The sequence below is a fragment of the Juglans regia genome, chromosome 7 (genome assembly GCF_001411555.2).
Source record: "Juglans regia cultivar Chandler chromosome 7, Walnut 2.0, whole genome shotgun sequence".
Taxonomy (NCBI): Eukaryota; Viridiplantae; Streptophyta; class Magnoliopsida; order Fagales; family Juglandaceae; genus Juglans; species Juglans regia.
Window position 1 is genome coordinate 530,139 of NC_049907.1, and position 71,710 is coordinate 601,848.

Consider the following 71,710-nt stretch of genomic DNA (forward strand, 5'->3'; position numbering starts at 1 on the left):
TCAGAACATATCTAAAGCATGTTCTTCTTTGCTCAAAGATATAAGATTTTATTTTTAACAAAATTATGAATCATGCTCTCAACTGATTAAGATTATTTTAGATTATAAGAAAAACATGATTGAACTCATATCAAGAATTCTATCTCTCTCAATTGATATGAAGCAAGAACAATAGATTGTTGAACGTAAAAATAATTGGAAAAAATCAATCTCATAAATAATATTATTAATCTTTAATGAGGTTTCATCTTCAACCATAGTTGAAAATTTAGCTAGATATGTTCATAAAATTAAACTCCAAAAACTGAACCTAAATAAACATTAACGCAATATTTAAAAGAAACTGAAGGAAAATAAAAACCACAGTACTTTCAGAACATAAACATAACTGTAAAACTGGAGGTAAAACTCCAGTTTTTTTATTCAATCCAAAACGCTCCCTACTGCGGCACTGCTTGATCTGTTTTTCTGTTCTTGGTGTGCAGCGCCGTGCCCTCGTGAGAGAGTGCTTATGGTCTATTTATAAGCATGTGGAAGCCAAAGTTCCATTTTTTGCTCTTTCCATTTCGTAGGCTGCTCTCTTTTCTTTCAGCTTGTTTTTTTCTTTCTCATGATATTCACATCAACTACATTTGCTTTGTCGTTTCTCTTCTTTTTAATTTTCTCTACTATTTTCAATAGAAGTCTATCTTCTGGGACACCTCAACGTCATATTAGTACTACAATTCTTTCTCACTTTAATTCCTAATTAAGATAAAATTTAAAGTTAAGTGAGAAGATGAAGATATTTCAAAACTAATAAAAATATAATTATTAACACTACATAATTTGGCTATTATCACTTGGTAGCTATAATCTTTGCATGGGTGATTAGATCATCTGTTCTTCACTTTCTCCACACTTGAGCCATTTAAAGCTAGTCATCTATTCATGTTACTGCTTTTCTTAATCAAAGATTATGAGAAAGAGGAATCAGGTCTCCATCAATAACCAGTCCAAAAAACCGAAAGGCATTACTTCTCAATTTGTCAGTGATCTCCAACAGTAATCCTCGGCCAGTTGTATTGTAAAAAAATGTCATTGAGTCGACACCCATTTGGCTTGTCGTGTCGTTGTAGTGTTGGGGGATCCTATTTTTAATTAGTTTTTACATATTCTTGCTTAGTACTTATTATAATGCGATGATTGTTATGGATCTTACATCCTTTTTCACGTATCTTAAATCCATTAATTAATGGAATATTGCTTTCCTAGTGGGAGAAAAACCAATTATTTGAAGTCTGGCTTTTGGAGATATATCTTTTACTTTATTTTGTTTCTCATAGTGTACTGTTGGGTATCTGAAAAATTTTATTTATAATTCTATCCCATATTAATTTATTCTATTATGTAGGTGCATGAGTGGACTTCTCTACTATTCACATGAGAGATGGATTTCTTTAGCTAAATTCGACACTAGGAGAACACATCTTCCATGCTGCATGTAAATCGAACGACCCAAACACCATCACATTGAAATAACAAAAGCTTATAAGATTCAATATGGTTAGCATATCTATGATCTTCACGTCAGTCTGAAAAATCCAGAACACTAGACATAATAGCAACATGAGCACAATGCAACAAGAGATTTAAGTTTTCCACCTTAACACTAAAACCGAATATCTTGCCCCTTTTGTCAAGATGAGGAAGAGACTACCACATGATCAAGAAATTCATAAGCCTAACTCATCTCATAATTAAACCAGTTCTACAAGAAATGATTGTTCATTCCTTATAAACATGCTCAAGATCTTATCCACAAATAATGTGAAATTATTCCTCAACACCACAAACGTCCACGACATCTCCTTAATTTGCATTACAAGTAACTTACAAGGAAGTTACAGAAATTAATTATCTGCAATTAAGATTTGAATGGTAAGGATAATTCACTTGACCCAAGAGAGATGCAAATTTCAACCTTCTACTTGTCCATTGTGTAATGCCAAAGAGATTGAATTATTTACAACACTAAAAGGATCCGATTTGATGAAGTTTTTGTTCATGTTATTGGAAACATCACTTTTGAAGTAGAAAAATAAAAATCAATACGTAATTTCTTTGATGTTAAATGTAATTTTATGCAAGGCTATATGAACCAATACGGAAGACATTGTTGACACTTTAGGGCTTCATTAAGCATACTTGAGATTTCTTTGCATATAGTCGAACCATTGATTTGCTTTGCTCTGTCTAAACAGTGATAGTTGCAGATAATTTTTTCTCCAGCCCAAAGGAAGCATAATCCTGAAATGTGGTGTGCTTTGAAAGGTAATATTTGGTGATGATTATTGACAATAAAAAGTTCAAAAGAACCAGATGAGGGCAATTACGGCATTAAAAACATCACCAACGGTCAAGAAGAAAAAGGATCTCCTACAAAGTCAAGCTGCTGCAAATCCTCCAATAAATACTCAGCAAATCTTCCCAACATAGCAACTCTGTAATATCCTTTTTGAACGTTATAGTTTTTCCATTTTTTATCATTCACAGACATATATATATATATATATATATCTTTTCTCATATACTCACTATAATTAAGGAAGTATCATTTTCAATAAAAGCAAAATTCCATTTATTCTTTATGGTATCACAGCCAGCAAATCGGCCAAGTCCATCTCTCTCAAGCAAGCAGTCAAACATCTTGCCAATACTATTTTCTTACCAAACTCACCATCACGCATAGCATTTCTTTAGTGCAGCCAATGTTTACTCTCAAAGTCTCAGCTTTCTGATGGCATCTACTACAATTAATGTAGGCAATTTTGTCACGCTTCAGTTGAAGCATGATAACTACCCATTGTGGCGTGAACAGGTCCTAGGCCAAGAACTCGTTGGACTTCTTACAGGTACAACTCCAATGCCAAATGAATATGTCTTTAGTCTTGAAAATCTAATGATAGACAACTTATATTAAACTCAGAATATAGGCAATGGAAAAAGGTTGATCGTCTCCTACGAGGTTGGATGATCGGCACCTTTAAAGAAGAAGCTCTTGGCTTGGTTATTGGATTTGAGGCCTCTACTCAAGTATGGACAGCACTCAAGGATGCTTACGCTCAAGCTTCATAAGAGCGTGAGCTTCAGCTTAAACAACAATTAACATATCTCTGCAAAGATCTCACCACCCCATTGAACAACTATCTCAAACAGTTCAAAAGTATCTGTGATAACCTTGCAGTTATTGGATGTCTCGTAAATGACAAAACCAAGGTTTTTTCTCTTCTCAATAATCTCAAATCTAAGTATGAGCCTTTTACCACTGCCATGTTAAAACCCCCTTATGCCATCCTATGGTGAGATGATTCTCTTATTACAAAGTTATGAGAACCATGTTAACTTTCACTCCTCAGACAACAATGGTTTTTCAGGCTTTTTTGGCAAAACAACCTCTAAAACCACTAGTTCTCCTCAACTTCGTGGACAAGGTCGTCCCCACAATAATTCCTTCTCCTCTAAAGGTAAAGGATTTCACCCAAACACCCAAAATAATCGCAAAGTTCCAACCAATTCCACTTCTGCATCACCCTCCAGCAAACCTCATAACAGATATCTCACTTGTTAGATTTGTGGCAAACGGGACCATGATACTCTCAAGTGTTGGCACAGGTTCAACCACAACTACCAACCAGATGATGTTCCTAAAGGTCTTACTGCTTTCACAGTTGAAACCGATGCCACAGACACTGAATGGACTACTGGTACAGGAGCTTCAGCCCACATGACCTCCATTCCAGGTATGCTTAACAACTTACGCCCTTACCATGGTCTTGATAAAGTTATGCTTGGTGATGGCACACTTTTAGCTATAACACATATTGGTGAAGCTACACTTAGGAGTAACTCTAAGCCTCTTACGCTTGATTATGTTTTGTTAGTACCTAATTTGGAAAAAAACTTATTATCTATCAGACAATTGACCTCTAATCATTCTCTAAATTTTGAGTTTCTTTATCTTGGTTTTACAATAAAGGACAGGGCAACAAACAACACCCTATTGAGAGGAACCAAGAAGGGGTAATAAAACATTTTCTCCGATTATAAAACCTATAATCATTCTTATTATCCTCACTTTAGCCTTAGTTAACAAATAGGACATTCGCTATTTGGATGTCAAAAATTCATTTTTACATGGATTCTTAAATGAAACCGTTGTTATGGACCAACCACCCAAATTTGTAAACCCAAAATTTTCCCACCATATGTGTAAATTGCATAAAGCCTTGTATGGTCTTAAACAAACTCCAATATCATGGTTTGATCGATTTAGTAGCTTTCTTATTTCATTTAGATTTACTTCTAGCATGTCTAATTCTTCTCTTTTTACTTGCTTCTTGTCAACTGGCACTTTGATTTTATTGCTTTATGTGGGTGATATAATTCTCACAGACTCAAGTACTTCTTTGATTAACACATTTATGCATGCACTTAATCGTGAGTTTGATATGAAAGATCTTGGTCCTTTATATTATTTTCTTGGAATACAAGTACACTCAACTACTAATGGTTTAGTCCTATCCCAATCTAAATATGCTATGGACATTCTTGAACGTGCTAACATGAAAAACTACAAGCTCATTGCCACTCCAATGACTGCCAAGACTAAGGAATCACTCTCAGAAACACTATTTCATGACCCATCTCACTACTGTAGTATCATTAATTGGACACTTCAATACCTCACTTTTACAAGGCCGGATCTTGCTTTTTCTGTCAACTTTGTCTCTCAGTTTATGCACAGTCCATCTGACGGCCATTACAAAATGGTAAAGTGCATTTTACGATATCTTCAAGGCACGGTTTAAACTGGCATTCATCTCCACTCTAATACCGGATTGAATCTATATGCTTTTGTTGATGCTAATTGGGCTAGTTGTCCTAAAACTCGACACTCAACAACTGGTTTATGCACTTTCTTAGGCAACAATTGCATTTCATGGTCTGAAAAACAAAATAGAATACCATCCCTCTCTCTAGTACGGAAGTTGAATATCGTTCCTTGGCCCATACTGCAGCAGAAATATCTTGGATTTCCTCCATTCTTTTTTATTTGTACATTCAACTTACATCTCCACACATCATATTCTGTGACAACATCAGCGCACTCTACATGACAATCAATCTCGTATTTCATTCTCGTAGCAAGTACATAGATATATATTGACTATCACTATGCTAGAGAATGTGTAGCACATGGACTTCTTCAAACACGATATGTTCAATCGTCTTCTCAACTTGCTGATATTTTGACTAAAACTACTCCGCGTTCTCATTTTGAAAGAATATTACGTACAAAACTCAACCTCACTCCTCGGCTTAGTATACAGGGGCATATTGACAATACAAGTTCAAAAGAACCAAATGAGGGCAATTAAGGCATTAAAAAAATCATCAACGATCGAGAAGAAAAAGGATCTCCCCTACAAAGTCAAGCTGCTGCAAATCCTCCAATAAATACTCAGCAAATCTTCCCAACATAGCAACTCTGTAATATCCTTTTTAAACATTATAGTTTTTCCTTTTTTATCATTCACAGACTTGTGTATATATATCTCTTCTCGTATAAAGCAAAATTCCATTTATTCTCAGGGCTAGCTATATATATGTTTCAGGTTATGATTCCAACACATGAAACACAAACATGACTCTGTGGGTATAATATAAGACAAAGATTCTTAAAAGATTATATATTGATCGATCTTTGGTTTATCTTTTCTTTTTTCCTTTTTCAAAATTTTTGAAAGTTTTTTTTCAGTACTCCAATCCAAACACGCGTTTTTGGTCTAACCATTTGTTTAGATTTTGTAAAAAAGATGCGCACAAACCAAAACAACTTTCACAACAACGAAAAACAATTATCGCATAGATATATATTATCCAAAAGGCAAAAACACTTTCAAATCTACCTACTTGAACCATCATGAATTACGGTTGGTGTTTGAGAGGAGATAAATATGTAAAGTCCAGGTCCACCATGGCCGGCCAATCATATATAATCCGTCACTGCATGGTCGCTTGTCTTGTTATCGGGCTAGCTAGCTAGGCACTTAGGCAATCATGTCTTAATTGTCTTTCTTTTCTTTTTTATAATTGTAGCAAAAATAGCCAAGTGAAATTTACTAAAAAGGGTTTGGCGATGATGATCGAAAGGATAAGATTTCTTATCCTAAAATTGAACAGGAAGTCCAAATAATTCAGAAAGATGCATTTCTTATCATAATAATTGATCAATAAAAATATTATCTCATAATTCAGAAAGATGCATTTCATATCGTGATAATTGAACAAAAGAAAGTTCTTCATAGTGACATCGTAGAAATAAGATAAATTAATTCTTTGACGTTGAAAGCTATTATTTATGATTACGTTGAATACGTACAATGTCTAAAATCATTACTTGTTTTTGTGTGCTAACGTCTAAGCAACGCTCTTTTATATTATTGTGCAAAAATGCTAGAGTCACCGAATATTGGGATTCGAGAATTTTTTTTTTTTTTTTTTTTTAGTAATTAAAGAAGTATTTTTTAATTATGTTGTGATTTTTTTTTTTTAAGTTTAAGAATATATATAAAAAAAAAAGAATGAAAAATAAATAAATAAATATTTTTGTTCTTATCGGACGGATCTCGTGCTACATGCTCGGTGGATGTAGCACTGCTCATTATTGTGGGTTCTGAGTAACTGAAATCTACATTGACGATTACGCACTACTTAAAAAGTAAAACCAAAGACAAGAATATGACCAGTGAAGGGGCAATTCATACCCACCTTTCACTATCTACCTATTTCAACGTCAGCAAACCCGCCCCACTTGTTTGATATACGAGAACAAGCCTCCAAGTGATTCCCAACTTTTACGTCATAACTTGTGCTTTTTCTTTGGCCTACTTGATCGTCCCATCTATTAACTCCACCGTTTTGCCGCGTTTCATGAAAGAAATGCTACCTCTGATCATCCATACTAATTAACACCTGACCTGTTTTAACAAGCTAATTTCTTAAGTTCGGGTTCTTTGTTCTTTACGTGCAAAAATGGCTGCCACTTCAAGATCAAGGCCATTGGCTTGCCTGCAAGACCGTGGACATGGAGCAGCCTGGCCTTCACATAGCTTGAGAAGTAGTAGTACTGAAAGGCTTTCTAAACCTTGTGTGAAGCTGGGAATGGGAATTGAAAGAAAACTGAGAAGATTGGTGGTGAAAGGGTACGGGTGGCCGGAGGGTGAAGTGAAACATGGAGATGGTAGTGGCCGTGAAGGTCGATATGAAATCTCAGAGAAGGACAAGAGGTTCGTGGAATGCCTCCGGGAAGCTCAGCCGTACATTCATTTGCACAGAGGCAGCACATTTGTTGTGGTCATTTCTGGAGAACTTCTTGGCTCTCCTAATTCCTTGGATATCATACTCAAGGTACTTTCTCTCTCTCTCTCTCTCTCTCACACACACACACATATAGTTCTCTCTCTGATGGGCTTTATCATATATGGCCGATGCTTATTGCTTAGGACGGGGCACTATGAGCCCCAAACCCAGACCATGCAATTCGGCAATTCCTAAGCAGCTTCCCCTGCTTTATAAGTACCCTTCCTCATAATCCATCCTCTGTATGGAAGACACCCCGCGGAGTCTTTCAATAAGTTGAGAACTCTTTTATTAACCATATATAAAAACTCATGTGGTTTCATGAAATCACAGTTAGTCTTCTGTAATTTTTAATTCAAGTGAATTTAAGATTGGAACTGTTGCTTTGGAGGCGCTTGGAGCTGTGGGGGTCAGCAAGCCCGACCAACCTGAACCGGCAGATATATCACACACGTACACATGCATCTTTTTTTAAGCTTTATATTCTTAATAAATCTCTTATATATAATATAAATGTATATATGTATATAGTTAGTTTACTGTACGTCGAAACAAGGGGCACAGATGAACCCCTTTTTTATTTCCTCGGCGGAAGAACAACCACATATAATAACACGTACGTGGAGTTTCATGAATTTACGACATCTCTCATTTTAATTCGTGATTTAGCACATGAAGTTTGAGTTTTAATTTTCTTTGCCGCTACGTATTATCATCCAAGTTGTCAACATTGTTATAAGTTGATGTATTAAAATTTATAAAATTGGATTATATTATATCCACTTAATCTTAGCATTGTTATTATGCACTGAAAAGGAATATATATATATATATATATATATATATATATATATAAAAGTTACTTTGCAAGTAAATTGCATTTTTTTTTTCAAGATTTTTAGATGCTTATGGCTGGTTTGGACTCAAGATTATACATTGCCCGAGGCATTTAGAGTCTAGACCCTTAGATCTTCCCTATCCCCTTTTCTTCTTTGGTTTTCTCTTTATTTTCTTTGATTTTCTTTCCATACAAGCTCCGGGCTCCTATCATGGCCATGGGGATTTGGCCCAGATTTAGCGATCCTGAGGATGAGGTCCCTAAATAAGTAATATCTTACCCTTTCGAGCTATATATGTTCACTAACATGGTCGGCTGCATTTTGGTTCACATTTTTTACATCATCATTTATTCCCATGCAGGATATTGCTTTTCTTCATAGTCTGGGTGTAAGATTTGTGATTGTTCCAGAGACAACTGTGCAGATCAACAAGCTTTTGAAGCAGAGAGGTCAGTGAAGTACTTGGTACTTTCGAAGATCATGCTTCTTACTGTCATATGACATTTTCGGGCTTAAAAGTCAAAAAAAAAATTCAATTTAAGCGATATCATTCCGTCTTTTTGGTATGTTCATGTTTTTTGTCCCACGTTCATGAAATGCTTAGATAGCGGTTGACCAGTTGTATGTGTACTTCTTGCAGGAAGCGAGCCCAAGTTTGTTCGTGGATACAGGATAACTGACTCTGAAGCTCTAACAGCAGCAGTGGAAGCGGCAGGAGGGATTCGTATGATGCTAGAAGCAAAACTTTCTCCTGGACCCTCCATATGCAACATTCGTCGGCATGGTGATGGTAGTCGTTGGCATGAAGTCGGTATCAGTGTTGAAAGTGGTAACTTTCTTGGAGCTAAGGTAAGACTAATTGCTTTTTCATGCAATCTCCTGAGACACCCCCAATTCCGGCTTTCTGGGTATACTGATGCCGCATAAAATAGTGATTATTTTTCAAATTAATTTCAATAGATAATTTATAGGGAATGAAGATAAGAGAATCATCCAAAATACAGAGAAAACGCCTTTAATGTCAATTCAAAATTCTCGAATAGTCAAATCAACCCACAAATTGGAATGTAATAGCTGAAAACCGTCCATATAGGAATTTTATCAAAATTAGCAAAATCTCAATAATCACACCAAAAATAAATACATAATAAAAGAAGTAATTTGTCAAAAATCTGGTCCAAATTGAGTTAGAATCACTTCCTAAATAATAAATGAAATATTACTATAAAAGGCAAAAAAAATTACTAAAAATAGGAATTCAGAGAGAAAAACAGTATAATTTGGCCTCGAAAATGATACACACCGAGCATAGCTGGGTGCTCACAACGTGCACGCCAACAAGAGCTTTCCGAATTAGGATCATATGTACGATTCTGATACCAGTAGCTAAAGTTATGACCAAAATATCAAAACATGCCCAAAACTGTCTCAATCTAGGAAAGATCACGATTTTCTATCATCTTTGCTTTGATCTACCATTTTAAGGTATTTTAGCGCAATCAACATATAATCTGATAACTTAGTATCATCCGACTCGAATCCTCTGCATTATATGCTGGCATTGCTACTGTATTCTTGTTAGTCTGAGGCTTGTTCTTTTCAATTGCAGAGAAAAGGAGTTGTCAATGGCGTTGATTATGGAGCAACAGGTGAAGTTAAGAAGGTTGATGCTTCTCGCATGCGCCAGAGGCTTGATGCCGGCTGTATAATTATATTAAGCAACTTGGGCCATTCCAGCTCTGGAGAAGTTCTAAATTGCAAGTATGCTATCTAGCTTTTGGTTGTTAGCCTCGACTATTGCTCCGTCTCTTCTGATTGTTACTTTTCATTCACCCTCGGCCTTATCTGATTGTTGCCGATTATGTACCATTTGCTCCCACCTGATTCAATCATTTGAATCTTTGTTTCATTTGTCGCTTTGACCCGCAATAGATGGCGTCTTGTCTAGTGAGAAATGTGTCATTTTTCAACTATATATACTCTGCTTGCATATAAACTATAGTCTACCTGCTCGCTAAGTTCTAACCCCCACCCAAATTCAAACGGACTCAAAAAAAGATTTATAATTCAACTGAAAAATGTTTAAAGCGTATTTATTTAGCGATTACCAATACCAATGCGTTATGCTGTTGTAAATTTTAGCTCGCATGAAGTTGCAACGGCTTGTGCATTAGCTGTTGGGGCAGACAAGCTTATTTGCATCATAGATGGTCAAATTCTGGATGAGAACCGGCGTGTTATTCGCCGCTTGACTCTTCAAGAAGCAGAGACATTGGTATGTAAACGTGCTAAACAAAATGACGAAGCTTCCAACTATTTGAAAGCTGTTGGCAAAGAGGATCTCAGGCTCAGTTCTCCTGTACATAACGATCATAATGGTGCTGTGCATTATTCCCATAATGTGAAGGTTAATGGGAAAAGACGTAATGTAACCTTTCAGAACGGTGTTGGTTTTGACAACGGGAATGGACTTGGAGTTGGGACCAGTGAACAAAATTTTGTTATCGGAGGTCACGAGTGGCGAGGTCAATTAAATGGTTACCTCTCAGAATTGGCTGCTGCAGCTTTTGTTTGCAGGGTAAATCCTTGATACTCTTTTTTTTTCCGGGTAGTTTGTTAGAAAATCTCATCACCAGTACTGAAGTCTCTTGTTTTATTCAAAGCCAAACCTAAATTCCTAATGTGTTCAGAATCTGAAAGGCAACATGGTAGCTTCCCTCAGTGTATATTATCCAATATTTTTTTTTATGATGGAAATTAAATCCATTTGTTTGACAAGAAATTCATTTAACTTCTTCGTAATATTGCATTTGGTTTTCTTAATCTTGAAACTTATCGAAGTAGATCTGTTTGCTTTATATTGCTGTACATGGATACTATATATCTCTAAGTTCTGAATTGTCTCGAAGGTAAACTATTATTATTATTTTTGTGGAAAAAAGATTTGTTAATGTCATCATTTTGGCAGTAGGGGGGGCCGGTAAGATATAAGTATTTTAAATTTAGAATATGAGTATACATCAATGCTTTGCCAGGTATTAGAACACATGAAAGGATGAAAGACCAAATTATTGTGGTAAGACGAGAGAAAAATAAAATAATTTAAAAGTTCACAAATAGAAGTTATAAATGACCATTAAAAAAGTAGAATTTGGAAAAATCATATCTCTGTACATATTTTGAGATTGGATTCCTTGAAATATGATTTTTACTGGAGCAAATATCTAAAGATGGAGAACTTGCCTAGCCTCCAAGTGCAGTCGATGCTTCTTTTTTTCAAAAAAAAACTCTCTTCTCCCTTAATCTTAGACCAATAACTCCTATTTAGTTATGAGTTTTTTGTGGCTGAGGACTGAGGATGGACTACAAGCAATTATTTAATTTGAATGAAATGTATAAGATCCGGTATACAATGAGTAGAGAACATTCAATTTGGATTGTTCTTCTGAGTGTAACTTCTGTGTAATAACTCCTTAGATATGGATATTTGAGAGGATGCCAAGTATTGCCATGGCAAGACCATTGTTACTCTGGAATTGTGCATGTGTTGAACTAATTACCAAATAGAAAAAGAGCAGTGGTACTTTCCTTGCACTTTCGTATTGCATTTATAACAAATTAATGTTTTTGTGCATTGCATGGCGTTTAGTTTCTCTGAAAAATGGCTCATCAAATTCTCAGGTCCTAGAAAAGCTCTGTTCATGACAGCCCTAAATTATCTTGAATTTCAACTGCTTTATATGTTGGTGTCAAGCACCTTGCCAAACGATTTTCTGCTTTGTTCTGCTTTGTTGGCAGGCAGGTGTTAAAAGAGTTCATTTGTTGGATGGCACTATAGATGCAGTTTTATTCTTGGAATTGTTTACAAGAGATGGCACGGGGACCATGGTGGCTAGGTATGACTATCATCTTCTGAAACTCTTAATCTTGAACTATGACACACCGTCCTATGCTGATTAATTAGATGGTGATGATCAGCTACAAATTTCTCAAGATTTTGTGAGTTGGTCGATTGGCATCCTGGTGGACTTTTGATTGGCATTCTTATAGGTTACCATGTGGCTCTTTGTTTGAATTTGCTTGTGCCGTTTTGTCAGCATTTGCATCGTTCCCCTTCCCTGAGTATTCATTAGGCTTATGGCCTTCCTTCACCTGAAGCCGGCCTTGTGGGTTTTATTCCTTGCAAACATAGTGCATCTCTTCTTTTCCTTTTTCCTTTATGGCAAGTTGGCATCTGATTAGCAGTTAATTTGATCTTTCCAATCAGGGAACCTGGCAAACCTTTATTTTGTAAGTTGGTCCTTTTCCTTTCTCTCTTTGACCCAAGTGGTCCTATTTTCTACAATCCAATACATCGTTTTGATGATTAACCCTGAATAAAAGTTAATGAAATAATAGGTTGTCAGAGTGGGTGTGGAACTTTCCCTTATGATCAGTGCTTACTGGTTGACTTTTCAGAGCTTTGCTTGGGATTTATGTTGCGACTTATTTTGTTAACTTGTCAGATTACTTATCCATCCATGATTTGTTTAGCATGGGGCTATACAAGTGTTCAGCGAGTAGACTTCTTCGGAAAAGTTAAAGCACTAAGCATGTTTTAGTGTTATCTTCATGTTTCCTATTTAAATGCCAGTGAGAAACGAAGTTAAGCAATAACAAGACTGTAGTCTATGTGCAACACAATTTACACAACAAATCAGAATATTTCTGCGACATAAGTTGTTTTAAAGCTATTTTTACCAGGCAATTATACTCTTTTCAGAAGTTATACTCCATATGGCATCGAATCTGCTGCTAAATATATGCAGCTGACTTTTCTAGTTAGAATGATGCAATCCTGATTCGACTGTTTCATTATGCTGTTCTTCATTCCATCCACTAACATGTGCTTTGAATTCCATTAGTGACATTTATGAAGGAACCCGGATCGCTAGGGTCGAAGATCTGTCTAGTATAAGACAAATTATGCAACCTTTGGAAGAATGTGGCATACTTATTTGCCGGACCGATCAAGAGGTTCGTGCCCTTGCTTGTTCATATATTTAATCAACAAGTCTTAAGTAGATTTTTGCTGATGGTGTTATCAATTTTAAAACTGGAGAAATCCAACCCCCCTCCCCCAGGTTTGGTGTAAGTTTCACTGGAACTGGAAATAACATTCTTGTGTTTCACTTCTTTTGTGCCAATAGCTTCTTGAAGCATTGGATTTATTCGTTGTTGTGGAAAGAGAAGGTCAGATAATTGCTTGTGCTGCTCTTTTTCCTTTCTTCAAGGAGAAGTGTGGAGAGGTTGCTGCCATCTCAGTTTCTCCTGATTGCCGTGGGCAAGGGCAGGGAGCTAAATTACTCGGTATGATTTCAAATATCCCTGTATTGCAGTGCTTTTGAGACTTCTGAGATATGTACCCATAAAGTAACCAGATATTAGTGGGTTTTTGTTCTGTATTTTAGTGGTTCTTTAGTCCCTTGTTCTGATAGAAATTGTGTAAGGAGTAATAAAATAACTTAGCAGGATCGATCATTCTTTTTAAAACCATTGTAGTTGTGCCCCAAACCAGTGTAGTAAGAATTCACAAAATTACATGCATGTTTCTAGTTATATTGATAAGAAAATTATAACATGATATCATTTGACTCCAGGTTGATGGTAGTTTCAGGTGTTGTTTTAATTTTTCCTCCAACTAACAGGCATTTTATATTTTGCATATCAAACTATAAAAGAAGACACATTGCAATCTCAAACTACGAAAAATTTGCCAGGTGAAGCTTCTGTTAATATTTGACCAGTCAAGATCACCAATTTTTTTTTTTTTTTTTTTTTGGTGTGTGTAACTGGAGGGTCCATGAGCCAGTTATGATAGTTTGAATGCAAGGTCTAAAATGCATGTTAGTTGGAGGTGGAAAGGTAATTTCCCCCTTTTTCTAAAATGACCATATTACTGCTATGGACACCTTTGTCTGCAATTTTAACTAGAGCAAATATCTGCAGATTACATTGAGAAAAAGGCATCCTCTCTCGGATTGGAGATGCTCTTCTTGCTTACAACACAAACTGCAGATTGGTATGTTTGCAACCTCTTGCTTGGAATAAGGTTCATGGATGTATGCAAAATTGTATCGAATTGCAATGGATCCGATCAAACATGTTGAAATACTGAAAGTAACTTGCGGGTGCGAAAATAATGATACACTTATAATTCTTTCACAACTATTTTAAAACTTATTTTACTACCAATCAATGTAATTGTGACACTTTATTAAAAATAATTTTGATTTTACATAACTGCCCTCCATTTGAAATAGAATTGTAAAATAGTCGTAAGTTTATCATTTTTCTTGGAAAATAATGGAGGAGCATTCTTGTTCTTGGAGAGGGTATTATAGGATGTTTTACATTTTGGTGGGATCTTAACAGAGGTGTACATTGCAACTTTTTTTTGTAAAACACCCTAATTCTTGCAAAAGCCGTGTCTTTTGTTTGCTGTTGCTCAATTTTTATTTTTATTTTTATTTTGTGCAACTGATATGGGAGTTGGAGGAAAGGGTAACTTTTGTTTGCTATTCTGTTTAGAATTGTTTCATAGAGAGGACTTTTGGTGTTGACTGTTACAACTTCATTAGTTGGCATATATAATTGTACATTTCATTGCAAATGAAAACATAATTGGAAGATCTGATCTCAGGGGTGTCCGGTGTTTCCATACAGAAAGAAAATTGATATTTTTTTGTTTTACAGGTTTGTGAGGCGTGGTTTCTCTGAATGTTCAATTGAATCAATACCAGAGAAGAAGAGAAAAAAGATCAATCTATCCCGCAAATCCAAGTATTTTATGAAGAAACTGCAACCTGATTCAAGTAGAGTTATCATTGATAAGGCAGTCGTTTGAACTTGCAGTATCACTGCTTTTGTTTTCCCGTTTCTGTTAATAAAATTGTGTAAACTAAGACAAGCGAGTACATTCACACCAAGGTGATTAACACCACAGATTCAAAAGATAACTGGACAACCTAGAAAGCAAAACATCACTTTCACAGCCTGAAGATATCAATCATGGAAGCCAGTCTATGCATCATGCAATGGCCTGATTGACGAAATGCCTTGAGAAGCCGTAGCCCAATTTCAATAACGCCTCCCCTTACAAAAGGATGAACTAAAATGGGTCTACAACTTGGCATCGGTATTGTTTCCAGCTGGGGCATTCATGGCATGATATTACTCGCTTGACTGAAACTAAAAATGTAAACCGTTTCAATTACTCCATTATGCCTTTGAACCGAAGTTCTGATATATCAGATGACGCCGCCGCCGGAGCCTAAATTTGTCAATCTGACCATTCTACAAACCTTTTCTCTGGACAGATCCTCCTAAATAGTAATATTATCGCCAAGTCTAACAAAGAAAAATAGGCAGCTGGATGGATGGATGGATATTTTGTAAATATTTTATGAATGCTAACAGATTTTGCAGGCAATTGAAGCTTCGGTCAGATATCGGGATGACAGTTGGTATATATAAAAACAGATTTAGTATCTTTTTACAACATAAAATAATAAAATCCTCGGGCTTTTGGATTCAAAAACATATCTGCCGCCCTTAAATTGGCAAGTAAAATAGAATTTGGAGCGTCTGTGATATGTATTTTGACGCCCAGCCAACTCTTAGCAGCTTTTTGCGGCTATGAAACCATAAAATCGTCTTCAGAACCGCAAAGGACTAGTTCTTAATGCTTAAATTAACATGCCACTTTTGCTCCACCACAATCACCTGCAGAATCAGACTTCGAATCGACACAGTAAACAGCCTGTGAGATCTGCAATATGCCAAACATGAGCAGATCTTAATAAAACATCCATGGAAGCCAGGAGGCATGAGCTAAAACTGGGCATTTTCATAAGCAGCAGCACAATATTAACATCCAGGTCCTTTTTCTGCACGGCACATCCTCTCAGATAAGAAGAGCATTACCCTCATTTTCATTTTCCACGCTGGCCTCAAACTATATAATAAAGTCTAGACGTGAGTTCATAATTGCCACACCCATTTATTATCAAAAATATACTTTCAATTATGCACCAGTCCAGTTATGTAACAAGACCCCAAGGTCGCACAGCATTCCAGCGCACTTGGAACGGTTCCCCAAATGCATGTCTACCCTCAGCTGGACTCATTACAATGCAAGGCTCATACAGCCCCATACACTTCACAGACAAAACAAATGTTAATGCATGCATACCTGGGTGTTGCTCAATTTTTAGCAAGAAATATACATCTCATTGTGTCACTTTTGAGAGCTAATGTTGTTGACATCTGCACAGGACTGTGCCCCATTGCTAGCAGTGGCATCATCAGTCTTCACCCTCCGATAAAAGAGGACATATGCAGCAGCTGTCTTTACTTCTTCCTCATTTATGTGGGATATGTGGTTGTCATCAAAGTTGTACCACCTATTCTCATCTAGAAGCTTCACATAACAGAAAATAGCGTATCTCAGGATGAGGTAATAGAAAAAGTAAAGTCCACTAAAAAGTAAACTGAGTGGAACGTTGGTACAGAGGCCCCAGACATGCATCTATATATATATATATATACACATTTTTTTTTATAAGTAAATGCATCTATATATATATATATATATATTAAAACAAGAAAAACAATGGTTACAAAATTTTTCATATGTACTCGTTATAATAAAGACAGTAGAGATCAACAATGAACAGCAAAGCAACACCCACAACAGTGGCGAATGCCATGTTTAAGTTTCAAAAGCAACTGAGAGTTTGCACCAGCTCAGGACAGCTGAAGTTTGGACAAAAGACAAAATCTTAGAGAAAAGGGTACCTAGCTTTCTCACTCACCTTGATATGTGCAGTGTAGTGCCCACCACCCATGCCACCATAGTGGTTAGTTAAGGCATATAGTTCATAGAGTTGACGTTGGGAATTGTTTTTGTTGGCTACATAATTTGTTAAGTCAAAGTCATGAATAGGGAAGTTGACAAAGGTTTCTAGCTTCAGCAGGTCCTTATGCTTCATCGACCTACTGTATGAGAATCGCTTTAGATGGATCACTAATACTTCTGGAAGCCTCCATAGATCAAGCTTTTTACTTGCTTGCCGTTGCTCTTTGCATTGGGGACAGTACCTTCATCAGATACACATCACAAATCATGCAAGTGTCTAGTTGTTCAGTGAGTAGACATTCTTTCACATGGATTTTGTATTGATCACAGTTTTAGAATTTTAGATATTCTAACTGATATAAGAATATTACACTAGAAGCAACAATAGGACGTGCAAAGTAGTGGAAATTTCAAAATTCTTTATTTGAAGTATGCTTAGCAAAGTGCAAAAATGTTATGATTTGCCAAAAGACGCATTGAGTAAACGAAAAATATCTCATAACACAAACCACATGCAGTCCCATTAAGCAACTAAGGAAGGGCATTTACATTCAATCAATTCGAAAGCGGAAAATACTCAACTTCTAAGACATCTCAAAGTAAACTAACAGAAAGTAACAGCCTGCACCTACTTCCATGTTGCCACAACCATACAGTCCTAGTGAAAGGCAAGGTAATCAGCCAGAAAAAAGGTAGCAAGACTGAAGCCCTCAATCATTGCCATTTTCAGTCTGTAGAATATAGTTCACACAAGGGAACAACAAATTACTTTTTCTTTTGAACTAAACTGTATAGGTCTATAATTTTTTTTTTTTTTTTTTGCAAGTAAAAATGTTATATATATATATATATATCAATAGGAGTAACCAAGTACACTGGACGTATACAAGAAAACACCTAGCCCATACTAGAGAGCCCCTAATGACCCAAAAAGCCCATGACATATGTGAAGTCATTTGCTTTCGTTGAAACTGTACAAGTCTATAATGCAGGACAATCTATACAAAAATATATTTAGTGAATCTACTACTAATAAATCAATCTTTATATTATTTATGCCCCCTTGGGTGGGATCACCACCAGTTCAATCAAACTGCATCATGAACAAATGCACACACAAACAACAAAGACAACAGTAAGGACAGCAACATAGTAGTCATAGCAGTAGCAGTAGAAGGGAAAGAAACTAACCACATCTCTTCAGGCACCAGTGGTTCTTCACGCAGGAAAGCTTCCAGGCAGGTGTACAAGGATAGAGGTTCAGTACGGGCTTTCTTGCTAGGTGGCCCATTAAACACTTCTGGCAAGTTCTCTAGATAGTGTGTATCATACTTTTCTAGAAGCTTCTGTGACCAGTCAACATAAACTAGTATCGAAGTTGATGATAAGGACAGTCTAATAGGCTTGTCCTCTCCCACAGACAGATCAATGCAAGCATTACTTTCATCAACCAACTGAAGAGGTAGTCTGAGTAATGCTACTGCTTCAGAATTAGTGCCATCCTTGTTTAGTGAATTTGATGTAGAGGAGTCCATGCATGCTTCACCGGAGCTGATATCACAGCATTGGTCAGAAGCTGCTCTACTGGTGCTAATATTAGAAATAGCAGTTTGTCCTAGGCTCTCTGTTCTTGCAATTGGAGAAAGCATTTTGTGAACAAGTAACTGTATATTCCCTCTTGTAATTAAATCATCACATGAGATTGATGAGACAAGAGGAGTCCCATAGGGTTTCCATCCTGACGTGGTTTCGGCATCACTAGTTTCCCTACAAGACACAAAATTGTAAGAGAACAAATTCGGAACTGGCGCAACACAGGAACATACTATAATGAATGAAACTGACAAGGGAAATCTTTATTTTTTCTAAAGTGCTAATGCCGTTTTTAATTTTTTCAAATGATTATCCCTGGGTTGACTCTGTCCAAAAAAAAAAGACTCTGCCAACTATGTCATATTTTGGTCTGGGATTTCTCATTCTCTATGATATATATTTTATATATATATATATATATTTATTTTTATTTTGATTGGTAATGATATATATTTTATATAAGTAGGCCCTTTGACTAAAGGCACATATTCTTGGTCTGGAAAACAATAATAACAATGAAGAGAAACTTTGCAGTCTTAACTAGCAAAGAACCATCTATGTCCTCGGGAATTCTGTGATAGTTATCAAAGCAGTGGCATTAAGACTAAAAAGTTCATTGCAAAAATTATTGGACAAAACGACCAAGACCATATTTCTGGGGTCAAGGCTGCTGTAAAGAGAGACAGAAGAATAAGCAGCTCACTTTTGTATCATTCTAACTAATGTAGCATTCATGAAACTATACATACTGCTCTCTGCGGCGGTGTATTAACTGAAGATATTTCGTGTTCTTTTCCAGCTTCGGCATCTTGTAGGCAGCAAGGTGGTCATCATCTTTGATGGTGGACAACATTATTAAAGGATCTTCTAGAAACTTTTGAATCAAATGGTTTCGTATCTGTGAACCAAAGATTTGAATGATTTAAACCAATTAAACATGCACAAAATAATTCCATTAAAAATTTCAGAAAGTTCACAGCTGCAAACCTCCACAAGCAAAAGCTTCTCGCTCTGCTTCAAGGAACATGCACTGCTAAGTGCCAGGATTAAGTCCCTGCAACGTCCCTGCTTGGGGACAGTCACAGTGCAAGCAGATGGCAAGGCACTTCCATCACAAGTAAAAACAGTCACTGTCATGGTGCGGGTAATGGTAAGCTGGAGTGGTAAGGAGAGATACATGAAGGGATCAAATGTGATGGAGACTTTATTGCACACTGGACAAACTAATGTCGACTTGAACTGGCCCTGTCAAATGGAGAATACTGAGCATTAGTCCAGAAGCATTAGTAGGCAAGTGAATGAATTTGGAAAAGTAAAGACATATAAAGATGAAAATAAATGGCAAGTGTTTTGGCACGATGTGATCGAGAGATTTATGTGAGAAAAAATAGGAGCATAACTGTCAAACCTCATCGGAGAGTTTTACATTTATTGAGGTGAGAAACTTAAATGGATCAGAATTAGAACCATAATTTTTAGCTATGGATAAAAAAGTTCTCCATTTTTTTTAACAACAAAAGATCATATTATTTCAGTTCCTTTTTCTACATGTTATTTTCCACATGAAACTTCACATCAACAGCTAAATTTTCATTCATACTCTGTAATTCAACTTTAAATTATATAATTGTATAGTGCCAGGATAGGTCTAAATTAAAATCATTCAAATAAGCTAAGATTCCCAGACATATACAAATATATTAGATCTAAATAACTACATGAGAAACATTGTCTTCCGCAGAACCAAAATACCAATGAAGATTTTTGTTGACAATGCTTCTACACTCAAGATTATTGATATTGTGTAAGTGGTTATTCTTTGTACAAAGAATTATTTTCTTGAAACTTATGAATTTGAGAACAAGCCCTTGAGAGCTAGATATTGAATGCCTCTTTCAGTTCCTGTGTCATAATAAAACAATTATTGATAATGCATGCCTCTTTTGGCCAAACCATCAAAGGTTATGAAGCAGAACATGGGATCAAGACTGAAAGGCACTCATAACAAGGTATGTCAACCCAACCTTTTTTAGTGTGAGTTATGATCCATCACATTAGAAAAAAAGGACTTACCTTAGAAATTTATCTATTATAATGTCTACCAAAGTATCCTATCCAACAGTAACAGTTTGACTACCGGTCTTGATAAGCCATTTTAACTCAAAACAAAACACAAAAGTTCCTCAGTTCCCTAATGATGCCAAGGTGAAGAATTAAATGATACACTCATTTTGATCTACACATGGAGCACCATTTTGTAATGGTTTCGATTCTTTCTCAAAGTATTCATTATAAGAATCTTCATAAATCTTACAGCCCAAGTGAAAATGCCACTGGCAGAGCTTTGATGTTCTAAAATACTATTCAACGGAAAAGTTTTTTTTTATAATTAATAAGAAATTTTATTACCAAGAATAGGCACAGCCCAAGTACATTATCGTACATTATCGTACAGATTCAGTACATTATCGTCATTCCTTGCAAAGATCTTAGCCCACAAACACAAATTAGAAAAGAACAAATTCCGAAGATCTTCAAAAGAATGCTATTTGTCTTCAAAATATCTCTCATTCCTTTCCAGCCAAAGACACCACATTAAACACAAAGGAATCATTCTCCATCTGGCAGCTACACATTTCCTTCCCTCAAAACCACGCCAACATGCAAGAAGATCCACAACTTCCTTAGGCATCACCCAATATATACCTGTCCGACCAAAAACCTCATTCCACAAAGACTTTGCCACCAAAAATCCAATATTCAGAGGAAAAGTACTACCAGCCCCTCCCCTCAATGCCTCTTATGGCACTGCTCCAAGCAGCAGTCTGAATCATTTATATTCACCATACAATTGAACCTTAGCGAAGTGTTTGAATAGATGAAACCAAATATTCTCATTTCCATCTTGCCCTACCACCAGAAATCTTCAAAAGGGCTAGTCAATATTATAATTGAAGTTCCTTGAAATCATTATAAAGAGTTTGAACTTCTTAAACCCCAAGGGGTTGGGCCAAGTGGTGAAGGCCTTGGTCTTTGGGTATCACTCCCTTCATGATCCAAGGTTCAACACCTCATGGGTGAAAACAATCCTATGGGCCACACCCTCTGGTGAAAAGCCAGCGATTTAACCAGTTCCGTGTAGGAAAACTTCCGAGAGTGAGGTGCATGGGACCAGAGTTTACTCTGCAGGGGTGGGTCCGAAGGACCTTGCCTTGGAGAGGTTCCCCGACATAAAAAATAAAAATAAATAAATAAAAGAGTTTGAACTTCTTTCTCATGAGCAATGTGGGAAACCATTCACTGCCTCCCAAATCCCTCTTACGTCGTCATCAAATCACTCTTAACATATAAGTGGCACGACTCAAATCCCACACTTATTGTTATGTTTGACGTTGATACCATTTGTAATAATTCAAGAAAGGCCAAAGCCACATCTGGGTGCATACTCTAAAATGACTAGTCAACATTACAATTGGAACGAAGTACTTGTAATATTACAAAGGGCATGAACTTCTACCTCCCAAGCAATTTGAGATCTCATTCACCAACTTCCTATACACAATCTGGGTTATTAGACCCTCAAAGCTTGACCAGTATTCCATGTAAGCCATCCACGAAAGTAAAAAGACATATAGGGATGATTAATTCCAAAATGAGGGGCCCTTGCACACCATAAAAAGGCATAAAACCACCAACCACACTAGATATTTGGATATAAGATATCATCAAGACTATACTCACTTGGCACACATCAACAATTATAGAATCGTTCCGAGCAATATGATTCGCCCAATACTCGTCAGCAACTTCTTCATCAGGTCGTCCATCAGCATCCTTGGACTTTAGATAGGGTTTGTGTTTGACACGATTCAAATCTTCATGAAGACCATCTAGTAGGAATGCTAAAAGTTCCTGACAAAATAACAAACCATTTTAAAGATGCAAATTGCATGGATACCATTAAATGAATAAAAGCTACATGGCAAGCACGAAACCTGAGAGTCATGTTGATTGTATCCACTAAATTGAGGTGCAAAGCGAGCAAGCTTTGCTTTAAAAGATCGGGGGGCAACTGGCATTCTCCCAGGTGCCCATAGCTTCCGAAGTAATTCACCAAATGCTAAAGCTAGTTCACCCTACAAAATGACCATTTCAATAACTATAATAACAACATAATAGTAATACTCATATATTTGAATATCAATAATGTATATACCAGAAACAAGTGTGCCAAAAACTAGCATCAACGTCTGGCAATCAACAAAGAATAGTATAAGAAACATCGGTAAGAAATATAACACCCCGGATTTAGTACGAGAGAGTGGTGAATGGGATCCTACAATGTGTAAGGAATGGAAGTTCTTGTGGTTTCTAACGAATATAAGGGACTCCAATTGTAATCTTGACTGATCTTTTTTTAGTTAAGCATAGATATGGTTTTATATTTTCCTTGGGTTATTACAAATGATATTAGAGCCATGTTCCCAACCAGAAGAGTGGAATTTGAGTTGTGCCACTTACAATGGGATGGCTTAACAAAGATGTGAAGGATATAAGGGGGGAGGAAGAATGTAACATCTCGAATTAAGTACTAGAGAGTAGTGAACGAAATCCCACATTGTCTAGAAGAGAACTTCATTCATTTTAAAATAATTATGATGGGCTCCACTTGGAACAGATTATTCCCTTGGAATATAAACCAAGATATGTAGTTCCTAAATAGGTGTATTCACATGTATACTTCCAGTGTACCTAGGCTATGCCTACTCTTTGATAAATAAAATATCTTATTACTTATAAAAATAAATAAATAAACCAAGATATGAATTGGGCTTTCCTTAGGTGCTTAGATAGTTGGAATACCCTGGAGTTCACATCAGAGTGGTGAATAAGGTTCTACATCACTTGAGAGGGAGTCGCTTTTGGGATTTATAATGATTCCCATAGGCTTTAATTTACAAATTCTAATACCATTTGTAAGACAAGGAAGTTCAACCTCACATCTTGGCTTGTACTCTAAAAGGACTAGTGAAAGTGCTGCACAGAGAAGAAAAAGAAGAAGACCACAAAAAGATGGGCTTAAGTGTCATAAATTGGCACACAAGTAAAAAAGGATATAGCCAAAGGTAGAGTAGCGAGGAACAGGTATTTTTACAGCTGAACCCAGTTGTAGGATAGCTATATCAAATAGTTGAACCCAAAAACACACTACTTGCTTTCCATCAGCACATATAAACAATTACGCAGAATGAACCTCAAATTTGGAAGTAAGCCATCCTCCTTGTGCTTGATTAAGAATGAAGTAAAACCAAGCAACCTGACAGTTATTCAGTGTTTATGAGCTGTGTAATAAGCCTTAAACGGTATTTGACAAAAAATAAAAAACAAAAAATGCATAAATCAGATTTAAAAGGTTGGACATAAGGTTCATCTATTAAAAAATGCGGACATAAGGTAGAAGGTCTCACTAGAACAATACCACCATACAACAGCCTCCATGATCTAGTTTTATTCAATGATGAAAATGAATAACATGGAAGGAGGACCATCTGGAGAATAAAGATGTATAAAGGTATTACTCTTAACAACAAAAATTTCACTCAATTGAGAAATAAAACTGGATCTCGAATGCAGATCAGGATTTTGCAAAGAGCAATAAAGGTAACTTGGAGACCATAATGTATTCAACAATTCTTGAAAAATAACAGGCACTACAAACTTATCCAAGAAATTCAAAAAAAAGTGATTTTAGACATCAAATTTCAAATAAAATCTCAAAAGACATTAAAATCACGCTTTGACAAAAATATTGAAGGTTTCACATATTATAAACATATTTGATACTTACCACCATGCCCAAAGGGTTCTGCCAGTTAATCTCTTGATGATAATCTTCCCGAAAATATCTAGCAAACTCTGGTGTGTGAACAAGGCACTGGATTGAACTGTTCATAAAACAAGTGTTCCCAAGGTTCAACAACCCAGTCAAACCACCAGTAGCACCCCTTGTACTAACGCTGCTGGTTCCATAAGCGTTTTCAACCTCTCTGACCAGAGAACTCGGGTTCTGATTCTGTGGCAGCTCTATAATGTTGCTTCTAGATGCACCCTTACTTGCTGACCAGCCTCCTGCAATTGATAAACTTGACTTAGAAGGCTCTATAAGAAAAGAAGTAGCTTCCCTCTGCGAAGATCCATTGTCCTGAACAGAAGTCATGGAACCAGCCAGTGCAGTACCATTCACATGGTTAAGGACCTCCACCAGAATCTGTTTTAATCGATTAAAGAACAAAACAAAAATTGAATGTCAAAAACCCGAAAATGTACTAGGTAAAATCAAGATGAGGGAAGCCATCATCAAATATATAGAACCAGAAAGAAATGAGCCAAAAGATTTATACGAGGGGGATAGCATTTCCTTTAATGTAAGTGACATTTTCAAATTTGCATGTTTACATGTTTTTTTTATAGGTAAGCAATCATTTTATTCATAAAGGAAAGGCAAATATGCATGTTTACATGTATTACATCGCTGTTATTATTTTCTGTGCTGGTGCCAGTAGCATGTGTGAGTGTGTAAATGAACCTAGTTAAACAAAGTGTTAATATGTTAAAAGCAATGACGGAAGCCGTTTTCACTTTCAACAGGATGTGGCTTGAATATCAAATATGCTAAGCACCAGAACACGTGGCAACTGAGCTTATACCAGTTATACTCCTGTTACATTAACATGACCATCAACAGCAATTATTGAAGTTTTCTTTCCCTTCTTTGATAAGAATGTCAGCATTTTTCTTTTTTTAAAGTAGAAGATTTTATTCATAACGGAAAAGTAGGCATAACGCAGGAAGTATATAACATAAGAATGTCAGCATCTTAGAGTCTTATCAGTGAATAAATGCATATCGAATACTGTGACTTAGTTTCTCTCATCTTTCTTTCCCTTCTTTTTCTGTATCATCAGCGCAGGGGATTCAACATAAACACTTTTTAGAAGCTGGCACAAATATATGCTGTACAAGCCATAAAAAAAGAAAGTAATAAAATAAAATTCCAAAGACGGTAAAAGATGACCAAGCCCTACAGGCATCTAAATAGAATGTTCTTTTAGTTTAAGGGATGCATATCCACTAAATAGCCAATTGTTTAACAATCATCTCTCCTATCACCCAAGCCCTACATGTATCCAAACAGAATGTCCTTTTAGGTGAGGTTTGGATAGCGAGTTGAGATGAGATGAGTTTAGATGAAATGAAAGCTGAAAGTTGAATAAAATATTGTTAGATTATTATTTTTTAATATTATTATTGTTTTGGGATTTGAAAAAATTAAATTGTTTATTATATTTTGTATGGAAATTTGAGAAAGTTGTGATGATTAAATAAGATGAGTTGAGAGCAACTCTGAATCCAAACAGGGCCTTAGTTTTTTTATCAGTAGAATGTTCTTTTAGTTTAAAGGATGCATATCCACTAGATGGCCATTTGTTTAACAACCATCTTTCCTATCATCTCAACATTCATCTTTAACCCTATCCAAAACGATTATATTTATATCATTCCAAAAAGATCATAAGACTACTTTTTAAGTAGTCTTCCACAATGATGCCTTTAACAGATCATGCTGCGATCATATCACCTACAATTTCCCCAACAAGGGAAAACATTATTTATGACATCTCAACCACCAAGAATATGACCACCAGCCTTCAGAGTCACATTGACTGCATGGCTAATGTTAATGTAAAAATAATATGTAGGAATTTTCTTATGACAAAAATTAGTCCAATTGAGTTGTAAATATGTTGGGTAGAGTAAAAATTGCAAATTTGCAAGCCTTGATGAGATCGACCTAGTCAGAGTAAACCAGCCATAACCTTTGACTCTTATATGGGATTTAGGTGATCTTCGTGGCGTTGGAAAGCTAACTCAATTATCCGCAAATTCATGTTTCACAGAGATCTTCAAATTCCAACGTTTATAAGGTAGAAAAAACTCGACAAGCTCGACAATGACTCGACTGAAAAAACTGGACAAAAAATTCGCTCGACAATTGGCTCAAGCAAAAATCCCAAGAAACACTTTTTCCTAGAGTTTGGACTCTATGAGTGGCCTACACAAACCCTAAGTATATATAGAATAATATGCACGACTTTTAGGACATGGAGAGAGGCCAGTGTTGTCGTATTCATTGTATTCTTGAAAGAAAACCCTAAGCAGATCCATTCAGTGTTCAAGATCGATTATCTCTTGATAAACAGACCTCCATCATATTGTACTCGTGTTCATGTTGAGTCCATTGGTATGGACGTGTTCGTTGGCCGGAAGGATTTCCAAAGCTGCCTGGGTGTAGAGATCGATTTGGTGCTCATAGTGAAACTATAGAAAGGCCGATACTCCGTAGCTGCCAAGATCGAGTGGGATACTCGTGGTGTTGCAAGCCAAATTTAGTTACTTCAAGAATCTTGTAAGTTTCAAATAGGTTGTAACAAACTAAATTTCTATAGTGGATTTTAGGTGGTGACTTAAACCCGGAGTGATTTTACATACTAAACATAAATATCTTTCCCCCTCATCTCTTCTCATGACAGAACCTCTATGACCAAACGAAATTACGGGCTAGATATCCACTGTTGAATTCCACAAGAAAAACTACTCGTGAATTTTGAATTCTCTAAATAACAGTAGACTACCCACTTCAAAAAGACTTTTTTTTGGATCAGTCTATCTACATCTAAAGATGATTCATACAACATAGACTGTGACTTAAGAAATTAAATAATATATTTAAATTTTCTATTAGAGCGGTTTTCACATTCATATCATACTTGTATTTTAGGTATTCAACAGAAAGTAAATCAAATGCAAACCCCAATTTCAAAAGGTAAAGTTACGTCTTTATAGAAATTAGTAGTCATAAAAGGATAGCAAGTGATTTAACATTAACCTACATCCTGATCCATCTGTATATTGGCATCATCAAGTGTTTTATCCATATCACTCATCAAAGCATGTTTCCGACGGCCATAGTAATCCCAAATGCACACCTGTAACAGAAAAACACTCTTAAAAGACGAAAAGTAAAAGTAAACTGAAGAAGAGTGTTTAGCAAGAAACAGAGTAAAATTCAAAGATGTATGAAGGATATCCTAAGTCCTTACTTGATCCAAGTTAAGATAAAAAATTTCACATGCTTTCCTATGAAGCTCTCCAATGGTTTCCTGCCCAAAATATTAGAATATTAAGATAAGAAAATTCGTTACAGATATATATTGTAAGTGGAGGGATGAAACAGGGAATAAAGAAAGATATAAACATCAAAGTCCCATGTTTTACCTTCTTGCTTATTCTAATAGTAGAGCGATCACCTTTTGGCATCATATGTAACTGTAGGCGCAGAGGATACACCTCAACAGCCAACTCTGTCTGAGAAAGACCTGAGCTGATTACTTTCCGAGCCAGTATTGGACCACCACCATACCTAATACATACAAGACTATCATTAATTCCTCAATACCTAATTTCAAAGACAAGATAGAAAGTAGGCGAAGTGGTTTAAATAGAAATACACTTTTGGTACCTATAATTTGTTTGTATCTCAAACTTGATGCCTAGAGTTTGAATTCTTCAATGAAATTGTTTAATCATATAAATCATTACAATGTTGTCCGACTTGTGACATAAACTAAACTAGTGTTACAAACCTTCTTAGGTGGCGGTTTTTTGACATTACACACAAGGTAGCCAATGTAGCACAAGCAAAGGAACATGACAAAAGTTCAACTAGGGTTGTGCAAAAACTCCAAAACTTCAACTATAACTTTTTTAGTAGATCACAAGGTTTAAGACAACAAGACCCTCTATCTCCCTTATCGTTCCTCGTTGTTATAGAGGCATTAAGTAGAATGCTTATTGTTGTTGCAAATAGAGGATTCCTATCAGTATTTTTGGCAAGCTTTGGAAGTTCTATCAAGTTGCTTGCGTCTCATCATCTTTTCGTCAATGATACATTGGTCTTCTATTAGCCTGGTTTGGATCATTTCCATCACTTATGTTGTCTTTTCTTATGTTTAAAGTTGTTTTGGGTTTAAAATTAATTTGTACAAATCAAAATTGGTCATGAATGTGACAAGGTCACCTGTTTGTTCTCCTCTAAAGAGCTATGTTTTACATACAAGATGTGAGCCACTTCCAAATGAATGTTTCTATCTAGAGAAGTTTGTCGAACCTTTCAAGCGCCAGCTTTGACAGACAACATCGCCAGACGTTTCTCTCTCCAAACAAGAACTTCATCATTGCACTGGAGCTCTCGTTTCGAAGCTCTCGTCGAACTGAATCTCGTTTCGTCAAAGCTCTCTCAAGTTTGTCACTATGCTTACAAATCTATTTCTCTCTCTCTTTCCTCGAAGTTCTGAGCCTGCACAGATCTCTCTTTGGGTTAGCTTCTAAGCAAGAGATAGAGGAGAAGCTCTCGGCCTCGATAGAGACTCTAGAGAGACAGAGAAAACGTCACGAAATCCGTATTCATCTCCATAACTTGAAGACCTCCAAACCCTTCTACCCTTCTCCACAATTTTTATTGAGGACCCACATGCCTCTAGTGAAAATTTGAAGGTCTTGGATTCTACCCAAAATCGCACAACCTAACACCTAACACATAATGTAAACACTACTAAGTGAAAAAGAGAACTATTTCCGGCAGTCATCACCGAGTATCAATCAAAACCTTCAAATGAGAAAGTACATTGTAGATATGTGCAAGCTTGATGATGCAGGAGTGGGAAGCTTCGTCAAAGCAGATATGTGCATCACGACTTTCTCTGTCCGAGTGAGAGAGCTACGACGAATAGGGACTCAGTAGGTCTGTGCTCACAGCGCCAACACAAAACTATTGTTGTAGGAGATGAATACGGATATCACGACGTTCTCCCTCCCTCCCTCCAGAAGCTCTATCGAGGCCGAGAGCTTCTCCTCTATCTCTTGTTTAGAAGCTAACGCAAAGAGAGATCTGTGCAGGCCCTAAACTTCAAGGAAAAAGACAGAAACAAATTTGTACTCACGGCGATGAGCATGAGAGAGCTTCAACTAAAAGAGCTTCAGTTCGACAAGAGCTTCGGTGCAACGACAAAGTTCCTGTTTGGAGAGAGAAACAACCAAAGATGTTGTCTGTCAAAGCTACGCTTGAAAGGTCTAGCAAACTATGGCGGAACGCCAAAGGTTAGGGTTTCGGCGTTCCTCTACAAGCTATTTCTCATGTGATCCTTTATGTATGGTACACTGTTCACTATTCTACTATGTTGAGAGGTAAAGGAAAGGATAAATGTGACGAGTCCTGTCAAATGATGAAAGTTTGAGGTCAGAACATTTTATCATGAATTGTGCCCAGCAGGTAATCCTTTTCCCTGGGAAGGTATTCGGCGGAAACAAAGCTCCATTTAGGGCAGCATTCTTTATATGGATAGCTACATTGGGAAAGATAATAACTATAGATAATTTGAGGAAGAGAATCTTGGTAATGGACAAGTGTTGCATGTGCAAGAAGAGTGGGGAAACCACTATCATTTGTCGCTGCACTGCGAGCGGCTAGGAAAGCATGGGCCTCGGTATTCCATCTTTTCGGTGTTCATTGGGGGTTTTAGAACTTTTGGTTTGCTAGAGGAGTCAAAATGTTAATCATTGTGGCATGGAAGTTCACCAAATAGCCTCGTTATACTTAACATGATGTGTGTGGAGCAAACGCAATGCTCAAAATTTTGAACATTGAGAAAAGACGGTGAAGAACAAAACATATATTTATTATTTCTAAGGATGAAGATCATGTTAATCCTTGTCTATAGCATGATGCATATAGATGATCACATACTGCAAACATCTTTATTTCATAATTAAGTCCAGCACATAAGTCATTAAGGCCTCAAGAGAGGCTCATGCTTCATTTGGAGCTCTTCTTATGTAACACAAGACTAAGCTATAGATCATTTTACAAGACCATTCCAATTAACAATTCTCATCGCAGCTGAGATTAGATCGTTTAACGTTTTTATTTCACAATAACTAGCAACATAAGCAATAAAGAAACAATCAGATTTTCTAAAATGTGGTTGATACATATCTCAATGATGTATTACATAAATGTACAAGTATTGCAGCTGAAGAGACTATTTTCTCATTTGTTTTTCTAATAGACTAGAAATGCATAATGCAAAATGTTTCCAGCTTTCATTTAGAAACCATGACAACAAGTACGCAAAACCCATGGTCTAGTGATGATTTTTAAATACATAGTAATACTGATCTGCACAAGAAAACTAGCATAAAATCCTGTAAATGCCAATCTTCATTTTAACGAGTTTGCATAATGCTAAGAATTCCAAAGAATACATGAAACCAAAGAAAATGAAAGGAGGTTTTCACAAAACTCACCACGAATATAATTGATTCCAAACTTCTTGTGGAAGCAATACATAGTCACGGCCTTCTAGTAGAGTATCATGAATCTCAATATCCATGCTAGCGTCATCAGATGCTGCATCATATATCAAATCAGAATTATCAATACCAGCAGGCCTCTTTGGGGAGCTTGAACCAACCAAATCACCATGCTCTGACAAGGAAGATCCATCATTTGCATTATTTTGCTGGTCTTGGTTCACATATTCAATCCAATGTTGCCACCATCTGTTAAAACCAATTAGCACATTACAAAACAATTTGTCTTTAATTTTCCCAAAAAATATAATGGACAGAGAAAACTGGAGCAGCACGCATGATACATCAAACTAGAAACAGTAATCAATTGTAACAGGATATTACATCAAACTATCCCTTGTTTACAAATAGTTGAAGATCAAAAGCTCAAACCTTTTTTTCTTTAGAAGAGCATATGTTACAGCAGTTACCATAGGAGAGACCTTTCATTTCAATACAAGACTTCTGCATCATTAAGGTAAATTAGGGGCCACCCCAATGGACCTCAAAGAAATTGGATAAAGAGATCGGGTTTAATGGATTCACTAAAAGAGAGACCTATACCCCACCATAAATCACCTGAATGAAGGAAGGAATTTAGTGTTTTAACATCAGTGCAGTGTAACTCAGACATAATCCAATGTAAGCCATAATGCCACATCCACGTCTCTTGGAATTGTTGAAATGACTGAGCAGTAAATAGACACCATTAAGTCCTTTAATTGGAAACTCTCAACTCACCAGCTCATGCCAGCGTTGATCATCTTTGTTTTAGACGCCATGGTCGATCATCTACCATAACACAGTCTCTAGAAAAAAACAGTATAGCAAGCCAGGCTCAAAGGACTTGCACTTTTGGTCCTCAAATGCCTAACTTACCCAATGCATAGACTACCAGCTCACCTTCAACACATTCAGCCTCCAGTCTATGGCATTATCAAGTGAAACCCTCACAACCGGTTCACACTGAGAATGTTTACACACACATACATATATCTAGATATAGAAACATTGAGAATGCATTGCAAATGTGCTTAATCCACAAACCTAGACGTTATACTCAGATCGAGCGCACGCGCACACACGCACACATATATAGATATAGAAACATTGAGAATGCATTGCAAATGCACTTAATCCACAAACCTCGACATTATACTCAGATCGAGCATTGCTCAACAAAATAGCCTCCTATTACACTCTAGAATCTCTAAAACACATGTAAGGATAGAGATACATAAATGATATTTTAAAATCCCCATAAAAGCCATCCCCGCAGGATGGTGGGGGAGGGGAGCCATCCACAAAAAGAATTATGTCACAGAATAACAATTTCAGAAGGAAAAGCGTAGAAAGGAACCTCTGAGTGATTACATAAAAGGAGTCACCCTCTTTGCTATTAGCTTCGGCAGTCAAAGCAATGTCCCGGATCATAATCCTCTCTTCCTCTGGCGTCAGCTCTGTACTGCTTGCACTGCTGCACATCGATACCTCTGTCATTGTCCCCTCCATGTTCTCACTTTTTACCAGATCTGAGATTGTCACCGAAAATCTGAGATTGTGAAGTGTATTCTCGTTTTATTATTCTTGTTCTCAGTTCCAAACTTAGTGGTGAGGACAATTTGAAAGCACATAATGCCCCAAACCCAAAATGGGTGGAGGGTTTTTTTCCCATAAAATAAAAATATTCTGAAGTGAAGATTTCAAAACTTGTTCAAAAATTAAATTTCCAAATAAGACTCGAGCAATCTCCAATTAACTCCAGCAGAATATTACTAGTACCAACTTTCAATATCATGACCACCAGTCTCGCCTCTGATTAAAAATAGCGGCACCCGACCAAAGAAATTAGAACTAGTTATTACGGTGTATAAAATAGCCTACATTCCGAAATTTAACAAAAAAAACACTCGAGACTCATATTTCCTTCGACTCCCATTCCAGAACCACGAGTATCTAAAAGAAAACAGTTAATTCGAAGAAAATTACCTTTGTTTCCGAAAGTACCGAACCCAGAGGAGCTACAAGTGACCAAAACTTCTTGGGTTGGACTGTGGAACGCGGTGCTGGGTGAGAAGCTCGGTCGGCTAGGGCTCGGTAAAGAATGATAGATAGAGAGGGAAAGATTGAGTTTGGTGAGAGGGATTGGGCCTTAAAGCGCGTATGACTCAAGTGGGAAACGGCCCCCAAAGGGCTGCCCTGAGGCGGGGCGACGATGAGGGGCTTCGGTGGTGAGTAGGGGGGAACCGGGGAAGGTGACAGGAAAACGAAGAACAAATAACGGGAAGAAAGGATAGGGAAGGTAATCAAGGAAGGTGTCCACTGTCCACGCCCATTTTTTTATTTTTATGATTTAGCGGCTCATTTCAACTTATCTCAACTCATCATTATAATTTTTTTAAATTTTAATATAAAATTTAATAAACAATTTAACTTTTTCAAATTCTAAAATAATAATAATATTAAAAAATAATATTCTAATAATATTTTATCATCTCAACTCAACTCACTCCAACAACCAAACACAACCTTAAATAAAATGTTATTTTTTAATATTTTTATATTTTCAATTCTTCTATAGACAGGCCCTGATAAACGGCGCGTAGTCGTCCAGTTCAATAATATTTTTTAATGTCATATCAATTAAAAAAAAACAAAGAACAAAATTGCAGAAAAGATGCTACTGTTGACTTTTTCTTGTTCAAGTTTCTTTTTTTTTTTAAATATTGTGAGCTTTGCCGAGAAGGAAAAAATTTTCACATTATGCTTGCTTTAATTGTTGAAAAAAAGTGAAAATAAAACTGAAAAAAACGTTGAGTTCAGTCGCATGGGATCGTCGTCGTCTTCATCTTCTTTTGCATTTAATCTTCGGCATCATTATCTGTAAATAAATCGGTAAGAAATCACATTGTAGATCTTCGTATTCTTCTTCACAGTACTCTATCATGTGGGTCTTCATCTTCTTCTTTACCGTGTGGTAAGAAATCACAGTTTAGATTGTACTTTGAATGTATTAGATGAATTTGCTTTGTTTTGAAACTATTTTTTAAAGCTTGAAAGCATGTCCAAAAATGTCTAAAAATGAGTTTCAGTTTCTTAAAATTGTTTTTTGATAAATATTTGTTTGTTCTCATGTTGTAAGATTAGGAAATAGAAAGTCAAGAACCCACGAATTTGCTTTTTCATTCACAGACTCCCTTGCAACCGTGGACTTTATGTTCATCCCTCTCACACTGTTCCTATTAATGGGAAATGGTCCAGTGATCCATCTTTGGGTTCAACGGCTCAACTTTTTGAGCAACATTTCGGTTCAGTAATAGATCTATGGAAATCGTAAGGCAAGGGCAGAAGCTCGTGATGGACCATTCTTGTCATTTGTAACTTTCTTTAGAGCAGAAAGAACCAATGTATTTGATTATAATGAAATAAATACAAATACTTTTTTTATTTAAGTTTGAAAAATGATTTCTTGACTTCCTCTTTGTGGTTCTTGTGAAGTCTAGCCTTCTTACCTACACTAGCTAGCACCTATCTGGCCTACATAAAACGAGCTGACCATTGGTATCATATTCTGTAATACATTTACTAGATACTTAAGTTCAAAGACAAACACAATAACTTCCATGACCACAAATTCAAGCCTACATAAAATTTTTACGTATTTCTCTTACAAGAACTCCAAATTTAACCATTTAGTTTGTCTCGAAATCCTTAAACCCTTCATAAATAAGGTGTCACAAGATAACAAAAACAGTGTATGTAAAGTAAAAAATAATAGCATAGTATTTGTTATGATAAGTAGTACCCCTTGGTTTTAATGAATTCATTATGCATGTCTATAGCTGATTGGTTTACTCTTTTAAATAGGGGTGTTCATCAGGGTTCTAACCCGAAAACCCGGGTCTACCCGAACTGAGACCCGGATTTCAAACCCGGGCCGGAACCCAGGTGAGTCCGGGTTTTTCAAAACCCAAATTCCGGGTTCCGGGTTGAACCCGAATTTTTTTTTTTTTTTTTTTTTTTTACAATTTACAAAATCCTTTTTATTAATTAATTTTACAAAACCATTTTTCCTGCATCTTGGGTCGGACATTACACAAATTGGAGTAGGTTCAAAGGTATTCTAAGGAGATTCCACTTAATTTTCTCTACCAGAGGCACAAAGTGAACTCCAAGGATTCACGACCAAGCACCCCCAACCCAACAAGAAAAGAACCACTGATTATGAATCAAACTAATCAAAATCAGAGCAGCTCAATCATTAAAAAGGTTATAATAGCCATCAGATATCACTTTTATCAAACCAGTCCCAACACAAAAAAATGCATCTAATCAAACTGTAATTTGGCATCCAAATTACAACCACTTCACTCTCTGGTAACGGCATAAGCAGTAGCAGCCGCTCCCTTCTTCCTTGGTGCTGCTTGAGTACCTAAAAATATCGCAAACAACAAATCAACAATGAGAAAAGTAACTAGAATCTACTAAAAAGCAAATAAAATATCGCTCAAGAAAAGGAAGATAAAGTCATACCCTCTCTGAAGCCGCTCTTGAATCTTCGAGGAACATGGCGGAGGTACCTCATTCTTCCAGTTCCAATAGTCAAATAAAACCCAGATCTATCAAACTTACAGCATATACATTATACCCATGTTTAACAAAAAAAAAACCCAGATCTTACCTGAACAAAGGCTACATAAGCCATAGCATTTCATCGTCGTCATTCCAAGGTAATAAAATAGACCCAAATCGGAATAAAACGGACCCAAATTGCAGAGAACAAACCTTGGGTCACGAGGATGAGGCGGGTTTCTTCGTCAGCACTGAGGGAGGTAGGCTAGGGTTTCTTCGTCGAGCAAGCGAGAGAGTGAGTACCGGAACAAAGACCTAGAGGCAAAGGTCTACGGCGAGAGAGATAGGGCGACGACGAAGTAGATGCGGCGATGGGGTCACGATGGTGGCGGCTAGGGACCTAGGGCTTCTGCTTTTGCCGCAACGCAACGCAACGTGAGAGAGAGAGAGAGAGAGAGAGAGAGAGAGAGAGAGGTGAGTCGAGGGGGGGAAACAGGCAAACACACGGGATTATTTTAAAAGACCCGGGTACTGGGTTTTAACTCGGTACCCGGGTCCCCAACCCGTACCCGGACCGTGTTGGTCCTGGTTTCGCAATCCGGGTTCCAGATCCATTTTGATCCCGGCCGGAACCCAAACAGGAATCCGGTTTTCCGGGTTTCGGACCGGGCCGGGAAAAAATCCAACCCGGATGAACAGTGCTACTTTTAAAGTTGTTTTAGTTCATTTTTATGATTTAACTTTACAATATTGGCAATTTGTTCATTCTCCTTTATAATCTATTGTGTAAGATTGCATCTAAAAGTTTTCTTAAAATATTGGCAATTTGTTCATTCTCTTTCTAATATTTCTTCTCAAAAATATTCCTAATTGCCACTAGTTCTCTAATTTTTGAGCACCTTGAAGCAACAAATATTAAACTAGCAATCCCTTCTTTGAGATCTGCTGGTCATTCCCTAAAATAATTAGATGCATATCAGAATTCCATGTATTCAAGCTTTACAAAGTAGTAAGGATAATTCAATTCTTTCACCTTTGCTTGGCAATGATCGAAAGTCTAGGCACAACCAATTCACAGAAGAACTCAATGAACTCATTTGCAGTCAAAAAAGTGTTTTGAGAATTAACAAAGTGTAATATTTCTAATATTTTTATACTTTAATACTAGTATCAAAATCACGGTTAATAATTTCATATTATTTGTTGTAGATGCAATTTGGGTTGGATGGATCACAACCGGTACAACTTGGGTTGGATGGATCACAACTGATGTAATTCCTTGGGATGGACAAGATTTTTGCATATTGAATATAGTTCGATTGAATGCATTTTTTTGTATCAAATATAATTCATTGGGATTGAATGTATTTTGTGTATTGAATGTATTTCAAGGAATTTTTATGTTTGAATGTATTTCAGGGAATTTTTATGTATTGAATGTTATCGTTGTGTATTGAATGTATTTTAGGAAATTTTCAGGGAATTTTATGAGTTTTATGAATCTTTATGAATTTTATAGGTACATTTATGGTAATATTTTTCTTTGGATGAAGGGTTGTAATGTCATTCCAGATTTGCATATCCAGATTTGTCTTTGGATAAGTGCATATCAACTTTTGAGTTGGTGATGAACTCTCAGATGGAGACTTCTATTTTTTCTTGTATCTCTCCAGTGAAGTGTGAACAAATTATCAGATGACATTTTCAAAGTTCCCAACAGGAGGGGGCAGCACCATAATGAAACACTTGCCTTTCCAGTGAATGAGTGATTGGTTTTGCAAGTACCAAAATAAACAAAATTAACAAGTAATTTCTCCTTCTCACCTCTTTTTTTCTAGTTTGGACTCTGTTTGCAGTATATCAGATTTCATACATCCTAAGAGAATCATAGAATCCTATGAAATAAGATTTGATGACTCACAATAAATTCTACTCAGTTAGAATTCAAGACATCATACACATATTGGATAAGTCAAAACTGATGAAGAGGGAAATGGAGTTAGACCTAGATAGAATAAAGCACCAAAGATACTATACATTTGCAAAACTAATAATATCTTAAATACACAATCTGAACACCATTTTACAATCTGAAATACACAATCTAAACACCATTTTACCATTTTAAAATCTAAAATACACAATCTGAACACCATTTTACAATCTGAAATACATAATCAAGAAGCACCAACTCCTTCTACAAAACCTCCTCATTAGCGTTGGATAGCATCATCTCTCTCTTATCGATCTCATCTGCTCTTATAGCATCACTGCCATCACCAGGCTCTTATAGCATCCAGGGACAATGTCTTGCAAGCATTTGAGTCTTTGATTGATCTTTCCCTTTCTAACCATTTCTACTAAGCTATGACTATCAGTAGATTAGCCTTTTCTAGCTCTAACATGGCTTACATCAATAATAGTCAATAGCTACAGCTTCTTCATAGGAATTTCTGAAGTTCTCAAATGCAAGGATTGGATCATTTCTAGGAAGGAAAGATAATTAATATGCGAGCGGTTGAGAGAAAAACAGAAAAAATAGAACACATAAAAATGGCTTCAGTCACTTACCTAGGATCATTACCAGACAAAGATAGATAAACCCAGCCAGTTGGCTCGACAAGTTCCATTGTTTTTATCTCCTAAAAATATTTGCAGGGAGCACAAGCAGATCTAGATTAACCAAATTGACTTGGAGAACAGATTCTCATTAATATAATACTACATAAACAAGTAAGCCTATAAACTAAAGGGCGGTTATCTTATTAATAATTTTTTTTCTAAATAAGTGGTTGTCTTACTAATAAAAATAGATATGCATATAGAAAAGGGTTGAACTTTCTAATTTTTTTATAATTGAGTACCGAAAAATCAAAATGTATCCCTTTTCTATTAAATAATGTAAAGTTTATTTACCTACCAACACAACTAAATGACAGTAAAACCAATTTCTCAAACTAGTTATGCAAGCACACATGCCCAGAATCCAGATACAACCAGAACGCCCCAAAAAAATTTAAAGAAAAATATGAACTATTTTTTCAATCAATTTAGGGACTACCCATTAAACATTTATATTTTGTGCCAAGTACGTACCCAGTCAAGCTATAGGTTAAAAAAATTGTGTAACGATTTGAAAGTAAACTCACCATTTGAAAGCAAACCAAGCAAATATCTTTGCTCTAATTTACATGCAAAAAAACCCTATCACTTTAAGAAACGTAGGAAATGAACAGTACCAGAACAAGTAAGTCTAGAGACGCTACCTCCCTCCATCTGGTAATGAAATCTTACCCATGTGATCTCTCAATTGGTCCCCAATCGTTCGGTCATCTATTGCTCCAAACCAAAAAAAACAAAAACCTTACGGTAAGTCTCTAAACACTCTCGACCAAAGGCACACCATAAAAACCTAACAAAGCCAAACCTTGACTCCAGAGATTGTTTTAGTGAGTGTGATATCTTCACAAGTGACTTTGGCTGCTTATGTTTTCTTCGTTTTGGGGAACCGATGTTATACGCCCGAATTCAATATTTGTTTTTGTTAATTTATTATGCAATTTACTTTATTAATTGAGGGTAATTTCAGTCTTGTATGCCCAGCTGACTTAGTCTATGGGCTGTTAAATCGTGGGTTTTAGTTGAACGGGTCACGCACCAGTCCGTGCGGATTAAATGGGTCACGCACAGTCCATGCGTAGTAGTCCTTAATATTTGCACCTGTTTCCTTATTTTTCTCATATGTAAACAACCTATTAAAAGGTCCAGTTATCATGAATGAAAATCAAGGAATTTATCTCAAACATTGCCGAGAGCAATGGTGGAGTGGCTGGCTACTCGAAGTGCCAGATTTATCACATAAATCCTGGATATAACAAAAGTGGTCTCAGAGCCGCGTTCCTGCGACATGGCTGAAGGAACACGACTGTCACAGTTGTCCGAAACAGTAAATCATTTACAGGCAAATATAGCTGCACTAAAGGAGGAGCAATCCAGACATGGAATGCTGATAGATGGCGTATTACAGCAGCTCAATAACTTGGCTTCAAGTTATGATAGTTTGGTACAAATTACAACCAGGCTTAGTTCAGGGGAAGGGAGTTCTAATAATACAAAAATAAATGCTAATCCCTTGTTTGTTGGACAAGGAGGCATCCAAGCGAGATCCCTCCGGTTGGACTTTCCTCGCTTCGATGGAGGAGATCCCAGTGAATGGATCTTGAAGGCGCAGCAATTCTCCAATTACTTTGAAACTCCGGAAGATCACAAGCTGGAAATTGCCTCGTTTCACATGGAAGGGAAGGCATTGACTTGGTATTATTGGCTGAAAGATTCAAGTCCAGTGGCAAAATGGGATGACTTCTTGGAGGCTCTTCGCACCAGGTTTGGGCCTTCAGCGTATGAGGATCCAGTAGGTGCATTCACCAAACTAAAGCAAACAGCAAGTGTGGAGGAGTATCAGACAGCTTTTGAGAACCTATCCAACAAAATAAGTGGGGTAAGTGAAGAATTTCGCATAAGTACTTTTCTAAGTGGTTTAAAAGATGAGTTACGAATCATTGTTACCATGTTCAAACCAAATACCCTTGCGGCAGCCTTTGGTTTAGCTAGGTTACAAGAGGAAGAAGTAACTAGAAAACAGAGTTTTTATCGAAATCCTCAAGCTCAAAATAATCATCATGCACCATCTTTTAAACCCGCACCACTTAGATTACCTGGACAAAATGCCATACCCAGATTACCGGGCCCAAATCCCATACTTAGACTACCAGCCCCTCAAAACCCGAGACCCCAACCACCATTTCAAATAAGAAATCCTTACCCCATACAGCGTGTAAGTCCAAATCAAATGCAAGAAAGAAGGGATAAAGGTTTATGCTATTTTTGTGATGAAAAATATCATCAAGGACATAAATGCAGCAGGCCTAAACTCTACTTACTGGAAGGGATGGAATTCGAAAGAGAAGAAGAAGAGGAATTGCAAGAAGAAGAAACATTAAACCAATTAGAGACAGAAAATATACCTGCTGTCCAGCAAGCTGAATTACTGGGTATATCATTGCATGCCATTGCTGGAGCACCTTCTCCCAAAACCATGAGGTTAGTTGGAAAAATTGGCACCTGCTCAGTTATTGTTCTTATAGATACCGGTAGTGCACATAGTTTTGTTGATGTAAATGTAGCAAAGAGGGCTAAACTACCAGTGGAAGAAAGCCACTTGGCAGTCCAAGTCGCCAATGGAGACACCCTCCCTTGCCTTGGTTGCTGTAAGGCAGTACTTTTAAAGATGCAAAGCTGTAATATTTTAGCCAACCTGTTTCTATTAACATTGGGAGGCTGTGATGTTGTGTTAGGGGTGGATTGGCTAAGGAGTTTGGGTACAATTCAGTGGAATTTTGCTGATTTGAGTATGAGTTTCTTTGTGGAAGGGGAGAGTTTATTTCTGCAGGGCTTGAAACTACCCGAGAAAACCATAGAAGAGGAACACAGCTTGAGCAAGGCTGCCCTCACAGAAGGAAGAGGGGTATGGCTGCAGTTTATGGAGATCAAGGACCAGCAAGGGGATGTACCAGTAGAACCTGCCATACAAGCTGTTTTAAAAGAATTTAAAACAGTGTTTGCAGAACCTAATGGGCTCCCACCTCCTAGGAGTCATGACCACCAGATCCAACTACAAGAGACAGCCAAACCAACATGTGTTCGACCCTATCGGTACCCATATTACCAAAAAGAAGAGATTGAGAAGCTGGTCAGGGAGATGCTCAAAGTTGGGATCATTCAACCAAGCCAAAGTCCATATTCTTCACCGGTTCTTTTGGTGAGGAAGGCGGATGGGAGTTGGCGGATGTGCATTGATTACCGAGCCCTCAACAAAGATACCATTAAAGATAAGTTTCCCATCCCTAATATAGATGAGTTGTTGGATGAATTAAATGGCGCTGAACTCTTTTCTAAACTTGACTTGAGGTCGGGCTATCATCAAATCAGGATGAAATCTGAGGATGTGCCAAAAACTGCCTTTCGTACACACGAGGGACATTATGAATTTTTAGTGATGCCCTTTGGGCTCACCAATGCTCCATCAACCTTTCAAGGGTTGATGAACGGGATATTCAGGCCATACCTCAGGAAATTTGTTTTAGTTTTTTTTGATGACATACTCGTATACAGCAAATCTGTTGAGGAACACGTGGGGCACCTTAAGGCTGTTTTAGAAATTTTAAAACAGCACCAGCTGTATGCTAAAGCTTCCAAATGTGTTTTTGGGTGTCGGGAGGTGGAGTATTTGGGCCATGTAATCTCCAAAGAAGGAGTTAAAGCAGATCCACTAAAAATTACAGCAATAATGGAGTGGCCTGTACCTAAGAATCCTAAAGCTTTAAGGGGATTTTTGGGTTTAACAGGCTATTACAGGAAGTTTGTAAAGGGGTATGGAAGTATTGCAGCCCCTTTGACAGCATTACTCAAGAAAAATTCCTTTAAGTGGAGTGAGGAAGCCAGCCAAGCATTTACAACATTGAAGTTAGCCATGGTGACTCCACCCGTACTCGGATTACCTGATTTTTCCAAAACATTCATAGTCGAATGTGATGCTTCTGGAAATGGGTTGGGAGCTGTCCTAATGCAAGAAGGGAGGCCATTAGCTTATTTAAGCCAAGCTTTAAAAGGTAAAAATCTGTTTCTATCCACTTATGAAAAAGAATTTTTGGCTCGTGTTAGCAGTTCGAAAATGGAGACATTACTTGTTGGGCCACAGCTTTAAGATAAGGACAGATCAACAAGTCCTAAAATACCTTTTGGAGCAGAAAGTTGGAACACCTTTTCAACAAAAATGGCTAACAAAGCTGTTAGGCTTTGATTTTTGTGTTGAGTACAGAAGTGGCAAAGGGAATAAAGTAGCAGATGCTCTTTCCAGGCTGCCAGATCAAAGCAACAATTCAGACCAAGAAGTAGCCGTGACTAACCAGGGGGAAGCCAAGGCAATAAGCATGGTGATGGTTAATTGGTGGGAGGACCTCCGTCAAATATATCAACAAGATCCACAGCTGCAGCAGTTACTCAACTACTACCATCAAGGTAAAATCGATCCCCTCAAATATCAGATTAGAGGAGGATTCCTCTTTTATAAAGGGAGGCTACACTTGGGAACTCTCAAGAGACAGCAGGAGCAAGTCATGCAGCAATTCCATAGCAGCCCCATAGGAGGGCATACTGGTTCACAGAAGACTCACTCTAGACTCAAGAGAGAATTTTTTTGGCATGGCATGAGAAAGGACATCAGGAAATTCATAAGAGAATGCGAGGTATGCCAAAGAAACAAAACAGAGAATCTCAAACCAGCTGGGGCTTTACAGCCTTTGCCAATACCAAGCAAAGTGTGGGTGGATATCAGCATGGATTTCATAGAGGGACTGCCTCAATCCAAGGGATACAGTGTCATTATGGTGATAGTAGACAGATTCAGCAAGTACAGTCACTTCATAGCAATTGCACATCCATACACAGCAACAACAGTGGCAAAAGCATTCATGGAAAATATTTTTAAATTGCACGGCATACCACAGAGCATAGTCAGTGACAGAGATGCAATATTCACAAGCAACTTTTGGAAGGAAATCTTCCATCTAAGTGGAACCAAGTTACTGATGAGCTCGGCATACCATCCTCAAACGGACGGACAGACTGAAGTAATGAACAAATGGTTAGAGGGTTACCTCAGGTGCTTTACCAGTGACCGGCTCAAAGATTGGGCTAGTTGGTTAGCTCTAGCCGAATGGACATACAATACCTCAAAGCATTCATCCACTGGGTTTTCCCCCTTTGAGATAGTCTACGGGCAAGAACCTCCACGCCTACTCCCATATGAACCAGGAACCACGGCAGTACAAGCCGTAGAAGAAGAAATGAGAAGCCGAGACCTCATCCTCACGTTGGCACGGAAAACCTGCAAGAAGCTCAAAGGAGAATGAAAATGTACGCAGACAAGAAAAGAACAGAAAAAGAATACAGTGTGGGGGATTGGGTCTATTTAAGATTGAGACCGTATAGGCAAATGACGGTAGCGGTAAGAAGAAATTTGAAACTTTCACCAAGATATTTCGGGCCTTTTCAAATCGTTCAAAGACTAGGGAAAGTTGCTTATAAACTAGATCTACCCAAAGGTTCTAAGATCTACCCGGTATTCCACATATCTTGCCTCAAAAAGAAGATTGGGAATCAAATAAACCCTAACCCTAGGTTACCGACAGTGATGGAGAATGGCGCCATGATTCCCGAACCCGAGAAGATAATAGAGAGAAGACTCAAGAGAAAGGGGAACCGAGCCGGGGTTGACTTCCTGGTGCAATGGAAGGGGACCAACGAAGAGGATGCGACCTGGGTGGACTCGGAAGAGCTGCGCAAGACATATCCCGAACTCGTGGGCGAGTTCTTCTGAAGAGAGGGGTTGTGTTACACGCCCGAATTCAATATTTGTTTTTGTTAATTTATTATGCAATTTACTTTATTAATTGAGGGTAATTTCAGTCTTGTATGCCCAGCTGACTTAGTCTATGGGCTGTTAAATCGTGGGTTTTAGTTGAACGGGTCACGCACCAGTCCGTGCGGATTAAATGGGTCACGCACAGTCCATGCGTAGTAGTCCTTAATATTTGCACCTGTTTCCTTATTTTTCTCATCTGTAAACAGCCTATTAAAAGGCCCAGTTATCATGAATGAAAATCAAGGAATTTATCTCAAACATTGCCGAGAGCAATAGTGGAGTGGCTGGCTACTCGAAGTGCCAGATTTATCACATAAATCCTGGATATAACAACCGACACTTGTTTATTTGTCTTGGGGAGAGAGGTCTTAGTATTTGAGGGAGAGAAACACTGAGAATCTTGACGACGGCGAAATGGAAATCATCTTCAAGGGAGAGAAAAAAGAGAGAGAGGGCAATCGAAGGAGGTAGGGTAGATCTGGGAAAACGTTGAAAATGAACCAAACTCATTGAAACGATGCGTTGTTATTTCGTTAAAACGGTGCATTTTTATTTTGTCCATGTCGGAACCGTTTGCCCCCCGGGCGACTGCAGCAAGAGTTTTCTTATATTTTATATAAAAATTTATAAAATTATAATAATAAGATAAGATGAAATCATTTCTATATCTAACTTAATTTCTCTCCGCACTTCTAATAATTGTTGGGTCGTGGGTTGGGCAGTGATTGTTTTCTTCAAAATTACGATAATTTTTATTTATTTATTGTCCTCTTCCAATTTAAATATATTTTAGACACCAAAACATCATCATCTCTATAGAAATTTATTTAATTAGTTGTCTTGATTTTCCTAAAAAATAAATATACATAAACAATTTATAAAAAATCTAAAATGTAAAGCATTTCACAAAAAAATTAGTTTCATTCTTTGTACTTATATTTTCAATGGGCAACACTACTTTTACAAACTCTAACAAAAACATATATAAAAAAACTCTCTCATGTTGTACCTAATTTTTAAGATCTCGCCGTTTTACAAAATCTCAAGAAACTCATCTATACATAACTTTCTTAGTAATTTTAAAAATTACATTATGCTTAGGGGTGTGCAACCGAATACAGATATTCTGCCATAACTAGATCCGGATCCGGATTCTAAAAATAGGACGGTTATCTACCCGGATTAAAATTCGAAAATAATCCAGGCGAACAACTGAATTCAATCTAAGAATTCAGATTTTTGAATTTTTTTTCCCTTTTCTGGCTATAAATCCAAGTACCGGATTGTAACCGAATTTAATCTGAATTTATTAATACTTTTTAAAATAAAAATAAAAAATTGTTTAAACTTTAAAAAATATTTTTATAGCACTTTTTTTAAAAAATTATGATATCATGTATAAATTGCCCAAATTTTTTAAAAAATAATAATAATTTGAACACTTTTAAAAGTTTTTTTTAAAATAAATAACAAAATAAATAACAATGCAAAATAAATAATATTGTTGTTACATCACAATGTAAAATATTAATTTATAAATAACAAAAAAAAAATAATACATCATAATTAATTAAACTAATACAATTCTACTACTCTTCACATCTTGAATCTGAAATTGGGGAGGAAATTGATTTCTTTCATTGCAACACAAGTTGAAACAATATCAAATCAAGTGCATAATGTCAACACTAAAACTTTACAATCACAGACAGAATCCAAAGGTAAGCATTGGTGAAGTATAAAAATATCAACCTAACAGGAATTTTGTGGACATTTATTTTCCTTATTTAATGCTACTCATTATTATTTTTCCCCAAGTCAAATGCATTCTGGTATAAGGATGATGATCTTCTTTAAGGGCTAACAACTTATGGGAAAAAATGGTAACTCGATCTCAATAACTACATTTCAGCTTTTTGGGGCAAATGTAGTTGGTGCATTAGCACGTAAGGGATTTTTGGAAGCATGTGCGGGATCCATGTTTCTCTCAACCACCCGGGTGTAATTTAGCAAATAACCGCCCGAATACACCCGAATTCTGAATTTCGGACCAAATTAGAAAAAAATCCGGCCCAGTTCTACACCTCTATTCATGCTTATATTTAAAAATACCAATGCATAGGATATGTTCAAAACAAGTATAGATTAAAGTAGGTGAAGAATGCGAGAGCAATGAGAATTTACATATGAGACTTGACATTGTCGTTACGGATGACACTACTTATTTACTCCCTATTTTTTAGTCGTGGAGGTCAGCAACCACTCTTGTTTACATATTGGGTCAAAGGAGCCTATATGAGAGGGGCTCCTCCATCCCTCTCCCCCTTTTCATGTATTTTTTCTCCATTTGAGAAGAAATATGGCCAATTTATTGCATTTCGGCTACCTTCAAACTATAAACCAAAGGTTTAAATTCCATTTCAGTTAATGTTCCGATCGAAGGATTAAAACAAAATATGTCAGTATCGGTACGTTTTGGTGTATTATTTCAGAATAGTCGTTATATAGATAAGTTTTATATATATATATATATATATATATAGGAAACAAAATTCCAAAATAACATCAATACAAGTCTTAAAGTATTAAATGTATTGATTTTCTTTTTAATTTTTGCAATATTAATCCCACATTATGAGTATTTGATAATGTATTTATCTTTATTATGAATATCTTCACCTCCTAGTTTTTCAACAAGATTCATATTAAGATCATTTCTCTCATTTAGTTTCTATCTCTATTACCATCTTATGGTGTTTTTTGTTTTTTTTTTTAAATTTTAAAAGCATATGTAGACTGACAATACAATTTCTACAAGGTTATATACATATTGATTTGGTACCTTTGTTTTGCACTTTTGGCCAAGAACTAGTTAAGTTTATGAGACATATAGATACTTTTAAGAAAATACGCATTTACCAGTTTACCCACCACGAGCTCGAGAAATGCTTTGTGTCTCGAGAAAGTCTCTCGATAAATTTTTTTTAATGATTAAAAAATATTTTTTAATGATGTTATAATTTTTTTAAAATAATATTTTAGGTTATTAAAAAGAATGCAGAAAAAAGCATAAAAAAAAAAAGATGAATTATATTAATCGAGAACCAAAATCGATGGTTGTAGTGCCATCCTTTCATTTTACACCTAATTGCGGCCTCGTTTGGTTACGCAGTTCAGATGAAATGAGATAAGATGTTTTGTTGAAAGTTGAATAAAATATTATTATAATTTTTTTTAATAATATTATTATTTTAAGATTTGAAAACGTTAAATTGTTTATTATATTTTATGTGAAAATTTGATAAAATTGTAATTATTATATGAGATGATCTGAGATAATTTAATTTTATATAATCAAACCAGCCCGTAAGTACATAACTACACATATGTTTCACTTTGTATCCTTAATTCAAACCTAACTCTTAATTTTTTTTTTAAGTAAAAATAAGGCCTGAAAACACCATACTGGTCTGCGGTTTCAAAGAAAAGGTTATAATCATTACTCAGACTACTTCCACAAACCAGAAAAAATAACAGAAATTGAGAAGCATTAAAAAATCAACAAAACAGAGACCCTTTCACGAAACAAACAGACAAATATCGGACAGCCCAAAGGCTCTAGCATCCAATAAAGGAAAAATAATAATAATGTGCAGATTACAAATTTTTATTTCTAATGTGTAGATTTAAAAACAGGGACCTTTGTTTTCCAGGAGATACTTTTTGGTGGCTTCTGCAATTTTTAACATTCGCTCACTAGTGACATATGAGGCATTAGAAGCAGCAACCTCTTTCCTGATGCTTTCTTTAAAGAGCAATGCTACATACAGCCATAAAGTGTACAAACGTAATGTAATCGTTTTGAAAAAGAATGGAGTCCACTATTAAAAAAATTAATTTTTTTCATGTAGATCCCGTATTTTTTCACTTTTTTTAAAGTGATTACACAATACTTAAACACTCACGACTGTAATTATTATTTCTCTTCTTTAAAACATAGGGTTGACTTACTCTCGTATCCAAGTATGTGGAATAAGAGACAAAGACCCCTCTTCAATCGCAACAATTGGCCTAAATATGATGCAACCCTATCTACAGCAACCTCTCACGGCTGTAGTAGAAATCATTGGCAAACCTTTTTTTAGAATACATCAAAAACTACATTCATGGTTGGTCCTCTCTTAAACCATACTAAAATCTACTCTCTTAAACCATACTATTATAGGGGTGCTACCCGCATGGTGCGGGGGGTGTGGTTTCAACTCCACACCCTGCCCCCAGCCCCGCCCCCGCTCCCACCTCTAGGTCTTATATTTATTCATTTTTTTTAAAGTGATTGTGCGGCGCTTGCACACTCACGACTGCAACTATTATTTCTCATTTTTTTACACTTCTTTCATTGTATTAGCACTTATGTATAGAGTTTTGGGGTGGTCCCCAAATTCCATTTATTGTACTTTTGATCGTTATTTTAATGAAATCATTTGCATATATAATCTTGTTCAATGTGATCAACAAAATAAATGCAGGCTAAAGTTCTTGTAATTATATTTAGAACATTTAGAATAACTCAAAAGATGAAGTTCTACCACTCATACGCTTGATTAGAAATTACGTGGCAATATTTATAAAAAAAAAAAACAGAGAAAAAGAACATGACAATACATTTATTCCCTTTATTTGGGTGTATTACTTTCGTTGACATTGCTTGTATTACTATTTTTTTTTTTAATCTCCGTATTGGTAAACAAAATCCTGCTTGTTTGAGGTGAAAGTTGTCTTATTAATATAAAAATATTTTGATCTTCCGTTTTTATTTTGTGTCACCATCATTACATCATCTCCTGTTTTGAAGAGTTGTTTTTTTTTTCCTTTTATTATATTGCTGCTAGATGGAAATATCCTAAGAAATAACGTAAAAGGACAAGTATCTGGCCTGTCATGAGCAAGTGATCAATAATCTAAATAAAATCTGGCTTTTAAACCAAAGTTTTGAATTTCATTCCGTGTTTAAGTTGAGGTATTGAAATGAATATTTCAATTCTAGTACATTTCAGTATACTATTTTATAATAGTCTTTATATGAATAAATTATATATATACACACAATTATATATTTACATATATATATATATATATAAAAACTATAGCAAGTTAGCAAAAGTGCCAATATTTTATTGTAAATAATGAGCAAGCAAACTAACAGCACAACGAAAATGCTTCAATAAAATGGTTTGTATTTCCAAAACAGACCACAATAGCATACTTATATAAAGTAAAATAAAAAAGACCACGATAGCATGCACGTCAATCTCAATGCACAAAGCAAAAAGGGGATCTCCGATCTATAAAGTTACAGTTAGTAACTTAATACCTGTGGGTTTTGTTTGATTAAAGCATTTCTATTATGAAAAATGCGTCTTTCCATTATTAATGAAGTTATTCATATTTCTAAAAGATGTTGGCATAAGTTGTTAATACTTTAGAAATGACCTCTCAATAAATCATGTGATTTTCATTTTCCTATCTGTCAAACACTCGAGATCATTTCCATTTACCTTATTTCCTTCTGCCAAACTCAGCCTCAATGATATTTTTGTTTCATATTTACAGTAATTGGAGATACAAATTGAGTTGACTCATAGGTTTACTTTTTCCTTACATAAATAAGTTTATTCTCAGCACTTCTTCTTACTGGAACTTGTGGGCACGAAGCGAATGACGCTAGATTTTAGTAAAAAAAAAAAGAAAATATAGTATTGCAAGTACAATGAATTTTTCCACCCCAAATGATTCCTCTTCCTCATCATCACTAAAATCAACATCTTGATTAATCAAATCCACTAATTTATAGAGCCTTAAACCAATCACATGAATTTAGCTAGAAGATCTTGTATTGTATATGATACAAAAATTTTGAATTTCGCAAAACAAATGCTAGAATTGGCATTGCAGTGTTAAAAACTTATTACCTATGGCGTGGAGTGGACGGTGGAGTGTGGAGACGTCAACCTGCGGCGGAGGAACACAAGTCACTACTAAGGAACACGTTGCGATGGAGCAGATTGAGCAACATGTTACAGATCTAGGGTTTCCTCTAACCCTTTGACTTGTGAACTAGAGAACGAAGGAGATCCATCTTTTGAAAACTTTACTTTCAGTTTAGGTTAATTTGTGTTATGTTGGGCCATGGGCCGTGGACTGGGAGTTGTATCCAATTGTTGGTAGTTGTCAGGTGGGCTTATATTATCATCTTCAGACTTATTTATTAGGTCTCAGCTCATGAAGGGTATTATCGTCTTTCAATGTAATGTGACTATACCTAGGATATTAGTTGGAGGAATGTTCTAAAACTTTTCTTATGAATGAATACACATGCATTTAGCCACTTTGGAGGTACTGATTCCTCGAAAATCAGATTTCATTTTCTATTGTTACAATTATTTTCTTATTGATTGCATTTGGGTCTTTATCATCAGGCATAAGAGCAGTAAGATCTTGGAGACTAGGCAACTAACAATGGGAGATAGAACTCGATACAATGAGCTTGAGAAGCTGGTGATGGGAATGAAGTAACACCAAGACCTGCAAGAGTAGAGAGTAAAACACCATAATAAATCATTGGAGGATTTAGCCAAAAAGCTCTTGCTAGAATCCCTAAATGGGGCTCACCAACATTCATGGAACCACCACAATGAAGGACATGACCAGGAGTCATAGATTGAGGGGCCAGGAGCCTATCAGGGATGTAATTTAGGTCCATTAACAGGTTTGATGGGGAGAATCCCACTGGGTGGGTGTACAAGGTGTGGCACCCTCGACCCTCACGTGTTATTTTTATGGAGTTCGTGATACTGGGATGATGACCACACGAATCATGCATCCCAACGACCAGTGCTCACAGTGTGTACAACATGCAATAGGTGTATAAAATCATATTCGCACCGGAGAAATAAAAAGGGTCTTTCTTTATTAAGTACCAGAATTGATCAAAAATAGTAAAATATTATTACAAGATTTATACAGTCATCCGACAGATAAATTAAAGACAAGAAATAACATAAGGGAAACAAATCCCATAACACTGATCAACATATCAACAACTCAAGCTTTTGGCGGAGCCGATCCCTCGGGTTCATACTCGAGCTCTGCGTCAGACTCTATGGCACCATAAAATAGAACCGTATGGTAAAACACCACAATGAGATTATGACATCTCAGCAAGTAATTAACCAAAACAACATCCAAGAGATTTAAAACACATTAATATAATCACACGTTTCCATACGGACAAATATGTAGAAAATAAAACCACATTCTTTTTTTCAAAAATACACTTTTAATTACTCACGCCAACAATCTCATTTTGGCCCAATCATAACCATTATTTTATTATGCATGCATCACGGTCTCCCCTATAGACCGTCCGCACACCCTGGCTCTCATCGTCACACTATGGGTAACGTCCGCGCATGAGACTTCTTAACGAGCATAGCCAATTCTGCGCCCAGCGCTTACATAGCCAAGCATCCTCTAACCTCGTTAGCTAAAAGGTCACGGAATCGGTACGAGAGCGTTACCGTCGCGTCTGTTCCTGTGGTCGCCCTGCGACAACTCAGGGGACGTCACATCAGTCTGTTACACTCTCGAGTGACCAGAGGAGTTCCACCGAGATAATGCCCCATATCAGCTTGGGGTCATGATATACACGCACCCACATAATCAGTCTCAATTTCCAAAAAAGATAACGTGATTTCATAGCACAATTTATTTAAGACAATAAATGTGCATGACAACAATTATTGGATGACATATTAAATATCTCATTTACATAAAATCTCAACAATTTACAATTATACAGTTTCACAACTACACGTGTAATCTCATCCTCCAAATCCGGCTCAAGGCCCAACATTAACACCAACTGCAATTATTCACAACACTTCAACGGCCCAAGCAATTCCAACAAACCAACAGTTTATCAATAAAAACCAATAACGTTATTTTAAAATTGATGAATTTGTGTTGAAAAATTACAAACAAGAAGATGGAAATTTTCTGGAAGATCGCGCGAAAGGAGGTATTGCCAAAAGTGGTGGCACAGCGGTGGCAACAATGATTCAAGGGCAAAACAGCAACAATTTTGGTGAGTTTTCTCTCAAGGGAATTCGGTCTAGGAAAATAGATGGAAATTCAACTCATGGCAAGTCAAAAATTCACCAAGAAACCAAGTGAAATTTCATAAATTTAGAACAAACAGAGTATGGCAAAACTCCTCAAGCTCTCGGATTAACAACCAAAATTCTTAGAACAACACATTAAACACTAGCTATGTAAAAGGCTTATACAAGAGAGAGAGGAAGAGGAACTAAGAGGATTTAATAGAGGAACCCATGGCCTGTTTATAGGCCAAGTATGGTGGTTCCAATAGCAGATGACTAACACGGTTCACAAGCCGTGGAAGAGACGTGTGATGGTGCATGATGGCGTGGTGAATTGGCGGGTTGATAATAGTAGAGGGATGGCGTTGTCGAACAACACGAGGGCAACCAATGAAACTGGAGGTGGAAGTGAAGGTGGCCGAGTGTCACTCGGGTAGAGAAGACGAAAACGGTAGAGCAAGCCATGGAGGAGAAGAACGAATGTGGCGCGGACGGCTGACAGCGCAACACGGAGTCCATGCCCAACGCCACGGAGATGCTCACGGAAGAAGGAGGTGGACGGTAAGGAGGTGGTGGCCTGTGATGGGGGTATGTAATTTTTCTGCGTTGCCGTGCATTGAATGGAGGAAGAAAATGTTGTCGACAGCTGCTGGAAGAAGAAGAACCCAGAAGGAAGAAGAAGAAAGAAGAAGAAAGGAGAAGAAAAGAAAGGCATGGCGCAGGAGGAAGAGATGAAACCCTAAGGGGTTTGCCTCCAAAACGGTGGTGTTTAGCATGCTAAGGGGCTAGGCTCACAGCTTGCGCACGAGTTGGGCCAATTAACACAACACACACACACATGGGCTGGGTTAAATCAGAACACACACGGCCTAATTAAAAACACACACACAACTCACACACAACCCATAAAAACATTACGAAAATAAAAACACACCAAAATAAATTAAAAAAATATCATAAATAAAATAACACAATAATAGGGAATTAAAACACATGAAAATTATGGATTTCACACAAGATGAATCATTATTTCACCTTAAATCCTATGCCAGAGTCGGCCAGACCATCAAAAGTTTTTAATGTCTTCATTTTACATGGAAGGGGATGCATTAGTTTGGTTTCAGGAATAAACTTGGGACGAGGATGCTATGTGGGTGGCTATCGGCATTCCTTGAAAAAAAACATAGTTTGGTTTCAGGATGCAGAAGAGGCAAGTAGTCTCCATACTTGGAATGCCTTTGTCCAGGCCTTGCAAGTTAGATTTGGGAGCTCGTTGTATGATGATCCCATGGAGGCGATTACTAGATTGAGACAGTCAACCATGGTGGCAACTTATATGACCCAATTCGAGGTACTCTCTAATATATTAAGGGGACTCTCTGAGAACTACAAACTCAGATGTTTCCTTAGTGGGCTCGAAGATGAGATTAGACTTCCCCTAAGAATGCTAAAATCTCACAATTTAAATTTAGCATCTGGCCTTACCAAAATCCATGAGTAGTATGTCAATAGCTCCATAAAGATTAGTAAAATAGTGAATCAGTACAATCTCCTTCTCCAGGGGTTTTAGTGGGGGGAAAAGGCATGGGTTCCTCTCATGTGGGGTTTAGGAAGGAAGTTTCAACATTTAAATGATTCCCTTATAAGAACAAAATCCTATCACAAATGCGAGTGCAAATGAAATGAAGGAAATGAGAGAAAGTGAACTTTCTTACTATTGCAATGAAAAGTGGAATCTCACTCGTAAATGTAGAACGGTCAGGCTATATGTTATGGAAGGTATGGAGTTTGATCTAGAGGGGGAAATTGAAGAGGAATGGAGTAAGGATCAGTTATTAGAGAAGGAAGGGGCAATTGTATAGGATCTAAGGGTGGAGGCACCCAAGATTTCCTTGCATGCTATTGTTGGGTCCCTTAGTCCCAGAACTATGAGTGTTGGACAAAATCAAAGGGCATCCAGTAGTATTTTAATAGATATCGGCAGCACCCATAATTTTTTTGACCCTACCCTCATCCCTAAGGCTCAATTGTCTCCCAATTCTAAGGAGCATATAGAGGCCAGGGTTGCTAATGGGGAGTTGATTAAAAGAGTTGGTAAGCTAGAAAGGGCTGAGATTTTGCTGCAAGAGCATTTGTTTACCACTCTTTTTTTTTTTCTTCAGTTACCCTTAAGGGGATGTGATGTTGTTCTTGACATGCAATGGTTGAGGACCCTTGGACCTATTTTATGGGATTTCAACTCCCTTACCATGACTTTTACTCGTGCAACAGGTTCTGTAACGCTTAGGGGGTTAAACCTTAGTCACTCGCCCATACTTGAGGAAGTAGAGCTAGCCTAATTGACTAAGGTAGAAATGAGAGGTGTGTTCCTCCAAATCTAAAAAATAAGAGAAGAAAAAATATAAACAACAACACCTCCAGAATTAGAATTGGTTCTAAAGAAATACAGTGGGGATTTTTTAGGAACCCAATGGGCTACCCCTCTAACAAAATTTGTGACCATCGTATTACACTTAAGGAACAACCTTAATTTCTAATTGACCTTACAAGTACCCATATTATCAGAAATTAGAAATAGAAAGAATTGTACAGGAGTTACTAGTTGCTAGGGTGATAAGGGTCAGCCAGTCACTATTTTCTTGTCTCGTATTGTTAGTAAAGAAGGTTGATGGTAGTTGGAGAATGTGTATTGATTATCGAGCCTTAAACAAGGAGACCATCAATGACAAATTTCTCATTCCGATAATTGATGAACTCAGTGATGAACTACATAGGGCAACCATATTTTCTAAGATGGATTTGAGGTTGGGCTACCAGCAAATACGGGTGAAGGAGGAGGATGTTCCAAAGATAGTTTTTAAGACCCATCATGGCCATTATGAGTTCCTAGTAATGTCTTTCGGGCTAACGAATGCACCAATCACATTACATGGACTAATGAACGAGGTATTCTAGCCCTACCTAAGGAGGTTCGTAATTGTAGTTTTTTATGACATTTTGATTTATAGTAAGACTAAAGAGGAACATCTAAATCATTTGGCTACTGTGCTAAAAACTTTGGCTACTGTGCTAAAAACTTTGGCTGCTCACTCACTTTTTGCTAAAAGAAATAAGTGTAAATTTTGGTGTAAGGAGATTGAATATTTGGAAAACCTAGTCTCGGCTGAAGAGGTAAAGGCAAATCCCTTAAAAATTAAATCTATGATTAACTGGCTCATACCTCACTCTCTCAAATCCTTGAGAGGATTTTTGGGGCTCACAGGGTATTACAAGAAGTTTATATGGCATTATGGATCTATAGCTGCCCCGCCCACTGCCTTACTGAAGAAAAATTCTTTCTTATGGGCCACCATGGCCTCTAAAGCATTTGAAGAATTAAAAAAAGTGATGACTGAGCCTCGTGTACTGGTTTTGCTAGATTTTTTCAAACCCTTTCTCATAGAGTGTGATGCATCAGGGGTAGACATATGAGTTGTTTTGATGCAAAAGGATAAACCATTGGCTTATCTCAGCCATGCCCTTAAAGGGAAGGCCCTAGACCTATCAACCTATGAAAAAGAGTTGCTGGCCCTAGTTTATGCAGTAAAAAAAATGGAGGCCATATATTTTGGGTAGGGTCTTTGTTGTGAGGACAGATCACCAGAGCTTAAAATTCCTATTGGAGCAGAAAATTAGAACTTCATCCCAACAAACATGGATCAGTAAATTGTTGGAGGTATTATTTTAGTATTGAATACAAGAAGGGAAGGGAGAATAGGGTAGCATATGCTTTATTTAGACAACCTGAGGCAAAATGGGAAGTTTCTTTCGCTGTAATTTCTATTTTGACCCTATGTGACTACAAGACTTGAGAACTTCTTATAAGATTAATTTGGAGCTCACAGAGTTATGTCAAAAATTATAACAAGGGTAGTGTTCAAAACACTCTTTTTTCAAAACACAGGTTTTACAATATGTGCATGACAGCCCCTATGGGGGGCATGCTGGCTATCAAAAGTCCCTTCACAAGGCTAAGACTTATTTTTATTGGTCAGGAACGAAAAATGACATAAAGATCTATTTTAAGGAGTGTCCCACCTGCCAGAAGTGCAAGTCTGAGGCTTTACACCCTGATGGCCTACTTCAGCCCCTCACTATCCCCACGAGGAGCTGGATAGATATCTCAATGGACTTCATAGAGCCCTTACCATCCTCTAAGGGTTTTACAGTGATATTGGTGGTGATAGATCGACTTACAAAGTATGCACACTTCATCTCTTTCTCTCATCCTTACACAGTAGCTGCAACGACCAACTTGTTCATCTCACAAGTTTTCAAGTTACATGGCATGCCCTCCACCATAGTTTCAGACAAGGATGTTATTTTTATAAGCTCTTTTTGGAAAGATTTGTTTAGATTAAATGGGTCTAAATTGGCATACATCTATGCCTATCATCCTCAGTTTGATGGGCAGGAAAATGTGGTTAACCGAGGTATCCAACAGTACCTCAGGTGTTTTGCAAGCCATTGCATTAAGGAATAGATAAACTAGTTGTCGTGGGGAGAGTGGAGGTTGGTGTGTGGGGAGAGTGGTGGTACAACACCAACCTCTACTCTTTCACTAAGCTAACCCCCTTCGAAACTTTTTATGGCTTTCTCCCACCCATTCTCCTACAGTACGTTGCAGGCACTACTCATAATGCTAGGGTGGATTCTCAGCTCAAAATTAGGGATGGAATCGTAGCTATCCCAAAAAGGAATCTAACTGTAGCCCAAGCATCAATGAAAACAATAATATGATAAAAAAAAACACCATGCGAGAATTTGAAATAGACGACATGGTATACCATAGGCCCCAAAAATACAGGCAACATAGTGTTGAACGACGCCCAAACTCCAAGCTTGCTCCACGATTTTTTGGTCCTTTCAAGGTGTTGTAATGAATCAGGGAAGTGGCCTACAGGTTGCAGTTGCTAGTATACTCCTCGGTACACCATGTGTTCCATGTGTCGTGTCTCAAGAAACACTTGGGGCCGTCGATGGTCGCCACTCCATGGTTGCCTCCCACTGACCCTCACGGAGCCCTACGTGACGAACCAGAACAAATCTTGCAACAAATAATGGTTAAGTCTAAGAATAGCGATTGATTGAACTCTTACTGAAATGGAGGTGCGAACCTGAAGAGAACTCGACATGGGTTTCGATAGAGCACCTGCGACAGCAATATCTTGACCTTGTGGGCATGATCTTTTGAAGGAGGGGCAGTTGTTATAAATCTAGGGTTTCCTTTAACTCTATGACTTGCGAATTGGAGAACGAAGGAGATCCATCTTCTGAAGAGTTTACTTTCAATTTAGTTTAGTTTGTGTTATGCTGGGCCATGGGTCATGAGTTGGGTGTTGTATCCAATTGTGGGTAGCTATCACGTGGGCTTATATTATCATCTTCAGACTTATCTGTTAGGTCTGAGCCCATTAAAGGTATTATCGTATTTCAATGTAATTCGGCCATACCTAGGATATTATATGGAGGAATGCTATACGATTTTGCTTATGAATGAATACACATGCATTTAGCCACGTTGGAGGTACCGATTCCACGAAAATCAGAGTTTGTTTTCTATTGTTACAATTATTTTCTTGTTGATGGCATCTGGGTCCTTATCACAACACAAGCAGACCCAACTTCGACGGAGTAATAGGAGCTGCGACGACGTGGAACAACAGGAGATGCGACGATGTGGAGGTGGCGTCAACGCTGGTCGTCAGAGAGTAGACACAATAATCACAGGGGGCAAAAACTTTGTATATAAATAGGAATTTTATTTTGAGACTTGAGTTCACAGGAGGAATAAATGGGAAAGTACGAGATGGAGCACAAAATACAAAATGCCATGAATTTCACATTATTTTCAAAGTTGTCATGCCCCTATTTTTAGACCCAAATATCCATTATGGTTGGAATAACGGAATCCGGCTGAAACAAACCTAAACACATCGAAACGATCGGAATTCTACCCAGTATGGAACACTCCCTTACAACGTATCGGTTATTATTTCGGCAAGTAAAATTCCAGCCGTTTCGGCCAGAACGGAACGAAAATCAAAACCTTATTTTAAACAAAAAGAAGAAGAAGAAAAAAGAACCAACAAACCAGAACAAAAACTGGTTAGTAAATGCATTCAATTTTGGAAACTAGTACAAAGTATATTGTGTGAATGTGGAGTTTCAAAGTTAAGATTTTCAGTCTCTACAACTAGCTTAATGATCACTATGGCGCTAATATCTTTTGTACTCGATCGCAGAAACCTGATCTCTAAAGAGGAGAACTAGATTTGAGCTCCACCCTTAAAAAAAAAATCACTATGCCAATTCTTAAAATTAATTTTTTATTTAATTTATTAGCTTATAAAAGAGAAATTAGTTTCAGAGCAGCCTGGTGATATGCTGCACAAGAGCACTCTCATTGGAACAACCAAATCCAAATAAAATCACTCAAATGGCTAATAGGACATAAAAATATATTACATTGGATTAGGCAAATTCATTTAAGAGTAAATTTCAACTACAGTAAATCCAAGTCTCGGCCATATTTGGATGTGCATTATAGCACGAGCAAATCAATTGTTTACTATTATTCCATCTCTCTCATCTCTCTTTCTCTCTTTCTACTGAAGTCTGTTTATTTTCTCTCAAGTTTTTTACCCTTTTCGTTTCTGCGTATTTGCTCTACCCTCGTGAAATGGATTGGTCCTATTGAACATCACCACTGCACCACTAGCAATGGCTTCGTCTAGGCTTTGTGACGCCACCGCACCACCCTCTCCTTTCCTCTCTCCCACATCTTCCTCAAATATGTAAAATTTCTCTCTAATATCTTATCTCTCTCTCTCAAACTTGCTCTGACCCTTTCCATATTTTTGTGAATGATAAGAGGTTTAGAGTCGAGGATTTTGGGGCTTACTATTTGTGAATCTGGGTTTGAGGTCTATTAGGGGTTTCTATTATCGTCTTTAGTAAATATGGGGCACATAGTGGATGAGCTTTCACTTGCAATAGATATATGTGGTATGAATTTCAATTTTATATGAGTTTTGAACTATTTTACTCATTATTCTGTTTCATGATGATATTGATATATGGGGAAGACCTGATCATGACTGAATGAAAACAAATTTGATTTTCTTTTGAGTTTGTTCATTTTTGTTGTAAATGTTTAGTTTCCATGGTATTTTCAATTTCAGTCTCTTGAATAATCTGAACCTGTGCGTGTTGTTGTTGAGGTATTCCATTGTTAAAGGGTAAAAGAATGCTGCGATGTAGGATAATTAGTTGTAGTGGTACTCTAATTTTGTATTGTAGCGTTAGTATTTAGGAAGACGTTGTGGTGAGATCTTGGAAGGATTTTAAGATTTGACTTTGCACACCCCACCAACCACTGAAGAAAAAGAGACAAGGTAAAAATTATAAAGGATTTATTATTTTGGTTCTTGATAGGTCATGCATTGTTCCTAAACTAATAGCTATATTATAGGAAATAAGTGTTTGATGAAGTGCTATTGAGAATGTTTGGGTTAAAATATAGTTGGGTGGGTTATTTATGACAAAATATAAGTAACTGGGTTGAACTTATTAAGTGTTGCTAAGAAAAAGAGTAAGGGAAGAAGCTATTAAGGAAATCTTGAGGGTTGATTACAGCTTTTGTGGGATGTAGTGGTACAATTACTTTTTCTTATAACAGGTTATGTTTGTAGGACCATTAAAGTTAGGTAAAAGATAGAGCAATATAAAAGAAAAACTGATTTCCGTGACCATCTTGGTTTACTAATTTCCATGTCTCAGCTCCCTCATTTGTTTCATGCTCATAGTTATCTTTTGACAAAACAAATACCATCCTACTTAATAACACAATGGGCATTCAACTTTGATCAGTAGTTCTTAAAGCTGTAGTATGTCCTCATCACTATTTTGGTATTGTTTAAATTTCTACTTCAAAATCTTAATTATCTTGGTGTTGTTTAAAATTTGTGTTCAAGTTTTATATTGAACTTTAAATTATTTAAGGATAGAGCATTCATTTGATGTGGATTCCTTCTTCACCACTCTTTTGTAAAATGGTGGACAAAGATAAGGCAGCACCCCATTCAATAACATACATGATAATGTGGTGGTCCAACCATCACAAGCTGAAGGTGAATAAATGCTACAAACTAAAAAATCTCAATTAGGTGTGTCTTTCACCATAGAGGAGGATAATCTCATTATTTCAGCTTTAAACGTTAGTCTTGATGCTATTTAGGGGACTGACAAAAAATATACACAAATGTGAGAAAGAATTTATGCATACTATCATGAGTATAAAAAACCAAAACTCCTAAACGTTCGATTGCATCATTGATCAATCGGTGTCAATCGATCCAAAAATGTACAAACAAGTTTTGTGTTGTTATAGCATAAGTAGAGTCTTTGTATCCAAGTGGTACCACAAAGGTCGATAAGGTATTAATTTTTTTTTTCTTTTAATTTTTTTATATGCCTGAGCTTATTTACATACTAACTTTATCACTTTGTTCATTTAAGATTGAGAAAGCAAAAATAATGTACAAAGAAACTAAGAAGATAACTTTTACCATGGAGCATTGTTGGTGTCTATAGAGACACCAACTAAAATGAAAACAATATCAATAAACATTGTCAATGAAGAGAAAACAACCCGGAAGACGTCAGGCCAGCGCTAGTTTAACTCCAGACGGAGACGATATTTTGGATGACAATGTGGAGAGCATGGAGGTCATCCTTGAGAGATCTCCAGGCAAGAAGACTGAGAAAGAAAATGAAAGAAAGAAGAAGTTTAGAGATGATATAGATATTAGATTTAACCATGCCTTAGCTCGCATGAGTGCTGACAAAAATACATTCATGGTGGAGAGGAGAATTTTACAGCAAGGCAGAGCGGGTTAGAGATGAATATCTTGCACTTGAGAAGAAGAAGTTCGAAACTAAAATAATGAAATTATATTTTGATGGGATGAAAGCAAAGCATCTAGTTTTTTTCCAACGTTTTCATGATGAAAATTTTGAAGCTTTAATTAATAAGTTTGCAATCACATCACCATCCGATGACCCATCCACACCTTTGGATGTGTGTAAGTATTTTTCTAGCATATTTCGACGTGGTAATTAATAGTAATATATGTTTAACGTATACTTTGTCTAATTTTAGTGGTCATCCAGGCACATGTGATGGAAATACATGTGGCTGTGCAACAACTTTGTGATCGGATATTATCTTTATTTTTTGTGATAGACAGTAACATTAATGATGGGCTGACTTTTGGAGGTGTATATATTTTTGTGATGGGTTGAAGTGTGTTGAACATTAGTGACGATTTGTATTTTTCTCAATGGTATTTTTTTGAGGTGAAAATGTAATAGACGTGTTTTTTTCAATAGTGTTGTATTAAATATTTAGAATGTATTTGCTGCATTTCAGGACTCATCCACATCTTTATCCAAGTCTCATATTGTATAATATTAATATTTCTATGTAGCTCTTAATTTAGGAAAAAAAATTAATAAAACAAAAAGGAAATTGAAATTTTTTTTATTAAATCTATAATATTTTATTATTATTTTGACTAATAGATAGATAATTTAATATAATAATAAGTTTTAAGTAAAATAGTCAAATACAAAATCATATTATATTATACAAATTTTATATTTATATTTATATACTCCAATGCTAGTGCTCTTTTAGAGCATTGGTATTGGTTTCATCAAAATTTTATCCAAATACAAAATATGATAAATTTTATTAAAATAGTTTTGCATTGGATTAACCAAATAGGTAAGTGAGAAACTTTGAGGTACAATAAATATATGAGTTTTTTCAAATTTGAAGGACTATTATTCACCCATCAAATCTATTTTTTATTTACTTTTAATCTTCAAAGGGTTTTTTTAATCACGTTTAATTTCCAACCGTCTTATAATAATAATGTAAGAATAAAATTAAATTATTAATTAACATATGATTAATGTAATTATAAAATATATAAAAAAATATTTTTATTTAAAAAATAATATTATATTATTATTTTGATAAATTCAATAATTAATTTAATGTAAAGTTATAATTAAAAAAATTTTAAATTTATAAAAATTATATACCTTTCGTCAAATTTTAGAAATAATTTTAACGAAGCATGCCACTGCTCTTGATTAGAGAAGAGATGCCCTTAAGGCGGCTGATCTCTTTAAACAACGTCAAAGTCCTCGAGGCTCAAACCCAGTTGTGGCGGTTGACTCTGTCTATGTCTTTGGTCCTAACGTCACCATTGTCACCAACTCCCGTACCCGTACCTACCCTCTCAGCTCTTGCTTTTGACTATCGATTCATCTCTCTCCCCTCCCCACTATCGATTCTGAATCTCTCTCCCCTCCCCATGGCAGCTTCGATTTCCAGCTCTCACTACGGTCCTATCCAAAACCTCCGAGGGGATTTTCCCATCCGAAAAAGCAGGCTTTTCTGGCCTCGCCACTCTTGCCAATTCAGGACAGCAAGAACCAAACTTCCGTGGCCGCTGTCAATGGTTGTGAAGGGAAATAAAGGAAGAATTTTGCCACCGTGTAGCTACCCGGGGAGTGAGGTTGGGAATATTGAAGAGAGCAATATTTCAGTGGAGGACCAGCAGAGGGTACGGTGGTTTCGCGAGGCGTGTTCGTACCTCTGCGCCCAAAAGGGCTGTACGTTCGTTGTGCTAATTTCTGGTCAAATTCTCACCAGTCCTTTCTTGGATTCTATTCTCAAGGCATGTCCTCTGTTTTCTCAAAATAACTTTTTTTTTTCAAAATATTTTAGTATGTGTTTGGTTAGTGAGAGAAATGCATCAAAACAAGACGTAAAGGAATTGGGTTTTAGGGTCTTTTGAGGATTTCCAGTACAAAATGAATACTGCATTTGAGTTTTATGGGACGCATCAGTCTCTAAGTGATTCGGTTGTAAAACTAAACAGAGCGGAGGGTGTTTGCGAGAGAGAGTATCTCTAATTCGAGCTATGTTCACTAGCATGGTGGGCGGTATAAATATATCTTAACTATGTTCACACTTTTATAGCATAAATATATCCTTATGCAGGATATTGCCTGTCTTCATCATCTGGGGATAAGATTTGTGATTGTTCCAGAGACCACTGTGAAGATTAACATGCTTTTGAAGCAGAGAGGTCAGTGAAGACCTTGTTGCTTTTGAACCTTCATGCCTCTTGTTGTATATGTTCAATTTTGAGCCTCTAAAGTCACAGTATTCCAATAGAATGATTCCATTCTGTCGCTAAGAAAAAAGAACGATATCATTCTTTCTTTCAGTTTAAAGATCTTCTGTTAATGCTTATTTATTATAATAAGGTATATATATTACCTGCTTCTGATGTTTTGTTCCCAGTTACACGAAATGTTAGATGGTGGCTCACCTGGTGTATACTCCTCCTTGCAGGAAGCAGTCCTAGGTTTGTTGGTGAACACAGGATCACTGACTCTGAAGCTTTGACAGCAGCAATTGAGGCCGCAGGGGGGGTTCGTATGATGCTAGAGGCAAAACTTTCTCCTGGCCCCTCTATATACAATGTTCGTCGCCATGGCGATGGCAGTCGTTGGCATGAAGTTGGTGTCAGCGTTGACAGTGGTAACTTTCTTGGGGCTAAAGTAAGAAATTTTACTTTTTATTTAACCTCTTCAGAGAATCATCTACAATTACCATTTTTGTTAAGGAATATGTGGCCGCCTGAGCTTCTTTATTTGGGTTGTGGGTTTCCTGTCATTATTACTCTATTTCCATTTGTTTGAGGCTTGCTATATTCATTTGCAGAGAAAAGGAGTTGTCAAGGGTGTTGATTATGGGGCAACAGGCGAAGTTAAGAAAGTCGATGTGTCACGTATGCGTGAAAGGCTTGATGCTGGTTGTATTGTTCTATTAAGCAACCTGGGCCATTCCAGCGCTGGAGAAGTTTTAAATTGCAAGTATGATGTATAGCATTTGGTAGTTATCTTTGGCTGTCACAATTATTAGCTGAATACGTATTATTTTCTTCTTCTTTTGATTGGCACTGAGTGTTCGAGAACAAAGTTCCGACTAACCCCGGGGGTGCACGGCCCCTCGGCAAGGAGTTTCCTGCAAGTGCACCTTGGGTAATTCAAGGGAAAGTTCCCCCAGTCCGATGGCCCCTAGAAATTGTTTGCATGCAAGAATAATCGAACCTTAGACCTGGAGGGATCATACCACTAAGACCAAGGCCTTTACCATTTGATAAGTAACTAAATTTTATACTTTTATTAAAGAACCTAAGGGCGCAACCCAATTACACTGTGTATACAAGAGAACACTCGACCAAAGAGAAGAAGGAAAACAAAAAGTCAAAAATTCAAGATAATTAGTAAAACCAGAACTGTTCTGTGATGAAATCCTAACCAGAACTGTCCAAACTGATTCTAGCATTTGAATCTTTGTTTCATTTGATACTTAAGTGTAATAGTAGGGGCCTGGTCTCGGTAAACATGAATCTTTGTTTCTTTTGGTTGTTAGAATCTAGCCATATAAAGTATATTCTATATGAGGCTCTTTAACAGAATCATTTAAAATTGAGTCAATTGCAAACCCCCTCCACACACGCGCGTGCACACACACACACACACACACACACACACACAAAGCAGTTAAAATTTGCTGAAAAATGCTTAAAGCCTGTTCCGTGATTACCAATGCATGCTTTAAAAATTGCAGCACATATGAAGTTGCAACAGCTTGCGCATTAGCCATTGGAGCAGACAAGCTTATTTGCATCATAGATGGTCAAATTCTTGATGAGAACAAGCGTCTTATTCGCTTCTTGACTATTCAAGAAGCAGAAATGCTGATTGATAAACGGGCTAAACAAAATGAGATAGCTTCCAACTGTGTGAATGATGTTGGCAAAGAGGATCTCAATTCCAGTCATAATGATTCTAATGGGGCTGTCCATTGTCACCAGAATGCAAAGGTTTCTGGTAAAAGGCGCAACGTAACCTTTCAGAATGGTGTTGGATTTGACAATGGGAATGGACTTTGGACTGGCGAACAGAGTTTTTCCATCGGAGGTCACGATGGACGAGGCCGATTAAATGGTTACCTTTCAGAATTGGCAGCTGCAGCTTTTGTTTGCAGGGTAAGTCCACGATAGATCCATTTTCTTTGCATCAACATCACTAGTGGCTTATCTATATGAAAAAAATATATATCTGCTGTGATGGATGCTTCCTCAGGAGTGATGTCCTTATATATCATCTTTTTTTAAAAAAAAAAAAAAACTGGGATTTGTTAGAAAATTTCACATCAGATAGTTGTGTTTAACGTTAAATTGATTCAACTTCTTTGTTGACTTAACCCCTAGGGGTTGGCTCAAGTGATAAAGGCGATGGGCTTGGGGGTATGCTCCCTCCAAGTCTAAGGTTCAAATCCCTCTGGGTGCAAACAATCTCTAGGGGCCATCAGACTGGGGGATTTTTCCCTTGAATTACCTGAGGTGCACTTGCGGAAAACTCATTGTTGAGGGCTTGTGCACCCTCGGGATTAGTTGGGACGCTGATCCTGGCACCCGGTGCCAATAATAATAATAATAATAAAAAAAAAATCTTTGTTGACTTGCGGTTGAGTTTCCATACACTGCTGGTCATGGATACTATCTATTAATTCTGAAATGTCTCTATGGTCAAGTTTTATTTAGAAAGTTCCAAAAAATATTTGTTTCTATCACAATCATTTTGGGAAGGGGGGAGGGGAGCAGGATAGAAGCATCTTGATAACTAATGTGAGTCTATTGATGGTTTACCAGGAATTAAATAGATGCAAGATTGAAAGACCAAATTAATATGGTAAATTTAGGAAAAAATTACAATTTTTATTAGTAAAATAATTACAAAATTCACAAATAGAACCTGGAAATGGCCAGTCAAAAGCAGAATATGGAACCCTTTCTCAATTATGATCGGGTGGTATATCACTTGCCAAGAAGAAAAGGAGTAGGTAATTTTTCTGTGCTTTCCTGTTGCATCTATTTCTGTACTAACGGCTATTATAATTATTGGTATTTGTTTCAGACCAGAATGTTGCATTTATAACATGTTAACCTTCATGTGCATTGCATGGAATCTAATTTTTGTGAAAAATAGTTCATCAAATTCCCTACTCCTAGAAGGCCTCTTCACGTGATATTTGTCTCAATACTTTGAAGTTTCAACTGCTTTACATGTTGGCGTCAGGCACCCGCTAACATGATTTCTGCTTTATTGTCAGGCAGGTGTTAAAAGAGTTCATTTATTAGATGGCACTATAGATGGGGTTTTATCATTGGAATTGTTTACGAGAGATGGAATGGGAACCATGGTGGCTAGGTATGGTATCATCTCCTGAAAAACGTAAAATTTTCTACTTTGACTTAATGTCCCATGTGGATTTGTTATGTGGCAATTATCTGCAAGATATGTTGTGCTCCTTAATGATAGGCATTATAACTGTATATACATATATATTACCAGGTTCTTCAATCATTCCAATATTTTGTGAATAGGTTACTTTGCATCCAAGTGGACTTTTGAATGGCATTCTCAAAAGTCACCAAGTGGCACGTTATTGTCATTTTGACTTTTGTTATGTTGTTTTATGAGAATTACTAGTTCCACATCCTTTTTGAGTAATCTTTAGGCTTATGACCTTCCTTCACCTAAAGCCCTTGTGGATTTCATTCCTTGCAAACCTACTGCATCTCTTCTTTTCCAATTTTTTTGGTGCCCAGTTGGCACCTAAATGTCCAATCAGGAAACCTGTCTAACCTATATTTGCTAATTAGGTCATTTTCTTTCTCTCTTTTACTCAACTGGGACTTCTTTCTCTAATCTATGACATCATTTCAATGATTCGCCCATAATAACTCGTTACTGTGAGCGAAAGACTCTTAAATATATCTCCATACGTGAAAAAACACGATGGTGCTTCGTTGTCAATGGCGTAGCGCTACTGGTGTCTGAGTTATCGTGGTTTCCTAGTTAGTGATTAGTGTTACTTGTTTCAACGTTTGGTTTGGTTGCAATGGATTTGTGTCGTAACGTTATTATTGATTATAAGACCTTCGAGTTTAAGAAGGAAGATGATAGGTGGTGGAGAATAACGGATAGTAGCTGTCGTATCGTCAAATATATCTCCATCGACCAAGATGCTTTGGCATGGCTGGCTGACAGAGTAAAGGAATGCATTGCTTCTAGGGGTCCCTCTGAGCTTTTTAGAACTCGTAGGAGGGGAAGTCCGGTCCTAGTTATGTAGAGAAGACATAACGCTCACGGCAGGTTCTTTTCCTTGTCGGAGTTTGGGCGTGAGAGGAGGCGCGGTTTGATAGTAGTACCGGCAGGGAGGACGGGGACAGATGGAGGAACTTTGGAGAGACCTTGAAGGAGCTGTTAGCTCCAATCTCTGTTCCAGGTGTGAAAAACAGAGGCAGTGGAAGCTTGTACCCACCATTGGTGATGATGCTTAAGCCTTTCGCACGGTTGTTCTGAGAGGCATTAGAGCTGCCTCGAGCTGCAAAAACATCAGAGAAGGCAGGCTCGGCAGGTACAAGAGGGTCTTTCTCTTTAGTGAGGGCTCAAAGGTGTAAGGAGAATGGCAGGGTAACGGTCGGGCTGAATGAGGAAGTGCTTTTGCAGGCGTTGACTGAGATGGAATGTCAAGTGGGTGTTTTATCTAAAAATATCAGTTGGTTGAAACGGTGCGTTAAAGGTAAGGCTGTTGAGGGTGTGGGCTCGGGCTTGGGCCAATTTCTTATGGGGCCTCCCACTGTTCTGCTTACTGAATTTGGGCTGGACAAGGGCCTAGGCCCAGCACGGGTATGGAAGGAGATATATCGAGTTTCGCTCGAATACCAGTACAGGGGGTTTGTCCCCTCATCATCTCACCGATAGGTGATCGGCCGGACCCAGTTCTGCCACAAAAAGGGTCGCCGGCTCCCGGTGCCACCTTGGTGGGTCTGTGACGTCAATTTCCCGGAGGGAGTGTGAGAACTCCGAGGAAGGAGAAATTCTGGCAGAAAATGGAGATTCCGAAGGGGAGTCTGGCTTACCTATCCCGGCAGTTTTGGGTGGGGAGACTAGTTTACCTATCCCAATGATGGAGGAGATGCCGTTGAGGGGGATACAACCTTGTTTTGGTGTTGCAGGCGAGTGTAGCGCTATTGAGCTGCCTTCGGTTGGGCACCAGGGTGGGGTTTTTTCTGGGCTTACGGCGATAGGGGAAGTGGGGCTTGTTCCTAAGGAGTTGATTGTGGTCAGTGGGCCAACAGAGGAGGTGGGGTCCGTAACAGAGGTGTCAGATGAATTTTCAGGGGGTTTACAGATGGTGGTCAACGAAGATAGGGGTGTTCCGAAGGAGTTGGGTAGTCCTACCCCGCTTTGCACAGTTCACTATAAATCCAGTCCCTATCCTTGCGGATTGGTTGATGAAAAAGGTGGAGGAGCTTTAGGGATTCCTGGGGATCTCTTGTACGGGATACGAAGAGTTGTTCAGGGCTCTTTTGGTGGCCATTGAATCTGGATGCTCAACGGTAGAAAAGTCGGCTGCTAAACAAGATAGAGAGTTGAGAAGACTAATATGCACTGTCAATTACAATAATAAGGAGGGGAGTGTGGGTAGGGAAAGACAGAAGGGGGAGGGGGAGCAGTTTTTCTTATGAAGCCTAAAATCATATCATGGAATGTCAGGGGGATTAATGATGCAAATAAGCGTCTTCGCATCCTTTCTCTTCTTTGTAGTTGGAAAGCTGATATTGTTTGTATCCAAGAGACTAAGTTGACCCATGTTGATAGGAATATTATTCGGAGTCTATGGGGTTGCTCATTTGTGGGATGGAGTTTCTTAGCGTCTTTGGGTGCATCCAGAGGGGTTTTGTTAATGTGGGATAAGAGAGTAGTGGATCTAGTAGATGATTGCATTGGGAACCATTCAGTGGCCGTCTCTTTTAAGAATGTTGTGGATGGTTGGAGGTGGGCTCTTGTGGGGGTATATGGACCTAATATGGATAGAGATAGACGATTGTTGTGGGAGGAGCTAGCGGGAGTGTATCATATTTGGGAATTACCTTTCCTTGTGATGGCTTCCACGAGGGAAGGAGGTACTTCAAATTTGAAAATATGTGGCTCCAAACGGTCGTTTTGGGGAGAAGGTGAGTAATTGGTGGGCCTCATATTCTTTTCATGGTACTCCCAGCTTTATTGTGGCTTCTAAACTTAAAGCCCTCAAGTTGGATCTGAAGAAGTGGAATATTGAGATTTTTAGACATACCGATGAACAAAAGAGTATTCTGTGGAGTGAGCTGATCACTTTAGAAGAGGGGGAGGTAAACGAGGAATCTTTGTTGAGAAAAATTGAGGTGGTGTCCGAAATAGAAAGGGTTTTGTTGTTAGAAGAAATCTCTTGGCGACAAAAATCTAGGATGACGTGGTTGAAGGAGGGCGACAAATGTACTAAGTTCTTTCATAAAATGGCAAATTCTCACAGGCGTAATAATGTGATTGAGGTGATTCATTCTGGTACCATAGTGCATCAATCTTCAGCAGATATTCAGGCACATATAGAGAATTACTATGAAGAGCTTCTTAAAGAGACGGAGGTGTGGCGCCCTAAATTGGATGGATTTCATTTTGAACAGTTGGATGGTAGTGTAGCGAGTTTGTTAGAGAGACCGTTTGAGGAGTCAGAAGTGCTGCAGGTAGTAAGAGGGATGTGCAAAGATAAAGCTCCGGGTCCGGATGGTTTCTCTATGGCTTTCTTTCAAGAAAGTTGGGACATAGTGAAAGAGGATGTGATGAGGGTCTTCCATGAATTTCATTCTTGCCAAAAGTTTGAAAAGTCCCTTAATGCTACTTTTATTACTCTCATTCCGAAGCTAGTAGGTGCTATTGACTTGAAAGATTTCTGCTCCATCAGTCTGGTAGGCGGGATTTATAAAATTATTTCAAAGGTGTTAACTAATCGTATGAGCGTGGTGATAGATAGAATTATTTCCAAGTCCCAAAATGCCTTTGTACGTGGCCGGCAAATTTTAAACTCAGTTTTGGTAGCGAATGAGCGTCCGGATAGCCGATTGAGGGTAGGTATTCCAGGAGTAATTTGCAAGTTGGATATGGAAAAGGCCTATGACCATGTGTGCTGGGATTTTTTGATATATATGTTGAGGAGATGTGGTTTTGGAGATATGTGGTGCGGTTGGGTAAAACATTGTGTATCATCCGCTTGGTTTTCTGTTTTAGTTAACGGGCAACCCTATGGTTTCTTCTTGAGTTCGAGGGGCTTGAGACAAGGGGACCGTTATCTCATTTTCTCTTTGTTGTAGTAATGGAAGCTTTGAGTCGTATGGTGGAGGCGGCGGTAAGGGGAGGTTTTATTGCTGGTTTTTCGGTGTGTACTATACCTCTGGTGCTTTTTCCATTTCCCATTTATTGTATGCAGATGACACTTTAATCCTTTGTGATGCTGATAGTGGACAGTTGCAAGCTTTAAGGGCTGTTCTTTTGTGTTTTGAAGCTGTCTTGGGCCTTAAGATGAATTTAGGAAAGTCGGAATTGGTCCCGGTGGGGGTGGTGGACAATATTAATCATCTAGCAAGTTTGTTGGGGTGCAAAGTGGCCTCTCTTCTGATGAAATACCTGGGCCTTCCTTTGGGGGCCTCTTTCAAGGCAAAATACATATGGGACGGAGTTGTAGAGAAGGTAGAAAAAAGATTGGTAGGTTGGAAACGGCTCTACTTATCAAAAGGGGGGAAACTTCCCTCATCAAAAGTATCCTCTCAAATTTTCCTACTTATTTTCCATCCTTGTTCCCTTTACCGGTGGGAGTGGCCAATCGGATGGAGAAATTGTTTAGAGCTTTCTTGTGGGGTGGTATGGGGGAAGAACATAAATTTCATCTTGTGAGTTGGCAGAAGATGTGTTGCCCGAAGGAGTCGGGAGGTTTAGGGGTGCGTAGCCTATCATTTTTTAACAAAGCCCTCTTGGGGAAGTGGTTGTGGAGATTTCAACTGGAAGATGATTCATTGTGGAGATTGGTTATTGTTCAGAAGTATGGTTGTAATTGGGGGGGTTGGTGTTCCATGGAGGGTAGGGGTTCCTTTGGTGTAAGCCTTTGGAAATTTATTAGAAAGGGGTGGGAGGAGTTCATAAAACACACTAGTTTTGAGGTGGGAGTGGGGACTAGAATCAGTTTTTGGTTTGATGTATGGTGTGGTGAGAGTTC

At 37.3% G+C, this 71,710-nt stretch overlaps 4 protein-coding genes and 2 long non-coding RNA genes across 10 annotated transcripts in view; 3 read left to right on the forward strand and 3 right to left on the reverse strand.

Moving 5' to 3' along the window:
* The first annotated feature begins 3,384 nt into the window (after positions 1-3,384).
* Positions 3,385-5,529, forward strand: LOC109002446. Its single transcript, XM_018980201.2, has 3 exons — positions 3,385-3,506; positions 3,611-3,782; positions 5,373-5,529. Exons 1-3 carry the CDS (start codon positions 3,405-3,407, stop codon positions 5,381-5,383), a joined length of 285 nt encoding a protein of 94 aa, XP_018835746.1. The 5' UTR covers positions 3,385-3,404; the 3' UTR covers positions 5,384-5,529.
* Positions 5,530-6,856: 1,327 nt separating this feature from the next.
* On the forward strand, positions 6,857-15,187 carry LOC109002454 (probable amino-acid acetyltransferase NAGS2, chloroplastic). Of its 2 annotated transcripts, XM_018980217.2 has the most exons (10): positions 6,865-7,452; positions 8,605-8,692; positions 8,884-9,092; positions 9,853-10,004; positions 10,386-10,821; positions 12,042-12,139; positions 13,148-13,259; positions 13,433-13,592; positions 14,232-14,304; positions 14,979-15,187. In XM_018980217.2, exons 1-10 carry the CDS (start codon positions 7,078-7,080, stop codon positions 15,127-15,129), a joined length of 1,854 nt encoding a protein of 617 aa, XP_018835762.1. In that variant the 5' UTR covers positions 6,865-7,077; the 3' UTR covers positions 15,130-15,187. The 2 variants fall into 2 exon arrangements, with proteins under 2 accessions (XP_035548492.1, XP_018835762.1); XM_035692599.1 differs by lacking the exons at positions 14,232-14,304; positions 14,979-15,187 and adding an exon at positions 13,964-14,057 and having other exon boundaries at positions 6,857-7,452.
* A 544-nt stretch (positions 15,188-15,731) lies between these two features.
* On the reverse strand, positions 15,732-33,517 carry LOC109002451 (ubiquitin carboxyl-terminal hydrolase 5). Of its 4 annotated transcripts, XM_035692598.1 has the most exons (16): positions 33,193-33,516; positions 32,564-32,735; positions 31,159-31,413; positions 28,072-28,216; positions 27,897-27,956; positions 27,687-27,782; positions 24,973-25,003; positions 24,584-24,864; positions 22,731-22,871; positions 22,477-22,647; positions 19,723-19,980; positions 19,485-19,633; positions 18,334-18,909; positions 17,099-17,384; positions 16,477-16,704; positions 15,732-16,053 (listed from the first exon to the last, which is right to left on the reverse strand). In XM_035692598.1, exons 2-15 carry the CDS (start codon positions 32,713-32,715, stop codon positions 16,522-16,524), a joined length of 2,784 nt encoding a protein of 927 aa, XP_035548491.1. In that variant the 5' UTR covers positions 32,716-32,735; positions 33,193-33,516; the 3' UTR covers positions 15,732-16,053; positions 16,477-16,521. The 4 variants fall into 4 exon arrangements, with proteins under 4 accessions (XP_035548491.1, XP_018835754.1, XP_018835756.1 ...); XM_018980209.1 differs by having other exon boundaries at positions 24,584-25,003; positions 33,193-33,517; XM_018980211.1 differs by having other exon boundaries at positions 24,584-25,003; positions 32,564-32,755; positions 33,193-33,517.
* A 2,074-nt stretch (positions 33,518-35,591) lies between these two features.
* On the reverse strand, positions 35,592-35,826 carry LOC109002456. The gene is made up of 2 exons (XR_001998007.2): positions 35,737-35,826; positions 35,592-35,635 (listed from the first exon to the last, which is right to left on the reverse strand). It is a non-coding gene; the product is annotated as an uncharacterized LOC109002456 (long non-coding RNA).
* Positions 35,827-37,772: 1,946 nt separating this feature from the next.
* On the reverse strand, positions 37,773-39,291 carry LOC109002457. The gene is made up of 4 exons (XR_001998008.2): positions 39,203-39,291; positions 39,015-39,108; positions 38,347-38,417; positions 37,773-38,261 (listed from the first exon to the last, which is right to left on the reverse strand). It is a non-coding gene; the product is annotated as an uncharacterized LOC109002457 (long non-coding RNA).
* Positions 39,292-62,678: 23,387 nt separating this feature from the next.
* The window catches only part of LOC109002458 (probable amino-acid acetyltransferase NAGS1, chloroplastic), a 13,084-nt gene continuing 4,052 nt past the window's right edge, over positions 62,679-71,710 (forward strand). The window contains exons 1-6 of the mRNA XM_018980220.2: positions 62,679-63,212; positions 63,539-63,626; positions 63,896-64,104; positions 64,268-64,419; positions 65,180-65,600; positions 66,728-66,825. Coding sequence (XP_018835765.1) covers positions 62,715-63,212; positions 63,539-63,626; positions 63,896-64,104; positions 64,268-64,419; positions 65,180-65,600; positions 66,728-66,825 — 1,466 coding nt within the window. The 5' untranslated portion in view covers positions 62,679-62,714. The remainder of the gene's footprint in view (positions 63,213-63,538; positions 63,627-63,895; positions 64,105-64,267; positions 64,420-65,179; positions 65,601-66,727; positions 66,826-71,710) is intronic.

What these genes read in the sequence shown, in the direction of transcription:
- LOC109002454 (XM_018980217.2), top strand. Translation starts at nt 7,078, where the DNA reads ATGGCTGCCACTTCAAGATCAAGGCCATTGGCTTGCCTGCAAGACCGT. An exon ending in ACGGGGACCATGGTGGCTAG is followed by an intron (nt 12,140 to 13,147) that starts GTATGACTATCA and finishes GAATTCCATTAG; the next exon opens with TGACATTTATGAAGGAACCC. An exon ending in TTTGCCGGACCGATCAAGAG is followed by an intron (nt 13,260 to 13,432) that starts GTTCGTGCCCTT and finishes TTGTGCCAATAG; the next exon opens with CTTCTTGAAGCATTGGATTT.
- LOC109002451 (XM_018980209.1), bottom strand. Translation starts at nt 32,715, where the DNA reads ATGGAGGGGACAATGACAGAGGTATCGATGTGCAGCAGTGCAAGCAGT. An exon ending in AGAACCCTTTGGGCATGGTG is followed by an intron (nt 22,872 to 24,583) that starts GTAAGTATCAAA and finishes GTCATTTTGTAG; the next exon opens with GGTGAACTAGCTTTAGCATT. An exon ending in ATACACCGCCGCAGAGAGCA is followed by an intron (nt 18,910 to 19,484) that starts GTATGTATAGTT and finishes TGTGTCTTGTAG; the next exon opens with GGAAACTAGTGATGCCGAAA.
- LOC109002446 (XM_018980201.2), top strand. Translation starts at nt 3,405, where the DNA reads ATGGTTTTTCAGGCTTTTTTGGCAAAACAACCTCTAAAACCACTAGTT. An exon ending in TAATTCCTTCTCCTCTAAAG is followed by an intron (nt 3,507 to 3,610) that starts GTAAAGGATTTC and finishes CTCACTTGTTAG; the next exon opens with ATTTGTGGCAAACGGGACCA.